At 44.2% G+C, this 72,089-nt stretch overlaps 2 protein-coding genes across 2 annotated transcripts; one reads left to right on the forward strand and one right to left on the reverse strand.

The window, feature by feature from the left end:
- Positions 1-20,010: 20,010 nt before the first annotated feature.
- Positions 20,011-45,919, forward strand: LOC114710654 (gamma-aminobutyric acid type A receptor subunit pi). Its single transcript, XM_028894901.2, has 10 exons — positions 20,011-20,181; positions 23,941-24,040; positions 24,925-25,043; positions 29,351-29,418; positions 30,365-30,582; positions 34,149-34,231; positions 39,191-39,328; positions 41,000-41,152; positions 41,864-42,051; positions 43,514-45,919. The coding sequence occupies exons 2-10, from the start codon at positions 23,988-23,990 to the stop codon at positions 43,814-43,816; spliced, it is 1,323 nt and encodes a 440-aa protein (XP_028750734.1). The 5' UTR covers positions 20,011-20,181; positions 23,941-23,987; the 3' UTR covers positions 43,817-45,919.
- On the reverse strand, positions 21,876-22,400 carry LOC114710655 (eukaryotic translation initiation factor 1-like). Its single transcript, XM_037200991.1, has one exon. It carries the CDS (start codon positions 22,398-22,400, stop codon positions 22,041-22,043), a length of 360 nt encoding a protein of 119 aa, XP_037056886.1. The 3' UTR covers positions 21,876-22,040.
- Positions 45,920-72,089: the final 26,170 nt, after the last annotated feature.

Genomic DNA, 72,089 nt, shown 5'->3' on the forward strand with positions numbered 1-72,089 from the left:
TCAATATCTATTGAGCCCAAGCTAGACATCGGACTAAGACGCTGGGGACTCGGGGACGATATGAAGAACTCCTGACCCCTTGGCTCTCTCGCCTGGTGGCTTCCTCTACAGGAGAGGATTACATGAGGGAGGTGAGAGTGTGGGTACAGACACGAAGCATTGTGATATAATGTGGTCAGAGAACTACATGACCCAGAAAACAGATACAAGGAACGGCGGCAGGGTTCCCTGGGAGTACCAGGTTTGCAGTCTGAGCGGCTGCTCACCAGGCTGGAGCACACAAACCCAAGCAGCACACCTGGGCTCAGTGAGCTGCTCCCACAGAAATGGTCACCCAACTTGGACCGCAGTGCCGAGAATCAGGGGAAGTAACCGGGCAGACTCCAGAGAGGTGTGTGCTCTGGTACAGGGCACACTGACCCAACACAGAGCGGGCCTTGAGCCTTGATTCACAGCCACCACTTATAGCAATGACACCTAAGGCTTCTGAGCTTCAGTGACCAGAAATGTTTATAAGATAAACGAGCAGATGGGCAAAGAGGCATTCACATCTATAAAATGGAGGGAGAGTATTTACCCAAGCTCTCCTCTGGGATTGTGGGAAGGGTGAATTGAGGCCACAGAAATGGAAAGGCTCCACCAACTGTAGTATAGTATGTTAAGATGTGGACTACTGTGCCAGCTGATACAGTTTGTGGCCAAGACCAAGGCCATCTGAGGAGGCAGCTGGTAATTGGACCATAGTGAAAATTCCGCATTAGAGAAGTCACATCCATCAGCCCATGGTCACATTACTGGTGATGGTGGGGAAAGTCTGATATTATGGGGGCAACAAATGAACCAATATTTTTAGGTGATAAGAAACTACAACAGGACTAGATAGACATAGTGTCAGCAAACTAAGGATTGTGCAGTGGCATCCTTCCCTGTGAATACCACTCTATTTTAGTGAGGGTCTGGTGTCAAGATGCTCACCTGAAAAAAGTAGTATCCCGGCAGCTGACATTACAGAGTGAGCCTCCATCTGATCCCCACAACCAGCCTATGTGACAGGTACCTCCATCATATCCACTTTACAGATTAGAAAAATAGACACTCAAATAAGCCAAGCAGCTTGCCTGGGTTATGATTGACATGTCACTGTTGTCAAAGTAACCAGAAGTATTCAGCCTGTCTTTGTAGGAAGACATAGGTTGTTTTGTTAATTTGAAGATAGGAAGGTGACTGAAATGAAGATGACCACTGATGTTGGACATGAAATATGAGAAACCAATAATGATGTCCCTCACCTAGAAGTGGAAGAATATTCAAGGACTCTCTCCGCTCAAGTCAGGCCCTGGAGAAAGGCATTCAGTTAGGTTGCCATGACTCCTGAGTACTCCCCTTCCTCTCCCATTAGTTGACACCATCAATTCAAGGTTAATGCATGCCAGGACCAGGAGCTAATTATTCTACCATTCAGACATAAATTTCCCCTGGAGAAGGGCTGGAGATGAGAGCTGGAGAAAAGAGGAAGGGGTGAGGAGGGACAGAGGCCGCCTGGCTCTTACAAATGGGATAAAAATATGACAGCCTCTGGGGTGGGCTTCCCAGCATGCTCTCCGGGAAATTCATTGTCTTTCTAGAGAAGTCTCCAAGCTGACCCAGCCCACCACACAGCGATTTTCCTGGATTTCTCAGCTTCCAGACTTCCATCCCCATCTGTCAGTCACGGAAGTTTCTAAAAGAGCTTGCAGGAAAACTCTCCAGTTCCACAATGTGTTTACTCCCTAGTCTCTACCAAGCACTTGCAGGCAAAGAAAGGGGAAACGTGAGTGAATAACTCACAGCCCCTGACTTCAAGGAGCTTTCCAGACTGGGGAAGACAAGCATGCATGGCAATTGACTGGAGCACTCAGCTACGCAATGCAGAAGAAAGAATCATTTGAACTAGTAGGTTCTGGAATAAAAGGGGCATTTGAGGCTTCTCAGAGAATGAAGAGTCCAGACAGCCCTTCCTGTACTCTGCCTTGGCGATGGAACAGCCTGCTTCAGAAGCAGCTTGAAAGGAAAACTCCAAGTTCCCAAGGAGAATCAGCAATTCCTGACTCAACCTGTCTGTAAGTAAAGAACACACTATGAGAGCCTACATGGGGTATCACCCATCTCCTTCCTGTGGCTTTTGTGAAGTTCTCACTTTGGTCATTGTGGTAGTTTAAATGTAATTGGCCCCCATAAGCCTATAGTGAGTGGCACTGTTAGGAGGTGTGGCTTTGTTGGACTAGGTGTGGCCTTGTTAAGGAAGTGTGTCACTGTGGGGTGGGTTTTGAGGTCTCTTTTGCTCAAGCTTCCCTCAGTGTGACACTGAGTTTACTTCCTGTTGCCTGCAAGATGTAGGACTCTAAGCTCCTGCTCAAGCACCATGTCGGCCTGCATGCCACCATGATGATAATGAACTGGACCTCTGAACTGTAAGTCACTCATTTAAATGTTTTCTTTATTAAGAGTTGCTGTGGTCATGGTGTCTCTTCACACAATAGAAACCCTCACTAAGGTAGTCATCTTCCATGTGCCCCTTCCATCACGTTGCTCCACAACCTGCTTTCTAAAATACAGATCGGCTCATGCCATTCTCTTCCTCAGAGGCCATCAACGGCTTCTCACAGCCTCTAACGGGACATCCTAAGTTCTGTTTCATGCCATGGGGCTTCCATGGTCTCCCCCAACTTGCCTTCCCATGCTTTTATTCTAGTGCAAGCTCATTTCCAGCATGCTGCCCCGGATATCGCCCCTATGACCAGCAGGCTCTGCTGCATCTGCCTCACTCTGCGCTTGGTCTCGCTGCTTTCATCCCTCGGCTGCCCTCACCTTTCCATTTATTCCAGGTGCCCCAAGAGACCAGGGAGCAGAACACTATGGCAAGGACTGGGGTGTCGGCACCAGCAGCACTGGCATGCCCCGCAGCTGTAAAGGAGTGCCGCCCCTGCAAGGTCTATGCGCACAGGCCTGGCTGCAGTCAGTGCTCAGCCAGGAGAAAGAAGGCAATGACTTCCACTGCGCCTCTCCTCTGGACCTGTGCTTTGCAGCTGCCTGGTCCTTGCGGGTGTCCCAAGATGAGCAGAATAGTCCCTTTTTAGAGTTTCTTGACACTTTCCTGTTCAAACAGGGATGAAAGCTTCTCCCTGAGAGTTGTGACCAAAAGATGTGATCCTGAGGAGCATAAAGAAACTTTGGGTTATTTTCAGATCAGTACAGTGGGGCATGAAGACTGTGATCAGAAGCATCAAAATGAGGTAAGAAGCACACGCAGGAGGTGGGTGCAGACATGTTGAGAGATAGAGATGGGGCTCCAAAGGAGACAAACCAGTTCCATCTTCTTACTTTTAAACAAAACAGAGATGAGAACACAGGTGTGCTTGAATGCACGCACACACACACACACACACACACACACACACACACACACACACACATACATACGTATGTTTACACACATATATTCATGCATATCATGTCCTATATCCACTCTGAGCTTTGTGTCTATTCAAAATGCCAGGACGCAGTGTGGTTCATAGAGAGAAGCCCAGCAAGCCAGGGGGTCTGAAGCCAGGGGGTCCAGGCAATTCTAAGTGGAAGGCTGGGAAGGTGGCTGTGGAGGAGGCAAGGCATGTCTGTCTGGGGTCTATGGCTGGGGAAGGAGACCATTTTTTGAGCATCTTCCTTGACCCTGCTAACAGGTGTTTTGCATAGCACTTGCCTCACAATGTCCTTGTGATGTACGTTTAATCAATCCCCTTCTGAAAACTAGAAAACTGATGTCCAGAGGCAGGGTCACATGACTGGGAAGTAACAGGATTGCTATTCACATACCTCCCAGAGCCCAGCTCCCCTTTTCTGCATCACGGGTCTCTAACAGTGGTGATGTCAGCATTCCTATGGATTATAGGGTGTGGCAACAACCCTGGGCTCTACCCGATAGCATCCACCCCTGACCATGGGACGATCAAGTGTCTCCAGGTATTAATTGTAACATAGCTACTGGGACAGGGAGGCTCCCCCATTGAGAACCACAGCTCCCACCCTGCCATTTGAGATTCTACAGCCTGGAAGACTGACCCCATCTGCCCTCTTCTTGTCTGTTTAACTATGCTCCCATGGGCCTGCATGGTGCAGGAGCTCTGAGACTCAGGCTCAGTTAACACAGGGCTCAAGGGCTGCCCCTGCTGTTTGCGTCCCTCTGGTGGAGGCCCTGGCCAGCGGTGCCTGACCAAGAGTGTAAGTAGAATCACCTAGGGAATTGCTTAATTCCTTTGTCTCTTTCCCATTTGTTCCTTTGTGGTGTTCAAAGTAAAGCTACCTTTGCCCTCCCCCAGTCCTGCTGAGGCCCAAGGAAGCACAGCCCCGGGTTAAAAGAAAAAAATCCATAGCCCAACATTACCAGGGCTCATTAGAACCCCTCCTTAAATTCATGAAGCCACATGCAATTACTCTTCAGGCCTGTCTGGGTACCAGACACCGTTCTAGGGACTGGGGTCCAGAAAGGAACTCTAGTGACTGGATGAATATCAGGAAGTAAATAGAGCATGACACAGAACAAGACCTACTTAAGGAGAGCTTTGTTCGTGTTCTTTGGAGCATGGAGAAAGGGTGACCAACTGCTGTGTGAGCAGAGAGGGCACGAAGAGGGCTGTGGAGGAGGAAATAGGTGTGGCCATAGAGGGCCGTGGAGTTTCCGTGTATGTGAGATTTGAGAGTTGAGAGGACATGCAGGTATGTGTGCATGTATGGGCAAGACAGCCTAGTATATATATTCACATATCTGTTACATGCAAACAGTATATGGGGTATACATGTTCAGCATACCTTCAAGTATACATCTGTGTGAAGAACCTTGTGGGTGTAAGTGTGTCCGGACTACATATATCTCTGTGTGTAAGTGCATAGGCCAAATAGGGGGATAGAATATCTGTGTGTTTGTGTGTGTGTGTGCTTCTCCAAAAGAGGCCAGCTGAGTCATGATCTTAATTTAGAAGTCTTGGAGAAAGAAGGATGGGTCTTCCCAGAATAAGGAAGAGGTAGACTGTGCAAAGGCAGAGGTGTGGCTGGGCAGGGCATGGCCTGGGTATGATAGCCTCAGAGCAGAAAGGAAAAGATGGAGATGAGGAGTCCATGAAGGGCCATGCTGGCACATCTTGGTTGGGTGTGACCTGAGGCAGGCATACATACCAACTATTCAGAGGTAAGATGGGTAGCCCCTAAGGCATGGCATTGATCATGTGTGAAGCAGCTGTTTATAGATGTTTATGAATGAACACCGCTGGAGACGTCAGAACCTTATGCTCCCAGACTGTGCATGGAATTGCATCTCTATGGCATGTAGGCGGGATCCTCTGGCAAAACCAGGCCCCATTCATTTCTCTAACCTCCTGGGACTAGCTGATCTGAGGTACCTCCTAAGCCACTCCACGGCTCAGGACAAGCCTCCATGCCTGAAAACCTCTGGTGTCTTTCACCCAGCCCTGACCCCTCCACCTTCCCCACCCACTCGAAGCCAGGTACTTCTAACCCATTTACATCAGAACATAAGAAGTTGCTACATGACCCCAAATCAGCCACCAAGTCAGACTGCTTCTTCCTCTTAGCCCTCGGAGTCCACAAAACCCCAAGAAGAACCCCAGGCTGAAAGAGCTCAGTGTGGCAGTCCGAAGCTGGGCAGAGACACAGGTTTGGATGTCAGCCTCACTGGATCTGTGTCCTCAGGCAAGGATTTGTTCCTCCTAGTCCTCTATTTCCTAAGACAGGAATTGCAAAAATCCCAACAGCACAGAGCTGTGGTGATTTGTTCAACAAAATATACATACAGGTTGAGTATTCTTAATTTGAAATGCTTGGGACCAGAAGTGTTTTGAATTTCAGGTGTTTGTTTGTTTGTTTGTCTCCTTTTCAGATTTTGAAGCATCATATATTTTAATGATGAGTCCCAACTCTCAACATTATAGTCATTTATATTTTAGACATAGCTTATACAGAAAAAATGTATTTTTTGTATGCTTATGTTTTTACACACCTATGTTTTGGCAGTGACCCATATCATGAAGCAAGGTGTAGAATCTTCTACATGTGACATCATGCCAGCACTCCAATGTGATTTTGGAGCAATTCAAATTGAGATGATCGCATTAGGAATGCCCTCCCCTCCCTGTACCTATTCTGCATCAGGCACTGAACACACCAGGGAGCAAAACAGATACAGATCTTGCCTCCAAGCACTGTGATAAACAATAAACTACATAAACAACTCAATCATGGAGGGTGATGAGATTGTAAGAAACAGGCATCGGGGTAAGGGGGACAAAATGACCAGGGTAGAGGATACTGGAATATATGATGTGACCATTGGAGTAGGACTAAAGAGAAACGGACACAGATCTGTTGTATGCCACTTTTCCTGCTCACTCCAGACAGGAAATCAATGACAGAACAACAGTTTGGTGAACCAATGAGTTTTATTGGGGTCACTTATAGGAACATGGGTCAGGGGTCACTTTCAGGAGCAGAAATGACTCAAAGACAGCTGTATCACCCCGGCATGAGTGACAGCTCCTGAAAACTGGACACCTGGAGCACACTGCACAGCCTGCAGGTGACTCCACAAATGGGGGAGTGTCTTTCACACAGCTCAGGTGCCTCTTCTAGACAGCGCCTCTTCAGTTCGTATCGCTTCCATAACCCTGAGGAGGGTGAGGCCTAGTGAACCTGGTCAGTGACAGAGACTTCCTGCAGCTTCCGAGTGTTCTTCACTGCATTTAACCACTTTCCCTGCCTTTAGGACATCCTGGGTCTTAATGAGCTTCCCTCTAAGATGGAATATTTTGTCTCAGAGAAAACTGCCACACAACAAGAGCAGGCAGAGACAGTTGTAGCTCGACCAGGAGGGGTGTCTGTTTACTCATGGGTAACTTTGTCTGGCACTCCGAGATTCAGTTGTATAGAACAGTCATCATCATTTGGCTCAGGCTGACAGCCTGGCTCAGTGTCTTAGGGACACATCCCAGATCCCTTGGGGTCCACTTCTCCCACTAGAGCCTGACCAAAATCTTTAGGCACCCTGCAGCCTTCCTGGTGACTACTGTCCCAGTCATTTCCTGGCACTACCCACTGAGGGCATAGCGGGTCAGAAACAGGTGCCTAGCATGAGGCAGCACTCTGTCCAGATCAGCAAGTCAGGTACCACTTCCAGTTAGAACAGCAAAGAAATCATGTCCACCAGTGTCCTGGGCACCCAACACACCAGCAGTGTTTCAAAACTGCTGGGGATAGCAGTTAGCTTTGGGGGCTGTCCAGAATCTGAACTTTAGCCTGACTATATGACCCCCTTCTTCCTGCCAACTGCACATGTTGAAGCCTAGCCCTAAGACAATGGTATTAGGAGATAAGGTCTTTAGAAAGCTTTTGATATAGATGAGGTCATGAAAGTGAGTCATATGATGGTGTTTCTGCTGTTACAAGAAAATGAAGAGAGACAAGTGTGTTCACCCTCCACCCTACAGTGAGGACACAGAAGGAGGGCATGTATCTGCAAACAGGAAGGTCCTTCGTCAGGTACCACACCAACCAGCATCCTGATCATGGAATTCCCAGACTCAAGAAGTATGTCTATCAGTTAACCCACCCAGTCTGTAATATATTTTGTATTTTGTAATAGCAGCCAAAGCTGACCCTACAGTGCTACCACATAAGACGATGGCTTGATATCACAAAGGCTTCACAAACAGAAAATATAAAGGACAGAGGAGACTGAGAAGCAACAGAACGAACATTGTGTGGGACTATGCAAAGCTAATAAAGTATAGGACCTTGGACATGTAAGCCGCCTTCTTAGAAGAACACTGCCATGGTCAGTGGTTTTTGAAGTCCTAAGGATACATGAGGTCGTCTGAGGGAGATATATGGGTCTCCCTACATCCCATTTCAGCCGAAGCCGGCTCTGTGCTTATCTGTCTTACATGCTGGATTCCTTGACAAGATTTATTTTTGGAAATTAAAAAAATAAAGGAGAATGAAATGGTTTCATTCTGATATCTACCCAATAGAATTGGAACCAAAATGGAGTAGAACATGCTATTTAGCTTAAACCAATCAAGACTCGTCCCTAAAAACCAATGAAGGAGCCAAACCCATTCACACTGGGCTGGAAAGAAGAGGGTCACACTCAACAAAGTCCAACTACAGATGTTCCAAGGATGAATGAGGCCTTCAGAACGCACAAATAGCCACAGTCGAGTGCACTCAAGACTGTAGATGCCCAAGACTGACTAGCAGTTAGATGTTCACAATGCACCCTATGAAACCAACAAACTGTACACTAGACTGCCTCTTCCCAGAGAAGGAAAACGAAAGACCAGAGAGCTGGGCTTGTGCCGGGAGCCTGGCTCTCTGACTCTTAGACCAGTACTCACCCTAATGAGTATCTAGACACCCAGTGATATTGCTTCCCATCTATGGGAAGCTTAAAGAAGACATATGGGATGGTCTCACAAGTTAATGAGCTTCTAGTATCTACATCATGGAATGTGAAGCAGAAGTTACAAAGATAACCATGTACTGGTGTTCAGAGAGTCATTCTTCACAATAGCCAAAAGATAGAAGCAACCCAGGGGCCATCTGTATACAAATAGATAAACAGAATGTAGAGTACTGTACACACAAGGGAATATCATCAAGCCATAAAGAGGAAGGCCATTGGTGCAAGCTATAATGTAGAAAGAAATAAACCAGACACAAAGGGACAAATATGTGACCTTACTAATAGGATGCACTCACAATGATCAGATTCCTAGAGACAGGAAGTAGAATGGTGGTTGCCAAGAGTTGGGCGGAGGGAGGAACAGGGAGCTGCTGTTTAAAAGGCGGAGTTTCAGATGAGAAGACTGGGGGAGGGGGGCTGACTGTTACACAAGGGCGTGTCCTTGATGAAGCTGCATTTACACTTAAAATGGTTGGAGGCTGTCAATTTTATGTTGTGTATGTTTCCCCCTGTGCTGGCTAGTGTATCAACTGGGGGACACAAGCTAGAGTATCTAAGAGGAGGAAACTTCACTTAAGAAAATGCCTCCAGAAGACCAGGCTGTAAGCAGAAAAGCATAAGGGCATTTTCCCAATTAGTGATTGATAAGGGAGGGCCCAGCCCATTGTGGGCAGTGCCATCCCTGGGCTAGTGGTCCTAGATTCTATAAAAAAGCAGGCTGAGCAGCCGGGCGGTGGTGGCGCACGCCTTTAATCCCAGCACTCGGGAGGCAGAGGCAGGCGGATCTCTGTGAGTTCGAGGCCAGCCTGGGCTACCAAGTGAGTCCCAGGAAAGGCGCAAAACTACACAGAGAAACCCTGTCTCGAAAAATAAAAAAAAAAAAAAAAAAAAAAAAGCAGGCTGAGCAAGCCATGGAGAGCAAGCCAGTAAGCAGCACTCCTCCATAGCCTCTGCATTATCTCCCGTCCCCGGGTTCCTGCCTTGCCTGAGTTCCTGCCCTGACTTCCCTCAGTGATGGACTGTGATGTAGAAGTGTAAGCAGAATAAATTCTTTCCTCCTCAAGTTTCTTTTGATCATGGTATTTTATCAAAACAATAGTAACCTACCTAAGACACTCCACCTCTCTGTATCTCTGTCTCTGCCTGCCTCTCTCTCTCTCTCTCTCTCTCTCTCTCTCTCTCTCTCTCTCTCTCTCTCACACACACACACACACACACACACACACACAATGATGTATCATTGGCGAACATGAGCCTAGCTCAGCCAGACCAAGTGCCTGTTCAGTATGTGTGGATCCCAACAAGAGGGACCCTGAGAACAATGTGGTCTTAGCACATCAAACAAATCAATGAACAAAATGGTGGCCTTCATAATGGCATCTTGACTCAGTGTATCACATGCTTTGACCCTACTTTTCCATCATTGCCCTCTCCTTTCCTCCTCCACTCTCACTTGTCTCCTTCTCTTCCCAAGTATCCCCCTTTCCTTCACGTCATATACATATGGATACTCTGTGTATGTGTAAACTCATGATAGAAAACGTTTGATATTGTCTGAATCTGGTTTATCTCAACATAACAACCACCAGTTCTATTTATTTTCCCACAAATGGCAGAATTCCATGCTTCTTTATGACTGAATAAAACGCCATTGTATCTATATACCACACTTCCTGCATCCATTCACCTGCTGAAGGGTATCGAGGTTGATTCGACAACCCAGCTGTTGTGAATCATGCTGCAATAAACATGGACGTGCAGGAACTTCCTGTGGTGTGCTGACTCACAGTGCCTTGTGTACATTGCCAGCCGTGGTACAGCTGGGTCAGATGGTGGTTCCAACTTCAGATTTTTGAGGAATTTCCATCCTGATTTCCACAGTAGTTGTACAAGTTTGCATTCCCACCGACACTGTATAGAAGCGTTCCCTCATACCATCCTTGCCAGCATGTGTGTTTAGTGTTGATTTGCATTTCTCTGGTGGCTAAGGATGTTGGACTGCTGTTGTTTTCCTTATATTTATTTGTCATTTCAACTTGCTGGGCGATGGTGGTGTACACCTTTAATCCCAGCACTCGGGAGGCAGAAACAGGCAGATCTTTGTGAATTCAAGGCTAGCCTCATCTACAGAGTGAGTTCCAGGACAGCCAGGGCTACACAGAGAAACCCTGTCTCAGAAGAAAGAGGGAGAGGGAGAGAGAGAGAGAGAGAGAGAGAGAGAGAGAGAGAGAGAGAGAGAAGCACTTCCTCTACTTCATTCTTGAGAAGTGTCAGTTCATTTCATTTGCCCATTTCTTCATTGGATGGGGGTAGTTGATGTGTGATTTTTTTTTAGTTGTTTAATATATTTTAGATACTAACCCCATCAGATATATAACTGTCTTAAGATTTTCTCCCATTCTATAGGCAGTCTCTTCACTCTGATTTTCTTTGATGGTAAAGATTTGATGGATGTTAGAATTAGTCTCATGTGTTCAGAACTGAGTTGTAGGATCAGGATATATATATATATATATATATATATATATATATATATATATATATATGGCAGTATCAGAGCTGGTATCAAATTTGCTATGGTAGACAGAAGAGAAAGAGAGAACATTTTTCTCTAGTGTGTGTTACATGCCAAACAAGAAAACACACCCAGCCATGGAAAACAACACCCTAAAATTATCTGGCTGAGGTTTATGTACAATACCTTGATGAATAAGCACTGGTGGGAACTTGCGGGGCTCCTCTACCTTGACCGCTTCATGCTGTCCTCCCCAGAGTCTTTGACCTGAAGGGAAGGGGAAACTCCACCTAGGACCCTGGGAAAGGCAAACAAGCTTTAGAGCCTTTCTAATTTTGTCCATAGAAGGGACACGTGGAGGAAGTGACTGACTCAAGGCCACATCTCTTAGTTCAGGCCACATCAGAACTTGTCTGAACCAAGGTCCTAATTACCCAGCTGAACTTTCTTCTTTCCATTTCTCCAATTCAAATTGTTCTCTCAAGGATTCTGTCCCATCTAGAGAATTAAGTGACCCTTCCTTCTGTGTGTCCCAATGGTTTCAGTTCTATCACTCAAATTTCTAGATTTCTCTATTGTTAACCTAAGGGTGCAGAGGCCTCATTTTCTCACATCCTCCTTTCTCATGCGTTCATGTCCACAGAAGTGCAGTTTTTAAGCCCCAGAAGCATGAAGTGGTTGTGGATTTATAACCATCGCAGCTGACAAACTGTAGCCAATGGACCATGCCTGTCCACTGCCTGCTTTTGTAAATAAAGTGTGATTGGCATGTAGAGTTGCCCATGTGTGCCACCTATGACTGCTTTTACAGTTCAATGGCAGAGTTGAGAAACTGTAAGGCTGTGTGACCCACAAAGTTAAAAATACCACCTAGCCCTTCACAGACAATGTTTGCTGATCTCGAGGCTCATAGGGATGAGGACCATATCTGCTCTATACTTGGACCTTAAGAGGTAACCACTAAGTATTTATGAATGAAGGAGAAGGGAGGGAGAGGAGGAAATGGGGATGGATAAATGTTTCTCTTCAGAAAAGAGATTTAAAAACCAGGGCAAAAATGATGTGGAAGCAGAGCAGAGCTCTGGATGTGGGTTTCCAGGGATTGGAAGCACACACTGTCAGGATGGAGACCATCATCAGCCCCACAATACAGTTCAGTCTCTGATGCTTGCCTGGTGTGATAATTAATCTTCACTGTTAACGTGACTAAATTTGGAATCACCCAGGAGACACATGCCTGGGTATCTTTGAGGATGCTTCCAGGGAGGTTTAACTGAGGAAGGAAGACACACCCTGAACAGAGCAGCACCTTCTCATGTGCTGGAGTCCTGAACTGAAAAAGTAGACAGGCTGCTGTGTGCCAGCATTCAGATGTGAACAAGCTCTTGTGACCACAGCCGCTACCCACTGCTGCCAACAAGCATATATACCATGATGGACTGTACCCTCCAAAACCAACATCCAAAACACACCCTTCCTCTAAGTTCCTCTTTGTCAGATATCTGGCCAAAGGACAGTAGCTGACATATCTGGCCTCAAAAAGGAACTGTGTCTCCATCTAGTTAAGAAGAGAGTAATGCCTCCTATTTCTGTAAAGCAGATTTGGGGAGACAATCTATTTGGGGTGGGAAAAGGAATAGAAGGTAACTTGTAGGGCCTAGAAACTCCTAGTTTTTCTCTTGTCCTGGCCAAGAAACAGAGCACCTGGACTCGTCTGTAACCCAGCCAGGCACATGTTTATTTCCATAGGTTTAAACCCAAGCCAAGCCTTAAATATTCCCAGGCACTAAGAAAGCTGTTTAGGTTGCACCTTGAAAACACTGAAAGGTTAACCACATTGCTACACACATCACATCGAAACTAGCCCCCGCCCTGAGCCAAATTCCTGCCTCTCTCAGAATGGCATGTCCCGCCCCCTTGTTGCAGACATAGCAAAGTAGAAAAATCTCCTTTGTTTTTCTGTCCATCACAAGGACCACTGTAGGGCTCTAACTGTATGGTCCCCTTACAAGCGCTTTGGGTTCATCTCCCTGGCCTTGGTGCACCTTTCTTTGGAATCCCAAATGATCCCTTTCAGAATTCCTCTGCCACCATTTTGGGGACAATAAACAGAACAAGTCAGTAGGAACTTATCTATCCATCATTCTCTATTACATGTAGTACAGCATATATATACATATGTATATGTATGCACTTTGTATTGTATATTATATGTGCTATGGAAATAAAATGAATAAATGGGTGTTTATTTGATGTGGAAAATTATAGAAACTTATCATATTCAAAACACTGAACTTGAAAATGCCAGAAGGCCACAATGGCTCTAGGCACATGCTCAGGTCTGTGAGTCATTAACAGTCTCCAGCAGAGGTCAGAAAACTACGGGTATGAGCCAAAGCTTGCTGAAGGCCTGGCTTTACAAATGAGATTTAATGAAACAATCTCACTTATTCAGTAGCATATTGTCTGTGCCTGTTTGCATGCTACAACAGAGGGACCATAAGGCCCCAAACCCTGAACCCTTCTGGCCCTTACTAGCAAGCATTACTGGAACTTGATTTAGAGCCACACAAGCAAAATCTGACCTAAGCTACATGATGAAAAGTACCTGAGTACATGGTCGTTGGGTTCAGAGCATGATCAGAGACCAGACAGCCTGGCCTGCTCCAAGTTTTGGGCAATGTGGTAAATCAAACAAATACCAGTCAGAAAATTCAAGTTCAATAGATTCAAGTCATGTATTTAAGGCAACATCTAGGGAATCCCAAAGCCATGTCTGGACTCAAGACAGTATGGTCAGGCGAAATGGCCCTCTAGGACCTGGGGTCACGTAAAGTGGCCTAACAAATCAGCCCTGCTGGCTTACTGGATATCTCTTAAGGTGTGGCCAACTGGAAGCTGCAGCCAGTTTCAAGTTGGGGACCTCAGAGAGAAGTCTAGGTTACTAGGAGAGAGATCTGAGTCAGCTGGGAGAGGTCTGAACAGGGCGGCAGCTGTGTGACCTCTGCTCTGAAGGAATGTTAGGAAGGGTGACAGTAAGCACGTGCCAGAAAAAAAGAGAAATGACATCAAAAGAAACTCGAGAGCCGGGCATTGGTGGTGCACGCCTTTAATCCCAGCACTCGGGAGGCAGAGCCAGGCGGATCTCTGTGAGTTCGAAGCCAGCCTGGGCTACCAAGTGAGCTCCAGGAAAGGCGCAAAGCTACACAGAGAAACCCTGTCTCGAAAAACCAAAAAAAAAAAGAAAGAAAAGGAAGAGAGAAAAAAAGAAAGAAAGAAAGAAAGAGAGAGAGAGAGAGAGAGAGAAAGAGAAAGAGAGAAAGAAAGAAAGAAAGAAAGGAAGGAAGGAAGGAAGGAAGGAAGGAAGGAAGGAAAGAAAGAAAGAAAGAAAGAAAGAAAGAAAGAAAGAAAGAAAGAAAGAAAGAAAGAAAGAAAGAAAGAAAGAGAGAAAGAAAGAAACTCGAAAAGGCAGTAAGGAGACGGAGCATTGAAAGAAGGGAGACAAATGTTCTATTCTCACTTGTAAGCTAAGCCATGCTGCACAGGGCTCAGCCAGGTGACAGAGAACAAACAGAATCCAGTTTTCCCTTTGTCCGTCAGCTCACTCAGCACTATGTATGTAGGTCTGTGCTGTGCGCTAAGGATGGGTGAAATTTCCCAAAGAGGCTCTCAGTCCTGTATGGGGACTGGCAAGAATACAAGCAGTGCATGGTACCTACGACAGATGCTAAGGGATGTCAACACAGTGTGTGTGACTTGGACAACAGAGTAGAAGGGATCCTGGGAGTCCTGTTGGAGTTGACCTGGCAGATAAGAGGAAGAAGACTAGAGTATTCCTGGCAGGAGAACAGTGGGTTAAAGGAGGCAGGTGGTAACAAAGAAGCAGAGGGGAGAGATGGGGGACTTGGGAGAGCCATGCATTCAGCAAGTGTCCGTAGCCACACACACACACACACACACACACACACACACACACACACACACACACGAGACAAGGGAGACGAAAATGGTCCATTGAAGGATTTGTTAAGCAGGAAGGTTGTCTGCTAGAAGAGTTTCAGAAAGCCGGCTGGCCAGAGGAGAAAGAGACTGGAGGAAGCAGACAGAAGTAGGACTCAGCCCCTTCCCTGGGGACCTCTCGATAATGTCACATCTTCAAAGAGACTTTCTGGTTTCCACTCCTCTAACATAACTGCCCCCCATCTCCTACCCTTCATTAGCTTAACACTTCTCCACAGCACGTATTCCTTCCCAACATTGCATCTATGGATTTACTATGTTTATATCTTGTTTGTCTGCACTCATCAGAAGGCCTGCTTTGTTGCACCTGTGACCTCCACACCATGTGACCTTACCACCCAGAAGAACATCCGACACACAGGAGAATTTCAATTTTTGTTGAAAAGACAAAAAGATTAACGAAGCTCCTATCTTTTTAAGAAGTGGGAGCCTGGGGATGGAGAGAAGACTCAATGGTTTAGAGCACTGGTTACTCTTGCACAGGTCAGAGGTTCGATTCCCAGCACTCACATGGTGGATCATAATCATCTGTAACTCCAGTTCCAGGGGATCCAATACCCTCTTCTGGCCTCCGAAGACACCAGGCACACACATGGCACACAGACAGACATGCAGGCAAAGTTCTCATCTATAGAAAATAAAATATATTTAACCGAAAGACGGAAAGTAAATAAGAGACTTGGTGCCGGACTGTCATCCTGAAGCAGGGGGCAGAATGGAGCTGAGCTTCTGGTGGCAGGCACTCAGGAAGCAGGCTTTCAAAGCTGGTTTAGCCTAGTGTAGCAGCTGGACAGGGCACTTCTCTGGGTTCACCCTCACAAGCTACCCAGTGTGCTTCCAGGTCAGCACCGTTCGCCTTCCTTCCCCTGCCCTGTGGCTCACAGACTATGTTTGTGATTTCTGGATGATCTGTGAGGTCTGTAGCTCAGAAGGAAATAAACATTTAACTAAGGAAAACAGGCACCTCTGGGCAGATCTCAGGGGAACCTGCGTGGTTTGCCAGGAGTATGGTTGACATTGGCATGGAAAGAGTTTTTACCTCTGCTGTTTCTTATCCTCTAGTCCTTTAAGCATATAGATTCAGAATGTTTGTGCTGGGTACTAGAGATATTTACAGAAAGGTATGTATATATGTATTACTATCATCATCATTATTATTAATAGAATTAGTTGTAGCTATATAGCTCCGTGGTACCATCTTGAGAACTGAGTTCAATTGATTATCAAAAGGGAGAAGAAACATAAGAAGGAGGAAGAGGGGGAGATGGAGGAGAGAGAGGGGGAAAGCAAGGAATAAAGAAATACACAAATAAACAAATTAGAAAAAATATAAATATAAATAATACTCTACTGTTGCCCAGGTTCACTTTCATGGCTTGACTGCATCAATTCATTGCCTCACTGGCTCTGTAGACTGGTTGGTTGGTTGGCTGGTCAGTGATACTAGGGATTGAACCCAGTGCCTTGCTAGGCAAGTGTTCTACCCCTGAGATACATCCCCAGACTTAGCTTAATAACTCATATATGGCCAAGGGGTCATAGAGATAGATAGAGATGGTCAAACCAGTGGCTGTTGGTTCAACAAGTGTTGGCAGGAGCAACTGGTCTATTAATAATGCAGTTGACTCAACCCCTAAGACCAAGGTCCAGACTGTGCTGGCTGGCTCTACCAATCCTTAGCTGGGCAGCTGTGATCCACAAAATGAGAATAAAGAAATAAGCTGGGGCTGGTGAGATGGCTCAGTGGGTAAAGGCATTTGCCACCAAGTGTGATGGCCGGAGTTTAATCCCAGGAACCCACAGGATGGAAAGAGGTTGCCCTCTAACTTTCACAAGCACACTGTAACACTCATGTCACCTCCCCGCCCCAGGTTGGGGGGGGGCAAAACAGATTAAAATGTAATTTTTTTTTCTTTTTGGTTTTTCGAGACAGGGTTTCTCTGTGTAGCTTTGTGCCTTTCCTGGAGCTTGCTTTGTAGCCCAGGCTGGCCTTGAACTCAGAGAGATCCACCTGCCTCTGCCTCCCGAGTGCTGGGATTAAAGGCGTGCACCGCCACCACCCGGCCTAAAATGTAATTTGAAAGAAGGAAACAAGACCCACTTGCTTCACAAAACTATTACATCACTCAAGAAACATGGTGTATGCACAGTAAAAGCCTTGAGAACAGCAGCGTCCATCCAAATGCACAGTATTAGGGTGAGTTATCAGTGCCCTGAATGCATGTGAGGTACCAAGTTCACAAGATACAGGCTGATTCACTCTGTCCTTTGTTTTTCTGGGACACATTCTAGGAGGGTGTGTGGCCTCAAGGAATGGGAGGTGGGTACTGAGAGCTGGAACCTGTGAGCAGTCAGTCTGCATAGCTGGCCATCCTAAAATACCAATGACCTCAGGTGTCCTGAGACTGGAGGTCACAGTTGGAACTAGGTGGCTGCCAGGAGTTCTAGAGAAGCAGGAACAAGGCTGCCTGGGACCACTGGAAATCAATGTAATTTCCCTGCAAGCTCCACCCATTTCTTCAGTCAATCTAAAGGAAATCCAAGGTGAAGCCGGCACTACATGGAAGCGTTTTTTGAAACTGAAGATTAGATTTTATTTTATCATACCCACTTTATTAACTTCCAACCCGATTTTCCTTGACTCCCAGGTAGAATTAGTTCATTAATATACTTGCTGATTATTTGCATAAACACTACAAAAATAAGCAATGACAGCATCAACAATCTGATTGGAAGATTGATCATTAGATAGATGATAAGCAGATAGTAAATGATTAGATAATATGATAGCAGGAGGATGCTAAAGATATTTATACAGATACATACATACACACATACACAGCAACACACATGACACATGGGTAGACGTAAGCTTGAATAGGTAAGTACTAAGTAGGTTGGAGTTTATTGTCAATTTGATATAACATAAAGTCACCTGGAAAGAGAGAACATCAATTGAGGAATTGTCCAGACTGTGAGAAACTGTCATTATTATTAAATGATGTGAGAGGACCCAGCCCACTGTGGGTGAATCTATTCCTTAGGCAGGTGGTCCTGGGCTATATATATATGGGAGATAGATAGATAGATAGATAGATAGATAGATAGATAGATAGATAGATAGATAGATAGATAGATAGATAGATAGGCTAGAGAGCAAGCTGGGAAGCATTGTTCCTCCATAGTCTGTGCTCCAGGTTCCTGCTTTGGCTTCCCTCAATGATGGACTGTAATCTGTAAGCTGAAATAAACCTTTACCTCCCTGAGTTCATTTTGGTCAGGGTGTTTATTGCAGCAACAGAAAAACAAAATAGGACAAACACAAACTGAGGAGATGCCATTAGAGAAGACCAGTTTATTGAGCACCTCATGTGGGGCGGGGGGCGGGGTGGGGAGGCTCCGGTGCTGGAGACTTTCAGATGTGGCACACCTGTCACTGCAGAGTTCTTTCAGCATCCCTGAGGACGGACCCAACTTACCACGTAAGATGCAGCTCCAGAGAGATTAAACAATTTGCCCAAAGCTGTGCACTAACCCAACAGGTTATTTCATCAAAACCCTTGTTCCCAGTTACCAACCCCCTCCCACAGTGCCTCCCAGCTCTGAGCTGTCTTTGTGATTCTCAGGCCTCTGTTTGTGTGAGAACTTAGAAATTCTGAGAATTAGCCCCAAACCATGGTCATTCAGGGAGAACTTGAAATCCCTGTTCGGCCATTCCTGTTCTGGCCACCTTAAGGTTGCCAGGTGAAAGTGGGGTCACTGGGGAGATGTGAAAGGGCTTTCTCTACAGCATCCACTCCCTTCCCGCCAGCACAGCGATGGTTTGGGGGCTGGCCAGACTCCAGAGGAGCACTAAGCAAGTTGGTCTAGAGCCAGAGGCATCTGTGGCACATTGTACCCTAAGATCCTCCCCTCCTGCCCACTTCCTTCTGCTTCCTGCAGCTAGCTCCCATTCCCTGTGAATACTCCTCCCTCTCTCTGTTTATCTTACCTCTCAGCTCCAGGCTGGGCAGGGTCTGCAGAAGAACTTGGCCCAGGGTAGCCTTGAGGTTGCCAAGAAGGAAGAAGGTGCCTCTGAACCTCCTGCTACAACCCCGGCCTCCCTCTGCCCCTCCCTCTGGCTCCCAGCCCTCTCAGGGTAGAGACCAACCTCCAGAGAACAGATCCAAAAGCGATGTCCCTGATCATTGACTACAATATGGAGAGAGACTGGGGGAACCGTGTGAAAGCATGCATGTCAGCAAGCTCAGCCGGCCTTGGAAGAGGAAAGCCTCACTTGGCCCCTGGAAGTTCCCTAAAGGAATGCTGGAGACTTACAGGACACTCTATAAGGATTTGGAGGCCAGCCTGGACTACCAAGTGAGTCCCAGGAAAGGCTCAAAGCTACACAGAGAAACCCTGTCTCGAAAAACCAAAAAAAAAAAAAAAAAAAAAAAAGGATTTGGGAGGCAAGAAAACACCAGAATCCCTCCTACCTCTTATGAGCTCCACTTTCCCAATCTTCTGTAGTTTTTGTGTCTTTGCAACTGGACAGTTTGGATAGTCTCTATTAACACAGAACTGAGTCTCTGTTAGTCCCAAACAAACTCAGTCAGAGCCAGGCTAAGGCTTTCAGAATTGAACTGAGTTGTTTTGCGGATGTGATCTGATGATCAGAATCAAATGAAATGCCCAAGTCATAACTTTAACTCCCATCCCTTTGCAGCATGTTAGAGGGCTGTCCTCTGAAAGCAGAGCTTGTCATGGAGGGTTGGGGCCACCCACTAATCTCTCCAGGTGTCTTGGCTCTCAGAAATCTTTCTTGGCTGAGGTTTGGGAGCATGGCTGAAAATCGAAATCAGAATCAAACCTCTGATATACAGTAGCCATAGCAAGAGCTGGCTGATTCTCACAAACAACACAGTCAGCCTTCCACCAAGGGAGGAGCTGGAGAAGTCCCCGCCCACCTATACCTGGTTCAGCAGCTCTACCTTCTCCAGAGAGAGAGAGCCACTCCATCAGAGAGTGGATGCATTCCTACATCCAAGGGGTCAGGGTTGAGATGGAAAGGAACCTGGGGACCCAAAAGAGTATGCCTTGCATGAGAGTGCTGCCTGGGGGCCTGAAGCACCTGCCGTAACAGAGCCTCAACAGCTGTCTGGTAAGGGAACTGCTGCCACCCTGGTACTTGGAGAGAGGGCAGGAAGGAGCTCCTGATGTGAGCCCTGCTGGGATGGATGGGGGTGGGAGTGAGGGTGGAGAGGGAGGCAGGCCTGGAATTTTCTGGACCCTAATTCTGCCTCAGGTCTTACAGTGTGGCATGATACCCCCTGTTGGAGCACAGAAAGTTAGCATTAGGGAGGAATAAAACCACCCAAGAACAGATGAAGGGCCCAGATTAGAGCTCCCCATGTCTAGTACTGGAGCTGACATTGTTTAACTCTCTGCTGCCAGGAGACACCAACAGGCACAAGGATTGTCTTGGGGAGGACCCAGGGCACAGTGACCTCATGCCTGCCTCCCCGCACATGACTCTGAACATGCTGAAGTGACTGGGTCGAGGGAACAGTGATGAGTATGAAGGGGCTGAGGTGTGACACACTCAGGCTTCACAGTGTTTATGGGATGGAATGGAGGCGGGAATCCCCATGGGACTCACCTCTGCTTCTCAGAGCCAGTCCAGAAAAAAATGCCATTGGCCTCCTAGGTGACACTCCTGTGGTGCCAACCAGGTCACAGTCAGGTATGGGAGCAAGAGCTTCAGTGTGGCCTTGTTTTCATCTGAGTGAGGTTACTGAATCCCAGTGCAAGACATAGAACACAGAGGGGAATGGAAAGCAGTGTTTATTGTTTGTGTCTATGCCCCTTTGTCAGGTGGGAAAACTGAGGTTGAGGGCTTAAATATGACTAATTTTCCTCTAACTCCAAAGCCCAGACTCTCCTCTGCAAATAAAGATGAGGTTTCAGCCAGAGAGGTCCAGCTAGAGCAAGAGTGCACAGGCTGCCCCAGCTCAAGAAATTCCCACCCACTTTTTGGGTGCAACTACTGAAGGCTGGGGGGGGTGAGGGGGTGGGACTGCTCAGAATCTCCAGCTGCCCTCTAGTGGTCTATGACCACCTCTCAGTGCAGACTTCAATGTCCATATCCAAGAGAGGGGCCTGAGCCTCCACCAAGGCAAGCAGACACAGAGTGATTTGGAGAGAGGCTCACCAGCTGCGTGGGCTAGGGGCTCCCACTGGGCTTTCAGCACCCCATCCCCACAGCGAGTTTGACACAAGGAGCAGAGTCACATGTGATCCCATTGAGTCGGGGGAACTGGGGACTTTCTTCATCATAAAGTGTGCCCAAGCATGTCACACCCTAGCCTCTTTCCAACTCACTGCTGTTTTCTTGTGCTCAGTTCTTTCAGTGTGTTCTGAGTTCTCTGTGTCAGGCTGAAGCCAAGAAAGGTGTTAGTGGTGTGGGTTCCCCTCATGAAAACTATGATAGTAAAGTGATGCCAGGTATGACCTTGATAAAGATCAAGGACTCACGAAATGCTGGTTCAAAGAGTGGCTGCTTAATTGCAGTGTGATCCAAGGCAAATTCCACCCAAATCTAAGATGCCTCTCCTAAATCAGATATCTAAGATAGTTAAATGGCTGAATGACACATGTGGTGTCCCATTGCTCTTCCATTTACAAGGAGGCATGCTCGCCCCCAGCAGAGAGAATGCAGCCACACTCAAATTTTTATGCAAAGATGCATGTAATTGTAAATATAGGTGTATGTGGGGATAAGAACAATGGTTAGCAATGGAAACATCTGAGGTTTGAGGCTAACAAGAAGAAACAACAAAGGGACTAAACACGTCATTTTTTTTTATGGTTCTTTTCAGTTTATTGCATGAAGGAGTTACACTAGTCCAAGTTAAAAGCAGACCCCAAATGATTACATTATACAAGCTGTGAGGTTTTTAAACTCGTGACAAGGGACAGAAGGGAAATTCTACTCATTACAAGGAAATCCTCACTTAAGCTTCAGAGAGTCACAAGCACTTTAAACCCATGGACCTTCAGCTGGTCGTCCTTAGCCAGTCCAATCTCTATCAGGAACTGGCATATGTTCTTGCGCTGGTCACCCTGTAGCTGAATTACTTCTCCATATTCTGGATGCTCAATTACAGTACCATTGCAGGCAAATTTCTTCTTAAACGCCTTCACTAGTTTCTTTTTATCGTAATCATCAGCGATCCCTTGGACAGTAGTAAGGGTCTTCCTGCCGTTTCTCTGTTGAATTCTTATATGGATATAATCCTCAGTGCCAGCAGGAAGTAGGTCATCACCCTTACTTGCATCAGCAAAGGGGTCGAAAGAGTGGAGGTTCTGGATAGCAGACATATGACACGATTCCTTTTCCTAGGTGGAAACGGCCTGCGGAAGGCGACTGCGGGGGGGGGGGGGGGGGGGGGACATTGGAAAGCGAGGGGGCTCGATGGGGAGGCAGCTGAGTCCTCGGCGGTGGCTCAGTGACTGGCATGTCCTTATTTTTGAGATAGATCTTTTTAAATCAACTTCATTTTTTAAAAGCAGTTCTAGGATTATAGTATGATTGAGCCCTCTACACATGTACAACTGCCCTGACTCTCAACATCCCACACCAGAGGGACGTGTCTGTTCCCATCTGTAAATCTACACTAAGGCTGGAGAGATGGCTCAGTGGCTAAGAGCACTGACTGCTCTTCCAGAGAACCTGGGTTCCATTCCCAGCACCCACATGCAAGTAACAGCCATCTGTAACTCCAGTTCCAAAATGATCCTATGTCTTCTTCTGGCCTCCATGGGCACTGTGTGTACATGGTGCACATGCAGGCAAAACACCCGTACACATAAAATAAATAAAACTATAAATCTGCACTAGCATAGGCTATAATATATACTTCTGACTTAATGAACTTCTGAACATTTTCATTTCTCTAATAAGCAGATACTGGCTTTGTGAACAGCATATTATTTAATAAATAGATGGCTGAATCTGACCCACAGCTCTAGATGGCTTAGATTCTGGAAAGTGGGAAGACTCACCAGGGTTAGCATGAAGAAGTAGGTGCCCAGAGTGGGCTACCTGGGAAGGGTCTTGAACTTGAGGTCACCACCCTGCCATGCCACCAGCCTAGCAGGCCCAAGGCTGTTTTGCTAGCTGCCCCTGCTCTCTGAGAGATGAGAAAGCCAGGCCTGAGGAGCATGCTGTTCAATAGTCCTCTTGTGCACACTGGCACACAGAAGCTGAATGGCTTCAGAGCTCTGTCGATTGGGTGTGGGAGGTTATGAGGGTGGGGAGCATCTTCAGGCCAAAGAAAGCATAAGCTGTCGCTGGTCCCGGAGGCAAGGGACAAGGCAGCCAGCTCCAGATGAAAACTCACCTCTGGCTTTCACAGGTGTTGTGTGCATTCCCACAAACCTGTTTCCTCATTATAAGGAGACAGGGATAAGCCCACCCGCTATACACAGGGAAGATTAGGTAAGAACACAACCTGCCTGGAAAGCCTGGGCCCTGAACTAAATAGGACAATGTCTGGTTTGGTCAGCATGAATGTAGAGCTGGAGGTGTGGGGACAAGGACATAGTAAGGACAGTCTGGGAGCTCCTCAAATATAGACAAATGTGAGCCCCAGACTGGCTACGGGTGCTAGTTCTGATGGACCATTGTATCAACAAGGACTCCACCTATATCTGGGGTGGGTTAAAAATATTAGCTCCCAAATGACGGTGTACCTGGATGATGGGCAAGGAGCAGGTGCTATATGAAAAGATGTCCAAAGAGGCTGTTCCCCATGCATGTTGGGAAAATACCGTGCCTGGACACTCATAAAGACAGTGGGACTGAAGGTAGGTGAACCTTTGGACTGTCCCTTTCACCTTGCTCCATCTGTCTCCCCAGGTGATTCCTCCTTCAATCTGTGTGTGTGTGTGGATAGCTCCATCAATATGAGCTACAACCTCTACCTGGCCTTTGTGTGTCTGAGTCTCCTCTCTCAAAGGTGAGTGGTGCTACCCCAGAATGGCCCAGTGAGAACCACTCTGGTACGGCCATGATGGAAGGACTTACAGCATTTTCCATATAACTTATGGCAAGCCAAAACCCAGTCCCTTCATTTCCCTGAAACATCAGAACAATATAATTTCTATGGTTCGTTCTATTTTAGAGAACAAAAGTTTCTAAAGTGGCCACAGACAGATTGACTTGTGTATTCTATAAGACACTTGGTGTAAGGAGGCTGGGGAGATGTCTCAGTGGTTAAGAATGCTTACTGTGTAATCATGAGGACCAGAGTCCAGATCCCCACAAATGCCAGTTAATTTTGGAGCTGCCAAGTAGGGAGGAGATAAGAGGATCTCTGGGGATTTCTGTCTTCCAGCCTAGCCGAGAAAACTTGAGCCCCAAGTTAAGGGAGAGACCCTACCTCAAAGGAATAGGCAGAGAGAAATAGAGGAAGACATCTGATGTGAGTGTGCAGGAACACATGTCTGTGCATGTACTCACAGAACACACACACACACACACACACACACACACACACACACCAATCAATCAATCAATTAAAGATACTTGGAGGCTTGCCAAATTATCATGAGAGTTTCATCTATAGCAAGTGGGTAAGAAAACGGAAATGCTAACTCACTAGCTAGAAAGTAAGAGATTTCTCCTTAGGAAAGGTACTCTGTGTGTGTGTGTGTGTGTGTGTGTGTGTGTGTGTGTGTGTGTGTGTGTGTGTGTGTATGTGTGTGTGTGTGTGTGTGTGTGTGTGTGTGTGTGTGTACATGCGCACACACACATTCAGGGGAGGGTGTCTGTCAAGTTCATGTCTATCTATGTTTATCAATATTTGAACAACATAGCAACAAAAGCAATTCTGCTTTCCAGGACGTGCATCCAGGGGAACCAGTTCAGTGTGGAGGTCAGCAGAAGTGACAAGCTTTCCTTGCCTGGCTTTGAGAACCTCACTGCAGGATATAACAAATTTCTCAGGCCCAATTTTGGTGGTAGGTTATCCTTTGTGACCAGATCATCAGTTCAAAAGGACAGGCACAGAGATAAAATGCAGCAGAGGGTTTCAGGAGGCTTTGCTGACACCACCCCCTGATCGGCAGCTGTTTTAGGGACTGGGAAGGATGGACAGGAACACACACCGGTGATTTTTCATGCTACCTTAGAGAAAGCACTCTACCTCTCCACTTGCAAGATACAGGTGTTCTCTCCACCACTGTGGTGGGTGCAGGGGCCTCTGGCAACCTGGGCCACACACGTTTCCTTCTCCCTATTTCGATGGTCACTGTTCCAGGAATTCACTATGTGCTATCAGTGTTACTCCATCTGGCCTTCCTGCCTGTAGCCTGCCACCTACAGTGCTCGCCCCTCATTTCCACCTGGATCGCCTCCTGGATCATTTGCTAGCTCAGAACATAGGCACATGACCAGCAACCTAACCTGAAGCCCAGGCATTCCAGGCCCTTCTCAGTCCAGCCTCTGTCTGCCTGTCATCCTCCCCCTTCCAGAGTGTTCCACATTGTGGCCCCCAAACGCCCAGCAGCATCCTTAGCCTCTGGCTTCTGTGCCAATGCAGAGGCTGCTCATCCTTCTTGAGTTACTCCTCCAACTTGCCTCTCTAGGAACATAATTTTCCATCACGTCTCAGAGAAAGCCTGTCCCTCTCTGAAAGGCTCTCTCCCTGATTCCTCCACAGCCCACCTACTTCTTTCGAACACACATACCCTCCCCGAATCACTGCATTTCCTGTTATACCGTACCTAGCTTTATGTCCCTGTCCCTCCTGCTTCTGTCTTCTGATGGTGGCAGTCTCTAGTCAGATCAAGGACAATGTGTAAGTCCAGGTCCACTGGTGGTCAGATGCCAGGGGGCCATTGCCTCTTCAAGGTATCTGTTGGACTGTAAAGAGTGAGAGTGGGAAGAGAGGCTGGAAGAGCCCTCAGGCCACAAGGTGAGGAGAGAAAGGCAAGGAAGTCTAGACAGAGGTGTCTTGGACAGAAGTACTGATGGAAATGTGCTAGGGAAGGCCACTGAGGAGTTCCAGAGAAAAGCTGCCCAGCAGAGGAGGCCTCTGCCTCTGGGCATCTTGGATCACCTCCGCCTCTGTGTGCTCTTATGCATGGGTTTCTGGGTGGCTGACGTCCACACTACCACGTATCTCTACAGTGTTAGATAGAACAAGGTTGCTGACAGGTCCTGAGTGCAGTCACCAGGATCCTTGGGCAATCTCACCGGCTCCGTTAGAGATCTGGGCAACGTCTGGTCCAACAGTTTGGACCTAGCGAGCCACCACATGCTGTGGGTTCCCAGGCCTGACTACATACTAACAATAAGCTCATGAGTCTAAGGAGCTTGCTTAGATCAAATTCTCTTGCCTCCCAAACCCCAAACAACTAAGTCAGTACATCACTCTTCAGGTGTGCACAATGACAGGCCACCCAGAAGCAGGGATGTTGGGCAGGGAGAGGGCACCTAGGGTGGGCCTGAGGGAATGTGAGGCCCAGTTCCACCTGAGGTGAATGGGCAGAGGCACCTCACTTAAAAGGAGAGGAAGCACACCACCACACCAGATGACTTTGTGCATGCCATCTCCTAAAGGAGCCTGTCCTGCTGGTCAGCCTATGGGTCAATGGATGTGCCCTTGCTTCCTGTCATGTTTGTGTACCCAGCTTCTTGGCTGTCAAGGTCCCTGAAAGACAAAAACCTCTAGTATTTTCCTCCATAGTATTTACTAAGCTGGGTAAAGCAAAAGCTTTCAAGTGGGTACCACACACACTGCCCAGGACTTCTACCTTTTCCTAGGAGAAAGGTGCCCTCTGGTGGCACAGCTTACTTGTATGGTTCCCAGGGATGAAAACAAACTCTGGTCCATAAAACAGCCAAGTGTAACTGGACTATAAGATATATGGGGAAACTAAGCAAAAAACACAGTGGGACTAGAGCTCCTGTGTGCTTTCAACTCTGCACTCTCCAGAGAGGTCAACCAATGGGACCCACCATTTTTCACGCTCTCCCATGCAGTCCTCTGTGCTAGGTGTTCGTCTCAGCCTGCTTTGTGCAGCTATGACATAATGCCTGGATCTGGGCAATGTGTAACAAACCCAAATCCATGGGCTTGTAGTTCAGCACTAAAATGCTGGCCTTTTGTCATGTCATCACACGGAAGAAGGGGAGAGGGCTGAAGACAAGGGAGGGCTGGACTGGCCCTTTCCCAACAGCACCAACCCCATTCATGAGGCTGGAACCCTCATGGCCTAATCATACTGAAAGCTCCCACATCTTAACACTGTTAGGTCAATTCAGTTTCCACATGAGTTTGGAAGGGGATAAACATTGGGAATTTGTAGCAGTGGGTTACATTTAACACTGGAGAAAGCAGCACAGAGAGGTTTAGCAATGTGCTTGAGGTCACACTGTGGCATGATATGGAACCATCTCTCTCTGACTCCAGACTCATCGCGATACAGTGCTTTGCTGCTCTGAGTGGCAGGAAGCCACCTAGCACCACACTCTTCCACTCGGTCCTCAAAGGTTTCCCACTAACCATTAACTCCTTCCTTTCAATTGCATTGTCTCTAAAACTCCATTTCCAAATTCCTGCCTACGTTCTGTAGCTTGGTTTTCCTGGATTACTAATCCTTTGATTATTGGGTTCCTTTAACTAATTCTGACAAATTAGATGATTAGATGTGTCTCTGGTGTCTTTAGAATCCCACCACCTCTCTTCCTGGTTCATTGCCACAGTCCCCTGAGGCTAGCTCAGCTATCTAATGCCCATGAGACCTGCTTTATCCATTAACTGGGTGAGCCAAGTTGTCCCTTCCCCCAACATCAGCTGGGGTTACAGAGACAGTGAGAAGGAGTGGGGACACCACTGATGGAGCATGTGTCAAAGCATGGCAGGAACGATACCGGGAGCTGTGTGCAGGGAATCACTCTGAGATTCCTGGAAGGACTAGGCGGACACTTCGCACGCATTCCCTCTTGCTCTCACTGGCTAAATCACTGCCACACCTCTAATGTCATTGGCCCTCCATCACCCTTTTGCAGGTGAAAAAGAAAATGCTCTAGAAGATTCAGTAACTTACCCCTGATGGCAGAGCTAGGAGAGTTCAGAGCTGAGATCTGAATTCACACGGTTCACACGCCTGAGCCCTCCTTCCACATCTCCAGTCTAAAGAGATGGACTGGACTGGCCTGACCGGCTTCTGAAACTAATGGCCCCTGCACTCCAGTCTTCAGAACAAAACATGATTCTCAGTGGAGTCTTTCAGAGTCCCTAAACGCCAGGACTGAGGCTTTCCAAAGTCTGTGCAGAAGATCGACCATGGTGACATGGTTCTGGCATTCTCAAGCACTAGGACGCCAAAGAGTAAAGGAAGAAAGTGTCCATGGTCAGCAGGAGCTTAGCTGACACTAGTCTTCGATGCCATCTTTTGGTAAATTTCCTTAAGCAAAGGAAAGGAAAGTCGTTTGTGTGCAATCACATGAGCAAATCTCGGTCCCACTCTACACAATTAGCCAGCCCCCTGCAGGCACCACAGGAAACATCTTCCACATAAGAAGGAATGGATGCTTTACCACCAGCCTCTTTCAAATACCCATGAATGGGCCGGGGAGATGGCCAGGCAGGTGGAAGTGCTTGCCGCACACGCACACACGCACGCATGCAGCCTGACTACCTGAGTTCTGCTCCCTGACTCCATGTAAAAGCTGGGTACAGTGACATGCTTCTGTAATCCTAGCATTACTACAGCAAGATGGGAGGTGGAGATAGACGAAGTGTTCCGTAGCTCTCAGACCAGATAGCCTTGGGTTTCCTGTGCATTGCCAAAATAAGGAGAGACCCTGCCTTAAAACCAGAGTAGAGGTGAGAACCAACTCCCACAGGGGGGATGGCACACATTTCTCTCTCTCTCTCTCTCTCTCTCTCTCTCTCTCTCTCTCTCTCTCTCTCTCACACACACACACACACACACACCAAAATAAGTAAATTAATCTTAAAATATTTTAAATACCCATTAATTAATGATCGTGTGGCCTCTCCTATGAATCATGATGTCCCTGTGTATTTGTGTATATTTTTCATACTGAATGGTTGCTCCTGGGAAGAGAAAATTAATTTTCTTATTTTTATAGTTCATATTATTTAAATAATTCTAATACACGAATATTGCTTTTATAATTTTTAATAGTTTTGTTTCCAACCCCCAAGTAGGGTAGGAGATGGAAACGGGTGGTTAGAAGGAGGACTTGTGTTTGCGTTTCTATGTAAGTTCCTCTGGTTTTTCTTCGTTCTCAGGTGACCCAGTTCGGATAGCACTGACTCTGGACATCGCAAGCATCTCTAGCATTTCAGAGAGTAACATGGTAATTGTTACCCAGTGGCATTCTACCACGGGCCCTCCCCTTGATTTCGATGGTGATGTCCTTTCAAATTACTCAGAAACAGGATGGCGGATGCCAGAGTTCTGTCTCCTAGGTGAAGACAGTAGAAGACAGTTACACAATAGGCTTCCCAGGTATCAGGAAGGAAACAGACTCAAAGGCCTGGAAGAGGAAAAACAGAAAAAGAAGTGAGGAATATAATATACTGATAAATAAAAATTGAGGAAAAGAAGAAAAAAACACGGTCCAGAGGTCTGGACTTCACATGGTCTTTCAGAGAAAGGGACTCTTATGAAAACTAACAAACTAATGACCAACTTGAGAGGCCACACAAAAGACGAAGCCGGGAGGAAGGCAGTTTGCCAAGAGGGCCCTTGAGGCATGATGGGTAAATCCTGGGGAACCAGGCATTTTGCCCACCAAAACCTCCATCAGTTTAATGGCAACTGTGTTCTCAGGCAGTGTGAGCTTTTATGTCAAGTAAGCCAAGGTCCTGAAAGTAGGCCTTGGCAGTAGGAGTTATTATCTGAAACACATAATGCACTTGGTTCTTGCATTGCTGCAGATAAGTGCCACACCAATAACTTAATTATATATATATATATATATATATATATATATATATATATATATTATAAAAAGTACATATAGCCGGGCGGTGGTGGCGCACGCCTTTAATCCCAGCACTCGGGAGGCAGAGGCAGGTGGATCTTTGTGAGTTCGAGGCCAGCCTGGGCTACCAAGTGAGCTCCAGGAAAGGCGCAAAACTACGCAGAGAAACCCTGTCTCGAAAAACCAAAAAAAAAAAAAAAAAAAAAAAAAAAGTACATATAAAGGGAGGGAGGGGAGTGAAACTTAGCTCCCTTTCCTCTGTTTTCGGCGTCTTCCTACTCCTGCGTACCATTTCCATTTCCGACTTTCCTCTTAGGACTACACAGCCACTATATACCTCCGGCAGCGCTGGACAGACCCACGGCTGGTGTTCGAAGGCAACAAGAGCTTCACTCTAGACGCCCGTCTCGTGGAGTTCCTCTGGGTACCAGACACTTACATTGTGGAGTCCAAGAAGTCCTTCCTCCATGAAGTCACGGTAGGAAACAGGCTCATCCGCCTCTTCTCCAACGGCACAGTCCTGTACGCACTCAGGTGAGCAGGCGTCTGGGACTCTGGGATTGGAGGAAAAAACACAAATATCCTGGGTGCTTCTGACCAGTACCAAAGGGCCAGTCTGAACCCCCATTCCTCACAAGTTCTTCTGTTTTACACCCCAGCACCACTCATAAGGACTTCTCTCAGTACAGCCTGGCTACAGTCGCATCTTCTGAGCAACTGCTCCGTGTCAGGCCCCATGCAGTATACGAAGGAAAAGCTGAGTAAGACATACCTGCTCCTGAGCGTACAGGATGTAAACAAGCAAAGTATTGGGTGCCAGGACCCAAGCTGGGGCATAGGTTAATAGTTAGGGGCGGTGTTAGAATATACTTTCATAGGACTAAGAACTGGACCTTTAAGGGTGAGGAAAGTTAGCAGAAAAAGAAGAAACGGTGCAAGAGAGATAGCATGGGGACCTGAGGTCAGAGTCCCAACGCCAGTGTAACAGTCTAGCGGCCTGCATCTAAAATCCCAGTGCTGAGTGATAGAGACGGGCAGATCTTGGGACTTACTAACCATCCTGTCTAGCCCTAGCTGCAAGCTCCCAGGTTCTGTGAGAGACCAAATCTCAAAAGAAAAGAATAATAAGGTGAGGACCACTGGCTTCGTGAGTAAAATGCTTGCTGCCCAAGCATGAGGATTAGAGATGCAGGGCAGACATGCAGTCCACCTGTGGGTTTAGCCTCTGAGAGACAGAGATCTCTAGGAAAGATGTCTGGCTAAACTACCCAAATCTGTGAGATCCAGGTTCACTAAGAGCCCCTGCCTCAGTGTATAAGGTGGAGAGTGACTGGGGAAGACACTCAGCCTCTGGCCTCCATGTATACACACACCCTCTCTCTCACATGTGCCCCCACAGATGTGAAAATATACACAAACAAATATACAGATACATATACACAAATAAATAAGGTGGAAAAGTCTTTGAGGAAGATATCCCAACACCAGCCCTTGGTCTCCACACTAACCCACATTGACAAGTACACCCAACATGCACACACACACACACACACACACACACACACACACACACACACACACAGGAGGGGAGAGAAAGAGGGAGATGGAGAGGAGAAAAAGATGACAAAGGTAAATACCTGAGCAAACAGAGAAGTCTATGTAAGGAATTTGTCTTTCATGAGGCTCGGTGGAGCAGGGTATCTCTACATCTCTGCTTGTCTGAGACATGTTTATACAAAGAAGCAAGGCACGTGTCCCAAAGCCTACCTACTTGCAGCTACAGGCCACCTCCACGAATTGCCAAGGCCTAAAGTTCCTTCCATTGCATAGACTCCCAGCAATGGTTGGCTAGAAAGAGGCTCCCTGAGTGCTGCCTAAGGCAGCCTACACAGATGATTTATCCTATGCAAGAGCTGTCCACACTTGGGCTCCCTGAGTCCTTGGGGAGCAGATCAAGTAGTAAATATGAACAGACTAACCTTTAATAACAAGAAAGACCTAAAATTACAAAGAAAAGACTGAGATAACCAATAAATAGCATTTCTGGGCATGCCTCAGCAACACTGAGTTTTACAGAGGCCAGTACAAACCCCAACTCCTCTTTCAAGAAACCTAACTCTCCTTTGATTCCCAATCTACATATTTCAATGCTTCCATGGGAACCTGTTCACGCAGGTGTGTTCATACACACTTGTGTACCTCGGGGAGGAGGGGGTTGTGCATCTATTCTGTGTTACAGCCTATAGTACAATAAGCCTGGGTAAGAATGTAAAAATTGTCAGGCTGCAGTGGCGCATGCCTTTAATCCCAGCACTCAAAAGGCCGAGCCAGGTGGATCTCTGTGAGTTTGAGGCCAGCCTGGTCTACAGAGTGAGTTCCAGGACAGGCACCAAAACTACATGGAGGAATCCTCTCTCAAAAAACAAACAAACAAACAAAAAACCAAACAAACAAACAAACAAGAATGTAAGAATTACCAATGAATCATAGTTGACAAACAACTTACCACTAGACTCCTTCTTGCTGTTGTTTTGGTTTTTGAGACAGGGTTTCTCTGTGTAGCCCTGGCTGTCCTGGAATGTAGTCTGTAGACCAGGCTAGCCTCAAACTCACAGAGATCCACCTGCCTCTGCCTCCTGAGTGCTGGGATTAGTGCCACCACTAAACACCTCTGTGAACTTGAACAAATTACTAGGCCCTCTGAGCCTCAGTTTCCTCAAAAACAAAATAAAAATAATAGCAGTTCTTATATCATAGAGCTATTCAAAGGGTTAATGCAAGTGACATCCTCAGCACAGACACTGGCTTGCAGTAAGCAACCAGTAGCCAGTGGTTGCTTTTCTCTGTCTCCCTTAAGTGGATGCAGAGCTCATCAAGTTGGATACCATGCCATGAACAAACACATCTGCCTCCTAGATGTACCCAGCACTGGACTTAATAAATCAGGAACCTAGTACAAAATGTGTGAATGTAAGAAAGGAAGATTAAGGCCTGGCTTTTAAAATCTCCACTGTGAGGACTTCACTGATGTCTTATTGCGCATCCTTGGGTGAATCCAAGAGCTGTGAGCTGTAGTACCTGGTGCCCTCTGGGTTCTCCACATCCTGATCCCATCAAGGAGCAAAGAGATCAGGACTCCTGTCCCAGCTGTGCTGCTCGGAGCCTTGTGAGCCTAAACAAGTCCAGTGATCACTGTTCCAGACCTACAAGGCGTTGTCATTGAAAGCCTAAACGCAAAACCATCTCCAGAAAGAGGAAGTGGGCACAAAGTCCCACCCTTGACCAAGATGCTATTTGTAAATGACAGCTGCTGGGAAGGGGGAAAATCATTTTTCTCTAATGGAGTGACATTATACCAACCATACTTCAGAGCAGGCCTCACGTTCAGGAGTTGTTGGCCCATAAAAAAGCAGGTTCCATGGGTTTTTGTTTTGTTTTGTTCTGTGTACTTTGTGGTTGTCATTTTGGTTTGGGGTTGGGTGTTTGTTTGTTGGGGAGGTTTAAGAAAGAGAATGGGAAGTTGGGTGAGTAGGAAGTGAGGATCATCTGGAAATGGTTGGGGTAAAGGAAAGAATATGATCCAAATAGATTTTATGAAAAATATGAATTAGAATTTTTTAAAAAAAGCCTCTCCAGAGGCTGGAGAGATGACTCAGCCTGCATTTGCTGCTCTTGCAGAGGACCTGGTTCGGTTCCCGATTCCCATATGGTGTGGCTCACAATCATTCCTAACTCCAGTTCCAAAGGAACCAATGCCCTTAAACACTTAAACTGAATAAAGTTAAAACTATGTTTTGAAGACATCTTCAACACACTGGAGAATGAGCCTGTTCTATAATATTGTGGGTGCTTGCCTCTGAGTTGCCAGCATTCCAGCTTCTTCCAGTCTGGATCCAGCTTGAACTGGATCTGACGAGTGTTGTTGAGCACAGAAAACCTCAGGAATGCTTGGACGCAGGCTCCAAGCCACATGTCCCTGTAAGAGTCTGAGAAAAAGTCCTCTTGGAGCAGCCCTCGGGAAGAAATGGGAACTTACAATCTCTTCCTCACAGCACTCTTTCTGAGTCTATTTCTTTTCTTTTCTTTCTTTCTTTTTTTAGAATCACAACAACTGTTACATGTAACATGGATCTGTCTAAATATCCTATGGACACACAGACCTGCAAGTTGCAGCTAGAGAGCTGTGAGTATACATGCTGAGGGCCCCAGGTGATTTTTCTGGGTGGCTTCCATCTCTGTTTTTGCAGAGTACCCCATACCCTGTGACCCATCTTTCTTTGTGTTGATCCACAATGGATTGAGCCATTCCGCCTCTACTTCCGGATAGATTCCGATTCTCCTCAAAGGCAAACTGGGTAGCATTGCATCTTTGGGGGAGGACCACTCTGTACTAGTACCAAGTATCTTGAGCCATGAGTAAGAGAGATGACTGAAGAAAATGCTTTAATATAGCTGATGTGTAGATCATGGCCAGCCAACCGCATTCCTCTGACAAATCTGGCCCATCTCGTATTTCTGGAAGTAGTTGTATTATAGCAAAGTGACGGCCACTCATTTGCAGATCGTCTATGGTTGCTGTCTGTAATAACAGAACTGAATATTTGTGATAAAGACTGTATTGCCCACAAAGCCTAAAATAAAAGCATTCTTCATCACTACAGAACTTTTAGGAGCCTCCAAGATCTAATTTCATGTGAAATTCCAAGGAGTGTATCCTTTCCCAGACTTACATAACCATAGAATCTTGTTTCATGTGTATTTCTATTTTATAGAAAACATCTTGATGAAAGTAGATCTAAGCTAGCTCCTAATACTTAGAACTTAGAGTACTTTATTTATGCCATCTCTCAGGCTACTCATCCTCAGAGGGCCTGGGGGATTCCAGGTGAGTCCTTCATAATCGTTCTATAGCTATGACCTTTATCCACACATCCACTATTGCTCTACCAAAACCAAGTCAACTCCAGATGCAGACGTCCTGGGCCTCATCAAACCCATTTCCATTTGTTACTAAATGTGCCTCAGACTATTCTTTGAAGCCCAGAAGGCCTCAGAAGTTTTCTTTTCCTTATGCAACTGCAGAGGCAGTTGGAAAATGACTGTAGGAGGGACAGCTAATGTTATGACCTCAGTCTGCCTTTGCCCTGGTCACCTTGACCAAACCATTTTTCCATTGGCAACCATGAAAATAGTAATTAATAATAGGACTCTTTTCTCCTGATAAATAGTGCTGCATCCACGTGCCAAGCACTCTCATAGATACCTTCCAAACAAATCCCACCTTATGATTATAAAAATTGAGGCTCACCACAATTTAGCATTTTTCTAAATGAACCTGGGAAGCAGGAACCGTAGGGTGGGGCTGGAGCCCAGGAAGAGAATCCGACAGTTCCAAGAGCTTTTCTACTGGCCAGAAGGCCCAAGGGGATATCGCTCCAGTAGCTTGCTTGGATGTGATCTGGGCTATATATTTCTCTCAAGTACACCCTAATGTAGTTTGAAGCAATTGTATGGGATTTCTAGGTTCTCTAGCACCGACTGATAATCACCGTTTTCCCCGACCAAGAGAGCATGTAATGCTTGTTTGGGCTTCCCAAATCCTGCCAAATGTGAAGCTGAAATACAGTATGACTATCAGATGGCAGTCTGAAGCTTCTTCCATGCCAGTTCCTTTCGGTTACTTAGGACCAAGGCCAGTGTTTCTCCTTTCCCCCGTGTCTTAAGGAAAATATTTTGACTCAGTCTAATACTTCAGTTCTACATATTTTCCCACTACAGTTTCCAGCTAGTCTGGATGGCTGGTTGAGTTCCATCTGCCTACCTACAGTTAATTCACCCATTCAACAACTACATGCCTGTTCTGTGCTAAATGCTGTGGTGAATGTTTTTGATACAAAGATAAAAGATTCACCAGTCTTCAAGAAGTGTACCACCTTACAGAGAAAACGGGACTTAAAATAATTATGAAAGAATAATGGTAATAATAAAAAGTAATGGCAACATGAATGCCTGGTAGGGGGTCAGAGGTGCCCAGAGGGAATTTCCACCTGAAATCAGAGGAGGGATCAGTTCCAGCTGGCTAAGTGGACAAAAAAGTGAGGCACAGTACCAAACAAGAAGGAGCACAGCAAAGGTTAAAGGTTAGGAAGGAGCAAACAGGAGTTGGGGCATGTGGTGGGTGGGAGGCACAGAGGGCTTGCCGAGCATGTGAAAGGCCCTGGGGGAGAAAAACCAAATACTGATGTGTATCATGCAGTTGCCTCCAACACGTAAAGGACCTTACTTGGTATATGTAAAGCTTCGTGTAGTGCTGTAAGTAATGAGCATCTAAATTATAACCTAGGAATTTCCTAGAGTGGAAAATGAAGGATGTAGTTCAAATCAATCCCTTTGGATTGTTAAACAATCGCCATTGTTCCTTAGTATGCATCTCTGAATATCCCCAAACTTGGGCACCTGTGATAGGGAAATAATGCCACAGATATGACTCATTAGGGCATCAAAGTGGAAAATAACTATAGACAGGCCCTGGGGACCACTGGATACTCTATATGTAAGGGCACAAGTGGGCAATGCCAGGAGAGAAGAACCATTATGAGAAGAAGTCATTTTTTCGGAAGTACACATTTAATTAAAGACTTAGGCAGATTAATTATCCTATTGATTGATTCAGTGCGTGCAAACCCTTCTTGAAGCATGCGGCTGTTTGGTGGCAGAATGCAACTTGGGGTTATTAAGAAGGGAAGTCCTTCGAATGTAGCACAATAGAAATAATTGCCCTCCATGTGTCATGGCTGGGCTTACCCCAAATCCCAGGAGCAAGATTCTCCAAGAAACTTCAGCACTCTGTGTGCACAGACAGCATCCCCAAGGAGCAGAGGAGGCTTCCACAGAATGCTTATTAGGAGACATTTAGGTATTAAAAACCTCACTAAGGTTTGCTTTTTTTTCCCTATATACTACCAGTAAAAAAGAATTGATATCATCATAATTTCCCAAATTCACCCAGGAACAGAGGACAGTAGCAAATAATAACTGTGAGCCTCTCCTAGGGATGAAACCAAGTACCCAGGTAGAAACTTGCTCTCCTCCTTTCCATAGAGATGTCTTCATTACTTTGGGATTCCGATCTAATTTCTGTGGCTAGCTTCCGTTCATTTTTGGATGATTCCAAAGAAAACCCCACAACTTTATCTGGAGCTCAAGGAGTTCAGGCATCATAACATAAAGCCTACTAAATATTGACTTCTATAATGATGCTTTGTAGCACAATATTGGTCCCAGTAACCTTTGAAGAAATGGCAAAAGACGTCTGTTTACGATCACAGGTCTGGAATCATGCGGCAACATCACTACCTGTATGACTTTGGCTAACAAACCTCTCTGAGTCCCAGTTTCCTACACCTTGAAATGGAAAATGTAACAGTACCTGGCTCAATGAGCTGCCTTATGTATAAATCAGGTTTATTGAGCTATAATGTATGCACCATAAAATTCACCCATTTTTAAGTATGTGATTCAACGTTTTTGTTAAGCTTACCAGGGTGTGTAGCCATTGGCAGGTTGCACTGTTGGAACATTCCCATCACCCCCAAAGAGATCCCTTGTGCCTATTGTGATCACCCCAGTTTCCTGCCACCAACTCCCAAGTATCACTAACTTGCATTCTGCTGCTATAAATTTGTCTCTGATGAACATTTGATATAAGTAAGATCAATATGATCTGTTTGTTCCCTTTGCATCTGGCTTTTCCCACAGAATGCTGTGGCATGTTATCGGTACTTCATTCCTTTTGATTGTTCAGTACTATTTCTTTCCAGTTTTTCAGCTGGTGGGCTTTTGGTTTATTCTCATCTGGTCACTGCACATCATGCTGCTGTGAGCATTTCTATACAAGTCTTCTGTGACTAGTGCTTCATTCCTCTTAAGTAAATACCTTGGAATAGAATTCTGATTCAAATGATACATTTATTATTTAGGTTTTTAATTAGTCATTTTGTTTCCAAAAGTGGTTGTATATCTTACATTCCCACCAGTGAAGTTCAGCTTGTCAATATCATTATCATTTTTCTCATCTCTTCCTTCTTATTGCTGTTTTAACAAGTATGAAGTAGTGTTTGGTTTTGCTTTGCATTTTCCTAGTGATGGATGAAATTGGGTCTGGTTTTTTTTGTGTGTGTGTGCTTATTAACTATGAACACATCTTCTCAACAAGGATTAGAGGAGATGAAAATGTTGCAAGGAAGGCACTTAGAAATCACTTACTAAGTAATAGATGCTACATTATTATCACCACCATCCACTGGCTTTGAGATTAAGCTTTCCAGAGTGAGGCACAGTGCTGGCTTTTGTCTCTTACTTGCCTTTACCCTGAGAAAGTTAAGAAATCCCTTAAAATCTGAGAGTTTTTACATATAATGAGCAAATGATTCCTCAAGTTTAAGGTATGATAGGAGAAAGTGCTACTTCACACACATAAATTGATGGTGAGATCCATCACAGTTTCAGAAATGTAAAAACAAAAGTTCGTCTTAAAATTAAAGAAACACAGAAATTTCTACTTTACAGGACTGTGAGAACATTAGAGATGTGTTGTGTGTTGTGTAAGGGACAACGTAAATGGTTCATAAAAGGTAACTGTTATTACTACCACTAACCGATATTAGTAAAAACTAACATTTATCAAAAGCACATATTGACAGATATTCACAAAGTGGCCGGTTACAGAATTTTTTATATTTGCATTTATACCAATGAGAAATATGAATGGACCCCTTCCAAAGTCCCAGACAACATTATCCAAGCTTAGACTGCTCTGAAAGACAGACTCTAACGTGGGTCTCTTTGTGGTAACATGCTTAATAAGGGTCATTCGGTAGTGAAGGAAGCCATTTCTATCATCCCCCAGGCTTGGACAATGCTTAGCACAGAACTACTTCTCAACCAATCAAAAATGGCCCTAGCAAAAGATCTCATCCTGCTGTGCTTGAGAACCCTAGCCAACGTCTGTATGGCATGCTCCTTTAGACCTAGTACCATCAGAACAGAGCTCTTGCTGTGTCTGCTCTTTAGCATTTCCCAAACCGGCTAAGTCTGCAGCATCCTTGTACTGACCTTGTACTGACTCACTTTCGTTTGCCAGGGGGATACGATGGCAATGATGTGGAGTTCACCTGGCTAAGAGGGAACGATTCTGTGCGTGGGCTTGAAAGCCTACGCCTTGCTCAGTACACCATCCAACAGTATTTCACCTTGGTCACTGTATCCCAGCAGGAGACAGGTAACTCTTGTGACCCTTCACGTGGAATAAAAATACTTAAAGAAAAGGTTGCAACCTGAATCATAAGTAGCATGACCTCCACCTCTACTGCTGTGGATCGCAAGCATTCTGTAGTGGTGTGGAATAGGGAAGGGAGACGGGCATGGAACCTGGGCTTCTGTGGACTCTACACTCTGGGTGGACATGATCTGCTAGAGACCATGGGCCAACACTGAATCTTAGCTGGTACCTTCCGGGATTTTTCAATGACTGTTCAAATGCAGCACTCCCCTGTGCACAAAAAGCCACTCATGTTTCTAATGAGTACACTGGTCACTGAAGATTGAAGTTAAGAAAGTATTCACAGGTAAAGAAGACAGTGGCAATACCACATGATCACCTCATTCATGAAATTATCGATTCATCGTGTAGAGAGCTGGATCTTTGGGAGTTGGTGGTTTTAAATAGATTTTGGGTTTTGTTGTTGTTTTGGTTTTGGTTTTGGTTTTGGTGTTTCAAGACAGGGTTTCTCTGTTCAGTCCTGGCTGTCCTGGAACTTGCTCTATAGATGAGGCTGGCCTCGAACTCATGTAGATCTGTCTTCTTCTGCCTCCCTAGTGCTGGAACTAAAGGCATGTGCCACCATACCTGGCTTAAACAGGTATTTTCTGAATGGCATGATTTTGCATATAAACAACGGCATTTTCTTCTCAGTTTCTCATCCAAATCAGGAATGCTTCGGCTTATCACTATTTATACTCTTTAGAACATTATCATACACTTTAGTTGAATCTAGATGACTTCAAAAATTAAATGTATGCCAAAACTGTGCCTAGAAGAAAGGCAGGAAGGAGAGGTGATGACTCCCTGGTGTCTATATTCCCCACAGGCAGCATGTGTGCATAGGTCATTTCCTAAGCATGATCCTCTGAAATCAACAAAAAATAAATTATTGGGGATGGATGGCTAGCTCAGTCAATAGAGTGCTTACCTTGTGAAAAGAAGGACTTGACTTCAATCCCCAGAACCCACTGGGGGAAAAAAAAGTTGGGCACACCACTTATAATTCCAGTACCAGAGAGGCAAAGCCAGTGGAAGTCTGAGGCTCACTGGCCAGCACCTAGTCTACTCAACCAGCTCCAGGCCAGTAAGAAATCCTGTCTCAAACAAAAAGGTAGATGATGCCCGAGCAACATCCAAGATTGCACTCTGGTCTCCACAAACACACACGAAGCACGCATGCACGCACATATACACAAAAATTAAATTACATTTAATAGGCCTATTCTACAGTAATCTTGAAAGCAATAGTCTGTCTTAATCTTCATCAAACAGGTATTTATTAACAACTTACCATGTGAATGCAAGACTGAGAGATACAGGGTTTGCCCCCTTGGGGTTCACAGTCTAGTGAGCTAGAAGTTGAGAAAATTGGTGCTCACAATACTGAAGGAATGCCTTGATAAAGGAAGGCATAAGAAGAAAAACACAGGTGTGAGGGTTAGGAAACAGCACCCTGTAAATCCCATGCCAGGCAACACTGTCATCCTTTTTGGTACCCAGAGTTCATAGTTGGTGGCAGTTCATAGCTGACTAGATTTTGGTAACAGAAGACTTAATGTGACTGTGCTTTGGGTAACTCCTCTCCTGTGTGAACAGACACAATTTCTTACCTCTTGTTTGCACTCTCAGGAAACTATACACGATTGGTTTTACAATTTGAGCTTCGGAGGAACGTCCTGTATTTCATTCTGGAAACCTATGTCCCTTCCACTTTCCTGGTGGTGTTATCCTGGGTTTCATTTTGGATCTCTCTTGATTCGGTTCCTGCTAGAACCTGCATTGGTAAGAAGCTCCCATGAACAAGTTCCTAGAACTAGGTGAATCAGGTGCTTTTTAAAATTCTATCATTATTTTCACTGATGGTTGCAGAGCCATTGTAAGGGCTGATATCCTGAGAAAGTCCTTCACACAGAGAGAAAAATAGATGCAGAGATAGAAAGATAACATCAGGAGGACTGTATTTTGTTGTTGTTTTATAGTGACAGATGAGGTGAGCTTGTATAAACAGTCCACTGTCAGTTACTTTATTACTGACTGTCCATCTCTAAAAGAAGACAGAAGATGACATATTTAGAAAACTATGTCGCCGGGCGGTGGTGGTGCACGCCTTTAATCCCAGCACTCGGGAGGCAGAGGCAGACGGATCTCTGTGAGTTCGGGGCCAGCCTGGTCTACAAAGTGAGTTCCAGGAAAGGCACAAAGCTACACAGAGAAACCCTGTCTCAAAAATAAAATAAAATAAAATAAAATAAAATAATAAAATAACATGAAATAAAGAAAACTATGTCACTTACATGCATTCAAGATGAATAAAACAACCCTATTCCAGAAGGTCACAGACTCTTTGAAATGAGATCTGTACTGTTCATGAGTCCTGTCCCCATCTTGCCGGCTCCTGAGTGGAGCCACCCAGCCAGATAATAGAGGATGATGGGGGTGGGGTGAGGGGTCAATGGGACACCAGCATGGAACAGCTTCTGCTTTTTTCCCCAGGAGTGACAACTGTGTTATCCATGACCACACTGATGATCGGCTCCCGTACATCCCTACCCAACACCAACTGCTTCATAAAGGCCATTGATGTGTACCTGGGAATCTGCTTCAGCTTCGTGTTCGGGGCCTTACTGGAGTATGCAGTTGCTCACTACAGCTCCTTACAGCAGATGGCAGTCAAAGATAGGGTAAGGATTTAGAGGGTGTTGTCTACGCTCCATCACCTGGGCCATGCACTGCTCTGAAGAGGTGATCAGGGCTTGGTTCCCATCCCCAGAGTGATTCACTTTGTTCTAATGAATTTTATCCCTACTAAGACGGGCATATTTGGAAGCCATGGTGTCCCTTAACCAAGGTTGCTCTTTTCACCAGATAAAATAGGAGTCAAAATTAAATTTTCTAACAAAAAACTATCATTCATATGCAATATGAAAGTATAATCATAAGAACACATATCAAAGAAAAAGCCCAGTGTCAAGCTAGACATGCTTAGCTTTCACACATTTCAGATTAATATGTGATTACTACTTAATTCTTTTGATGCAATTTTATATTTTTAAACTATACAAGTAGCAGTTTATCAAAAGAAAATGTATGGAAGAAATTAACGTGTAACAAAATCCTTGGGATTCTAACCCAAAACTTCGTTGCCCCAGTGTGGTGCACTGTTTTCTCTTTACAACTGCCTTGAACCTCAAGGTTATTTGAAAACTAAATTTGATAGACAGCACAATGAAGCTCAAACTAACATAAAACAAACAAATGATAGGGATCTGATTCAGAAGAGTGCCACCCTAAGCAATGTGCTCTTAGACCTCAGGGGCCTAATAGTGAGCATATGGGCAACCAGAAGAGCTGGGGGCTTTGTCATTGTATTTGGTTGTTGTGATCAATCCAAGTACCAAAGACAAAAGAGCATGTGCAGCAACCAGAGGAGAATATGGATTTCATGTGTTTTCTTCCATGTAGGCTTCCCTAATAACACACATGAATTCAGATTTGTTAGAATGATAAATGAGGGTTGGAGAATTCCCAAGATCTTCTACTGGAGATACCAGTATGTGCCCCCATGCTGGGCATATAACAACAGGTGCACTATGGAGTATATGCTGTATCCTTTACATCTCTCTGGGTATCCTAAAGCTCGGTGAAATTGAACCATCATTCTCCTTATTTTATTACTGAGAAATTTGTCCTCCAAGTGGTGAGGCAACTCAGGCAAGACCCCACATTCTGTGTCATGGGCACCTTGTTGGACAGTGGAAATTCCCTAGATTTGCAGGGAACATAGCGCCCTGTTTCTATGTGTGTAGCAAAGATCACATGACACAATGGTTTTATATTATCTCTCATAATCTCTTCTCCCTGGAACAGACTAGACCTTTACCAAATACCTACTAGGTGCTTTACACAATTTATGCCACCTAATCCTCCCCTTAGTCTCATGAAGGAGCAATTAATATCATTACCATGCTCCAGACAAGGAAACCATGTCTTAAAGGGATTTAAGTAACTGAAGTTTCCAGGAGTAACAGACCAATTGAGATTTAAGCCCAGATCTACTACCTTTACAGCACCCTGCTCTTCACAGTATCATCCATGTACGTTACTGTGTCCTGTCTTCTAAGCTAACTATTTTCTATGAACCAGGGGACAGTGAAGGAATCAGAAGATGTCAATATTACCAACATCATCAACAGCTCCATCTCCAGCTTTAAACGAAAGATCAGCTTTGCCAGCATTGAAATTTCTGGTGACAATGTCAACTATAGTGACTTGACAATGAAAGCCAGTGACAAGTTCAAGTTTGTCTTCCGAGAAAAGATCAGCAGAATTGTTGATTATTTCACAATTCAAAATCCCAGCAATGTGGATCGGTATTCCAAACTACTATTTCCTTTGATTTTTATGTTAGCCAATGTATTTTACTGGGCATACTACATGTATTTTTGAGATGTCATCAAACTTTTGCATGCCATGTCTTTAAAAGAATAACATAATAATGTTAAAGATAATCTAGGACATGCGTACACACTCTAGCCCAGAAAGATACAAATGGGCTAAAATAATGATTATTTTAAGTTGTGTAGAAGTCCTAGAATAATAGGGTTCTATAATGGAATCATTACAAAGCAACCTTTTTCTTCTTCAGTTTTGGACAGACATCCCCACAGAACTCAAGATCACAAACCTACTCAGGGCTCTTTGCTCTCTGGGTCCCTGGTCTGCATTCACTGCATAAAAATATATATTAAAGGGTTTATTTTCTACAGAATTCACAATGGCATTTACTAAATCTCTGAAATGCTTATAAGATGAATACTTGCCAATTTAGGGAACAACATTTTCTAATTTTTTTTTTCCTTGAAATGAAATGTGGGTTCATGTCAATTCACTACTGGTCACCATACTGCATCAACTCAGTAACAGGTGAGTTCTCAGTATTGCTTAATAACACAGAAGAATTTTCCCCAAATTCCAGTAAGTCCTACCATTAAGAAATCAAATGTTAATGAATAAAATTACTGGACCAGTAAGCTAAAACATAAACCCTTTAATATGGTTCCCCAGACTTGAGGGACTCCTGGAATTTACACCCCTGTTACACGTATTGTATTATTTTATTGTTATACACCTGTAGTCCTAAACTGTGTAAAACACTCTTTTGCCACACCAGGGAAGCAGGAGGAGGTTTTGGAACTTCCTTTAGGAAGTTTAGGATTCTTAATACAGAATACTTCCATGAAAACTTGCTGGGTCAAGTCTATTTTCTAATCACCTTTACTCACATACTGGCTAAGCACCCAGTAGACCAGAGTGCTCTGTCAACCTGTCATTTGTGTTGACCACACTGGGGAGCACTTTGCCAGTAGTAGATCCCCTGCATCCTTCCAAGAGGAGCTTTCATCCCCATGCTCCAGTGACCAGGCAGGAGTGATACCTATTAGATAAGGAGTCCTATTTCCCAGATACAAGTAGCTTGTCTTGTAAAGATTCTTTTCCCCAATCCTTCTAACTGGACAACTTTTTTTTCATATATCTTTACTTGCAAGTGTTCATTGCAAAGAATCATTAGTCTGGTTCCAGGCCTCCAGTTTCTGCTACATTATCGATGCTGGGCCCTCACTTGGACTCCCCTTGGATATCCTGTTGTTGCTCAGTGTCATGGAGATCCTGCAGCTTTGGGTCTGCAGGACCAATACCTTCACGTGCTCCAGCAGATCGTAGATGGGGAGGATGTTGGGGTGCATCAACCCATAACCCTGGTTCTGGGCCTGGCTAGTTGCAGGGTTGGTTATCCTGCCAGCTCCTCACCCCTGATCCCTATCCTTACCACCAGGGTGAGCTATCCAGTAGCTGGACTACTTTAAATGGCTTATCCTACATGCTCAGGAGACCACTGGCCCTCAGTCTTGAATGCTCTGAGCAATTATAAGACATGTTGCACAATCCACTTGAGTTGTCTTTTCTGAGTTCAGCCAATGTTACCTTGACCTAGGAACTCGTGGGTGCCTCTCCCTCTGCTCCTTGGGACTCAGCTATACCTGGTTCCAACTCAGCCTCAATTATTTCAAAGACTCACCATCTTCAGCCCTTTAGCCTCCTTTGCTAATGAATGTGCAGCTTCAACTGCCCCTTCTCAAACAAACCAGACCTACAGATGGTCTTTCTCTTCACTTGCTGCATCCATGGGCTCTCCTTTTTATCATCACGATACTTCTCATGATTCAGTTTCTATGACTTGATTGCCTGGCGCTTAACCACTGTTTCTACTTCAGAACTCTCTGTGTTCACTGGAATATACTTTGAAGCTAGCTGTAGTTGCACCATTAGAGTTCTTAGTAAAACCTCTTCATACTTTATGTCTGTCATACACATCTTTAAGGGGAGGGGTTAGGAGACGGGAAATGAGGTTGAAGGATTCAATCATATTTGTGATATTTTTATAAAAAAATGTTTAAAATATATATAACTTCACTGAGGACTCATGTAAGCTATTGAATAACAACAATTGTAAATATGTGAAACTATAAAATAAATACATCATATGAGCTATAGAGTGGTCATTGTAGTGTTAACATGTCCCACGTACAAAGGATGTACATTATAGTGCTAACTTCGGAGCCTCACACTCCTCCATGCTCGTGTTCCTCTCCCACCTCAAACAGCACATATACACATTCACACAAGAGGAGAAGAAATATAGTTTTATAGTGTGAGGGTATACTTTGAGAGAAAAACAACCTTTCAATTTTAGAACCACAGTGCCCTTTGGGTGGTAGGCAACAGCACTCAAATTCCTAATAAAAACTTCTAATTCTTTATATCTGTCCCAAATATTCTGCCTATCCTGGGAATTACCTATACAGACTTTATTCAAAAATACTTAGTTTTAGATGAAAACATTAAGAAGAACTTCATCACATATTCAGATGAATGTAACTAGATGGGATAAGAGATATTCTAAGTTATGGAAGTACAATCCTCGGCTCTCTTGTTGTTGAGAATAGCAAAAGTCCCCAAGAAGGGAGTTGTGTAAATACAGGAAGGCATTCAATAGCAAGTAAATGTCATAAGGTTTATTTCAAAGGGCGGGCGGGGGGGGGGACGACAAAGATGAGCACAGCAGAAAAGAGCTGGAGAGTGCTACAGACCACAAGCTGAAAAGGAGTAGCCATGCAGGGCTGTCCCACGGGAGGAAAACAGTAGTGTGGACCTTCAGTACCGGGTGAGGACAGTGACCCAGCATCAGGACAGTTGGATGTCTAGGGTTGAGATATAGTCTTTCTTCAATGCTGGGCATTACTCTTTCAGGTGGAGGGCTGTTCTCAGCTGCTGGTCCGTAGTGAATTTTCATTAGTCCATGATACATTTTGCTGCAAAAGAGCCTTAATTCTTAAAACATGTATTTTTTTTTAAATTGACTTTTAATGTATAGGTAACATGATTGTCTTAGTTAGGGTTTCTACTGCTGTGACCTAATACCATGATCAAAAAGCAACTTGGGAGGAAAGGATTTATTTGGCTTACAGGTCCATATTGCTATTCATCATTGAAAGAAGTCAGGACAGGAACTCAAGCAGGGCAGGAACCTGGAGGCAGAGGCTGATGCAGAGGCCATGGAGGGGGCTGCTTATTGTTTTGTTTCCCGTGGCTTGCTCAGCCTTCTTTCTTATAGAACCCAGAACCAGTAGCCCAAGGATGGTACCACCCACCATGGCCTGGGCCCTCCCTCATGGATCACTAACTGAGAAAATGCCTTACAGCTGGATCTCATGGAGACATTTCCTAAGCTGAGACTCCTTCCTCTGATGACACTAGTTTGTGTCAAGTTGACACACAAAACCAGCCAGTACAGTGACCTACATATAGTTGATATGATTTCTGCACCAGACCAAGGATGTAAAAAGAAATTTTTAAAATGAGTAATTCTCATCAATCTTTATTTAAAAATCTAAATAATAAGGGGGTGGAGAGATGGCTTCTCAGATAATAGCACTTGCTGTTCTTGCAGAGGATTCAATTTCCACCATCCACACCGTGGCTCACAACTGGCTGTAAATCCCAACAGCCAGTCTCAGGGCAGCTGATGCCTTTCCAGCTGCCTCCACAAGCACTACAGAAATGTGATGTACACTTACGTGCAGGCAAACACCCATATACATCAAATAAAAATAATTTTAAAGCCGGAAGTAGTGACACACGCCTTTAATCCCAGCACTCACGAGGCTGAGGCAAGCGGATCTCTGAGTTTGAAGCTAGCTTGGTCTACAGAGCAAGCCGCAGGACAGCTAAGGATACACCGAGAAACCCTGTCTCAATAATAATAATAATTTTTTTGAGACAAGGGTTCTCTAAGTTGCCTTGGCTGTCCTGGAACTTGTCTGTAGACCAGGCTGGCCTCAAATTCACAGAGATCTGCCTGCCTCTGCCTCCTGGGTGCTGGGATTAAAGGTGTGCACTACCACCACCACCTGGAAATAATAATAATTTTTTAAGAATATCTATATTAGGGGCTGGAGAAATGGCTCAACAGTTTAGAGCACTTGCTGCTCTTGTGGAGGACCCAGGGTTGGTTCCCAGCACCAACATGGTGCCTTATAACTGTCTGTAACTCCAATTTCAGAGGATCTGATGCTCTCTTATGATCCCTGGAAGCACCAGGCACCACATTCTACACATGAACACATGCAGGCAAAAATCTCATTCATGTAAAATAAAAATAAATCTTAATAAAAACATGTATATTAAGCCAAGCATGGTGGTGCATGCTGGAGCTCAGTAAGATGGAAGCCAACCTGGTCTGCATAGCAAGTTCCAGGTCAGCCAGGGCTACATAATGAGACCCTGTCTCAAAAAATGTGTAACAATCTTTTTGTAAAGAATAAATATAAACACGTAAAGATAATATATATCAGGTGTGTGTGTGTGTGTGTGTGTGTGTGTCAGTGTATTTGGTTTAAAAACCACTGAGTCTAATTCTGGTCTATATTTTTAAAAACAATGTATAGAAGTAGTAAAAGAGAAAATGTTAAAAGTGATTAAAATTATAAAAAACAAGTCCAGGTGCTTTGCACCTTGAAATGCAAGGCTGAGTGGCTGTGACTGTCATTATTAGGCTTTCTAGAGTGGTTTTGTAGGGGACAGGCTTCTCTGCTGTTCACCTGAGTCAGTGAAAATAGGCATAAGTGAACGTACAAAGATGTCTAATTGTTTAGAAGGAAGAAAACTTGCTAGTTGAATAACAAAATACTCAGATTTGCCATCTGGAAACTTCCCTTGGGAATAAACAATAAATAATAGTAGACAACCATCTCTTCCCTTTGATTTTACCATCAGCCTGCCATAAGCAGATGGCTTATTCTACCAGGTAATCTTGGGAGGTTTGTAGATGCAGAGAGATGCTTCTCAGTGATGAAAATTAAAGTCTCATACAAAGCACTGCTAACACAGAAGCAAATGCTTATGAATATTCCTGGCAGCCCAAGAGGTTGAGCGTCACAATTGTGATTTATTTGGGCAGACTTAGAGTGGGGTGGGGTGGCTCACAGCTTTCAATCTCGTCTATTTATAATAGCACCTTTCCAGAAACTAGAGAAAGGACTATTCTGCTTGGAAAATTGAACAGAAATTTAAAAATATCTGCATAGCTGCATGTTCATCTACATCCTATGACCATTGAGGGCATATGAGTTTATAAGCACACTTTCTATCCTTCTACAGGTGAAGACAAGCCAATAGCCAAGAGGTCTTGGAGGTTGGGTGGTTCATATCATTGTTTTATGGCCTCCTTCCTTTTCAAATACAGGCAGTTGGATGTTGTTACTAAGATCCTCAAGAATGTCTAGGGAGATGTCTTACCATGCAAGCATAAAGATACATATGTATTCAATCCTCAGAACCTACACAAAAAGTCTGACATGGCCACATGCTCTTATAACCCCACATCTGTGAAGAGTGATGCAGAAATAGAAGGATTTCTAGGACTTCCTGGCTACCACCCAGCTCCTGGTTAAGTGAAAGACCGTGTTTTAAGGGACTAAGACAGAATGACAGAGCAGGACACCACAAACACACACACACACACACACACACACACACACAAAACACACACAAGCCAAGTGTGATGGCTGTAATCCTAGCACTGGGCAAGGGGAGACAGAGTCAGTCTAGCTGAATTAGCAAACTCTGGGTTCAGTGAGAGACCCTGTCTCAAAAAAGTAAGGTCTTGGCACACAATTGAGAAAGATACCCAATACTGAACCTCTGGTCTGCACATGCACATGCACAAATGTACATATACTCTCACACAAATGCATGCATATACATACATGAACATGTATACATACATACACATATGAACCAAAAAAATTCCCAAAGAAATAAGATTTCATATTTCATTGCTAGACTCTCCCTTTTTTTTTCTTTTTTCTTTTTTTGAGACAGGGTTTCCCTGCGTAGCTTTGTGCCTTTCCTGGAACTCACTTGGTAGCCCATGCTGGCCTCAAACTCACAGAGATCCACCTGGCTCTGCCTCCCGAGTGCTGGGATTAAAGGCGTGCGCCACCACTGCCCGGCTAGACTCTCCTTCTTTACCCATCAGTTTCTTTACTTTTTAAGGTCTGAATCTGAAATGTTCCCCCAAAGGCTCATGTTTTAAATGGTTTTTTCCCTAGTTGGTGGCACTACTTTGAAAGGCTGGAAAACCTTTAGAAAGTAGGACTTATCTGAAAGAAGTAGGTCCCTAGGAGTAGCCTTTTAAAGGCTATACTTGCCACCAGTTACAACCTGGTATCTACTTTTTGTTTGTTTGTTTTTTAATGTGTTTGGATGTTTTTCTTGAGAGAGAGAGAGAGAGAGAGAGAGAGAGAGAGAGAGAGAGAGAGAGAGAGAGAGAGAGAAATATGGAGGCCAAAAGAGGCCACCATATCTCCCAGAACTGGAGTTAGAGCAGTTGTGAGCTACCACAAGGATGCTGAGAATTGAACCCAGGTCCTCTTGAAGAGCAGCCAGTGTTCTCTCCTGCTAAGCCATCCCCCAGCCCCCTGCTCTCTTCTGCTTGGTACACTGTCGAATATGAAACCAGCACATGCACTGACCACCACCAACTCTGCCTTGCCTTCTCCACCATGAAATCCTCTAAAACCATGAAGGAAAATAAATCTTTTCCCTCCTCCATGGTTTCTGTTAGGTATTATGATCAATCACAGTCACACGAAAGTAATTAATATACTACATTAGTTAGCATACTTTGGAACTTCCTTTTATCTCTTTTCTATACAATTGTGTATAAAAAAGAGAGAGCAGTACGTCTGGAGCTGCTATCCTTAGCATGCTGTTTGTAGGGTGAGCCCTTGGTTGACATTGGGGAATCTGGGTTTGGGGAAGGTTCCATCATCCTCTAGCTGATGAAAGCAGCTTAGCTTAAGGTACCTAAGTCACCTGCCAAAGCTGGCATAAGTCAGGGGCACGGAGTCTAATGAGCATCATAGGGCACACCATCTCCTAGTTGCCAGAATTCTACACCAGAGTAATTAAGCAGGTACTGGCTGATTCTACTGGGGGGAGGGGAGCTCTTGTTTCCTCTGAATTGTGCTCCACGATCCTATTCCCTTTGCTGACTTTCCTGTGAATCCTCTTGCTTAAAAAAAAAATTATACCCATGCATGCACCCATATGCTGAGTCTTGTAAGTTCTCCTAGAAAATTATCCCCCCCCCCCCCCGGTGGTGTTGAGGACTTGGACACACATGCTTTGAAGCCGTGCTTCCCGAACCTGGCTAATCATAAGACCCACCAGTGCAGCTTTGTATGCAACAGATCCCAGAGTCTTAGCTTAAGACCTATATGATTCACAGCTTTCAGTGCGTGTGCGTGTGTGTGTGCGTGTGCGTGTGTGTGTGTGTGTGTGTGTGTGTGTGTGTGTGTGTGTGTGTAGATGCCAAATGCCTCTGTACGAAAGGAAAACAGCTGGAAGAGAACTATTTCCAGAGAACTTTTCAGGGAAGGATCATACAATGTGTCACCACATAGAAGAGTCTAGCTGAACACATGAATAATGTATGGAACAGGTGGAAAGCAGAGGGTTTTTTTCCCTTTGTCTCACTGAATCTTTTATGTCAGTGTCAAGAAGGAACAGGTAAATGTCTATTTCTGAAAAGGCTATAATATGACAAAATGGCATCCATTGATAAGACTGTGATTGAAGAGTGAGGCAGGTATACAGGGTGGAGTTTCTCTTCATTACAATCCCCAGTGTTTGAGATACCGAGTTGTAAATCAAGTGAAGGAACAGACAGACAGCCCAGGTGAGCCATGCAGTCAGAATTTGGCTTTTACAGTGGATAGGAACAGCAGTTAGCTAGAACAGCTTGTAGATACCTCGTGAGGAGGGCAAGTGTGCAACTCCAAAGCTTCTTTTAGAAAATGACAGGGAGGCTATTAAATGTGAATGAGGACTATAACTGAGAAACACATGTCCTTCAGATCTGTGACCAAAGAGGCAATCTCCAAACATTGATTCCTTTCTCGTTCTTATGGCTTCTGGTCGTCTGACCTCAGTTCATTCTGTACTTCACCAAAGGCAAAGGCCTCACAATCTGGATTGTATTGTGCAGGTCACCTCATGAATTCAACATTTGTTTAATTCTTCAAATATTACAGGATGCTTTGAAGCTCATCTTTTGGGTTGAACACTTTCACAGATATCTTTAACAAACAAAAAATATGGATATGTCCTCATAAAATCCATGGCTGAGGCACTGATGATGAATAAAGAATTTCTAAGAGGGAGTTCTTAGAGAAGTAGGCAGATCTATCCCTGATGGATTTTGCTTTTCAATAACAAGTTATTGAACCAATTCACCAAAATGTATCTTGAAGAATCAAAAAAGCTCTCATTCATAAATCAAATCGTGTCTATGGAGCTGAACAAAGGAAACAGAGAGGATGACAGTGGAAACTGATAACCACAGGTGTCACCAATAAAAGTTAGACTCAGATGCCGTGGCATTTAAAGCCACAATTTAGAATGCAATAATAAAGTGAATTTTCAGAATGTAAAGAAGTCCCAGGAGAAATTATCCATTTAGAAGGATATGAGATGTGTACCTTTTCTGGATTTGTACATTGCTTACATCCTAACAAAATGTTCTAATCCATTTCACAGTGGGATTCAAAGGCAAATTCTCCACAAGGGAAATAGAAGTTTGTTTTTTATCTACTGTAGTAATTTAATATAATTTATCAAGTTATTTTTTTTCCACAAAGAATTCAGCTGCATACCCTTTCACACTTATCCCAAAAGACTAATCCAAGCTTAATTTAGTGTAGAAGCCCAGAAATGAGAGTCAGGAGACCTGGTCTCTGTCATTAACTTAATCTCTATTTGCCTAAGTTTCCTAATACGTCAAATGAAAGAAAAGCATTGCCCTGTACTATTTCACAGGTTTGTGGTAGGGTTAAAAATGAGATAAAAAAATATGAATGTGTTTTGGAAACATGACATATAATATAAACAATCATATAAATTGTTCCTAATTAATTGGTCATGTGATCTCACACACACATTATACATCTCTAGAAAGTTAGACTTCAGAGATAGGTTGGACATCATTAAGTTCAATCAGTTTATTGGTCATACAAATAAATGAGCATCAGAGATCACAAGTTACATCCCAGATCAAACACTGCACAACCAGGTCTAGAAGCCATGTCACCTAAACCCAGTATTCTTTCCATTAACTCCCATCACCTCCCCCAAAAGATTCCATGCATGCAACTCATGCTCTGTCTACAAAGAACCAAGGCTGTAAGACTGCAGTATATCAGTGTGAGGAAAAGCCACAACCCCATGGAGACAGTGCAATTATGTTTTCCCTGTGGCTCCCCAGTCCCTCTCAATCTGCCAGAGCTATTCCACCTCAGAAGCCAGAGGTATCTCTGGACTCTTTGCCATCAAACACACCATTCTTCTCCCCAAAGGAATTTTTAAAGACTTTTTTTTTTTTTTTTAGCATAGAGGAGCCAGCTTTTCACCCCTTGCCTCTAAAACAACCTGCACAGAGATCACAAAAATATCTTCAGCCTGGCGTAGCAGCTCCAAAAATACAGTTTTCAAGAGCATCCTATTTCATTACTACAGAGGGAAAAGCCTAAGAATGTTCGGCACCATGCAGGTGATTGTTTTAAAAATGTGTTTGTTGTCTATACAACACCAGCAATGAATCGTCTGCATTCTTAAAGGTAAGTTGCATGTTCTGACACTGCAAATGGTGGTTAGAGGTATTTCAAATTATCCCCCATTTGCTTACTGTATTAAACAAGAGAGTACATAAAAGGCAATAAAGTTATATCTTTATCAGAAAAAGCATATGGTGCTTTGGCAAGCACTGTACTAACGTGCCATTGTCTACTCAAAGTTTTATAATGTTTTCCGGATAGAACACAGGCATAAAACAACCCGGATGCAGTTTGCCGAGGGACTATATTAAGAACGATCACCATAATACAGTCCATCAGCGGTTTCTCATTTTGCTTCTTCTCCAGTCTTTTAGATAGACTTGATGTTATGAGTTACATAAAACAACAGTCCAGGGTGCAGGGGCTCTAGTCAACAACTATTTATTAAAAGCCAACCACATACTGGGTACCTCCTCTGCCCTATCTCTTGTTCTGACTCTAACCCTCTAAGACAGACACTATTAACGCATTTTACAAACAGGGAAGCAGTACCCAAAGGTTATAGAAATGGAAAATAGCAGAGCTGGGATTTGAACCTCGTCTGTTGGGACTAGGATTCTATCCAGCATGTTTATTTACCTAATTCTTACAAGTTGTTAGAAGCCTCCCAAATATGCATCAGAGTTAGACAATAATAAGAATGAAAGGAAGGCAAACAATAAGAGCACATCTCCTTTTCTTCCTTTTCCTTCCCTAGACATGCTCGCTGAACTTACCCTCCCAAAGCAGTAGTAGCTCATCAGGTTGATATGGAAAAACAAAGTGACTCTGTGAGGAACTCAACTGTGGACCGGAGCCACTGACCTGAGTCCACATGGATTTAAGACCGGGTCCTGCCCTCCATCACAAAGTTGCGTAGCCTGATTTAACCTCTTTCTGCTTTATTTCCTTCTCTGTAAAGAAGGGGGTACACCCTCAAGGGCTGCAGTGATACAACACATCTGATGCACACAAAGATGAGCGGTGTGCTGAACGATTGCCGCCGCCACCGCTCCCAGATGCTGCTGGGTGGGCAGTAAATGATTGCTCTTTTATTGGGACTTTTGCTGTATAAAAATAAAAGACACATTATCGGCAAAACAAAACAAAGCTCACAGGTTCCGGTTTAACTGGTTTTTGTTGGCATCTAACGGCTCCACTCCTTTTGATTTAAGAGCATCTTAAAAACAAAAAGTGGGTATCAAGCACCAGGTTTCTATTTTCAAAAACAGATGCTCTCTTTTTTTGAGGCTCAGCAAATACTAAAGTCAATCTGACAGCTTAAAATAAAACCCATTTGCTTTTTCTTGACAGTTGAAGTAGAAAATGAGTGCCACCAACAGTGAGAAGAGTTCCTAGAATTTCTAATTAGTACGTCAGTCTCTGAACTGCACATCCCACACTTTTGTATTTTCATATATTAATCTTTCAACCCTCATTTACAGCATTCCCAAACTCTTCTAAAATAAACAGATGACGACAACAACAACAAATACTTACAAGGTCTCCTGAAAATAAAACAGCAGCCTGGCCACATACAAAGTTGAAATGGGGACCAATTTGCATGACTTTGCTGCCCAAGGAAAATCTAGGAGACTTGTAACCCTTTTTGTTTGTTTGATTTTTAGTTTTTGAGACAGGGTCTCTCTATGTAGTCCTGACTGTCCTGGAACTTGCTAGTAGGCCAGTCTGGGCTTGAACTCATAGAAATAAATCCTCCTGCCTCTGCCACCCAATCGATGGGATTAAAGGCATGCACCACCATGCCTGTCCAATCTTTTTGCTTATGCCTTGCTGCAGGAGAAAATGCACATGTCCTGAGAAAGAAAGCACTTACATTAGTCTGTTTTTGCATTACTATAATAAAATACTTAAAGCAGGCTAACATTCTGAAGAAATGAGGTTTATTATCAAGGGTGCTGGAAGTCCAAACAGCAAGGTAGGGCTCTGGCACAGTCCCCACCTTGGATGGCATCATCTTATGGTAGATGACTATGGTGGGAGCATCTTAAAGAAATCGATCACACCAGAAAGCAGGGAGCATCAGACATGGTGGTGGCGCATGCCTTTAATCTCAGCACTCAGGAGGCAGAGGCAGGTGGATCTCTGTGAGTTCGAGGCCAGCCTGGTCTACAGAGTGAGTTCCAGGACAGCCAAGGCTACACAAAGAATCCTTGTCTTAAAAAAAGAAAACAAACAAAAAAAGCAGGAAGTAAGAGGGTGACCTTGCGTGGTCTTACTCTTATTAAAACTCGCTCTCACTTGAGCATAAGATTCCTTAATAGTTTTTTTTTTTTTTTTTTTTTTTTTTTTTTTTTTTTTTTTTTTTTTTTTTTTTTTTGGTTTTTCGAGACAGGGTTTCTCTGTGTAGCTTTGCACCTTTCCTGGAGCTCACTTGGTAGCCCAGGCTGGCCTCGAACTCACAGAGATCCGCCTGGCTCTGCCTCCCGAGTGCTGGGATTAAAGGCGTGCGCCACCAACGCCCGGCCAAGATTCCTTAATAGTTTTGAAGAGCAGTTTCCCCAGTTCATCCAAGGACTTCCTATCAGGCTCTGCTGCTCAAAGATCCCACCTCCCACACACAGCCACACTGACAACTGGCTTCCAATGCATGGTCTTTAGTGGCCACACTTAACCCATATACAAACCATAACACTTTAAAATACCTTGGGGTAAATGAAGAAAGGATAACATTTGGACGGGAAAGTAGGAAAAGGAAATGAGGCTACTGACTGACAAGAGCCAGTGTAAAGTTTTGCACTGAAAGTTAAAACCCATAGTTTACCGTAAGTCAAACAGAAGTCATTTTGAAAGGTTTTGTTAAATATCACCCACTAATCTGAGTCCTGAGAGGGTTAGTTTTTGTTTAATTTTCAGTTCCCAGGGAGACCTTTTTATCTGTCCTTTGCAGTTCAAGTCTGTTTCATAAACTACAGTGATATTGATACAAGAGAGAGTTCTATTAGAACCATCCACCCAGCTACACAGAGTAAGAAGGAAAGAAAAGGTATACAGTAATAGAGAAAAAGATAAAAGCTCTGAGATAAAGACAGACAGGATAATTTAAGAAAAGCTGGCTAGCAACAAGCCAAGCTAGGGCTGGGCATTTATAATTAAGAATAAGCCTCTGTGTGATTTATTTGGGAGCTGGGTGGTGGGCCCCCCAAAAGAGCAAAAACAACCAACAACACCACACAGCCATATATTTCTTTTACATAGCTATACATGTCATTTACATAGCTCTCTTCCATCTATCTCTACACAGCATGTATCTCCACACATTCTCTCTCTACATACTCAGCTGCATCTCCCTTTCAGCGCGCTCGCGCGCGCGCGCGCGCGCACACACACACACACACACACACACACACACACACACTTCAACAGTCAAACTCTGGACACTTATAAGTTACATATACAGGGTCTGACCCATTCTCATAACACATGATAAGTCACACAGTTTCTCTCAGGCTAGGGAGGTCACACTGACTGGCTATTAAGTAACGCTTGGCCATGCACATAACTCTAAGTGGTCAGGGTTCCCAGACAGAAAGTGACATTGAAATTCAGGACTTAAACAATAAACAGTTGGCTAAATCTTGAGTGGTAGGGAGTACCTGCAGAAAGTCAATTGCTGCAGGAGGTTATTAGAGTTGCTTCATGCCTGACCTTGCTTTAACAGATACTTGGGAACTTGTTCTTGTGTATTCTCTGCAGGGGTAGCTAGTCTGTTTTGAATTTGTTCTGAAGTCTAAAATTAGTTGTCTTTGTGACTGAGAATACTGTTACTTTCTTATGTCAATTATGAAAAATATCCCTGTATTATTTCTATTCATCCAGAATTATACAGTTTAAGCAAAAATCATCTTCCTGACCATCCACAGCTACATGTGTGCCCAAAGATAGAATATTTTCATGAGATAAAAACACAAGCAGTGGAAAAAAATATCCATAGTTGTTTTTAGGAAAGAAATGTAGTGGCACATGAGAAAAATTACAGACAGAAGCAACCAGTTTTCAGAGTTTGTGGTCTCATAAGCCTTGCTTGACAGGATTATCAGAGAACTATTCATCTGGTAGGTTGACACCTGAACTATCAATCACCATCTACTGTATTTTCTTATCGCCTCTGGTAAAGCCATTGCTACCAGCAGCTCTCAGGATGTTTTTAGCAAAGACTGTATCTCAGTATTTTCCAAAGCATGTTTCATACAGTAAATTTCTTCCTTCAAATGACTTAGGAGTTTGCTAGCACTGCCATAACAAAGTTCCAAAGATGGAGTGGCTTGAAGAATGGAAACTTATTGTCCCACAATTCAGTTCATTAGTTATGATGGTTAATGATGGTCAATTTGATAGGATCCAGGATTACCTAGGAGACAAGCCTCTGGGTATCTAGGTACCTAGTTATCTAGGCTAGGCTAGTCTCTGGGTCTGTGTGGGTGAGGGATTATCTAGATGAGGTTAATTGACATGAGAACACTTGTCCGGAATGTGGGCACCGCAGCATCTTGTGGTCTAGGGTCCTAGACTAAATAAAAAGGAGAAACTCGGAAGTTTCCTCACCACAGATGCACTATGACCAGCCACCTCAAACTCCAGTTGCCTCAGGTGTGAGGCAAAACAAACCCTTCCTTCCTTCCTCAACTTGGCTTTGTCAGACATTTTGCTACATCAACAAAACAACTGTCTAATACTGTAAGGATGAACGAAGTCCATGATCCAAGGTGTTGGCAGGGTAGGTTTCTTCTGAAACCTCTGTCCTTGGCCTGTAGGTTACCGCCTGTGGTAGTTTGAATGTAATTGGTCCCCATAAGCTCATAGGGAGTGGCACTATTGGGAGGTGTGGCCTTGTTGAAGAAAGTGTGTCACTGTGGGGGTGGTCTTTCAAGTCTCTTTTGCTTAAGCTTTACTCAGTGTCACAGTCCACTTCCTGTTGCCTTATGATCAAGATGTAGCCAGCACCATGTCTGCCTGCACGCCACCATGGTCCATGCCATGATGATAATGGACTGAACCTCTGAACTGTAAGCTACCCCACTGAAATGTTATCCTTTATAAGAGTTGCCATGGTCATGGTGTTTCTTTACAGCAATAGAAACCCTAACTAAGACACCCGTCCTTCTCCTGTGTCTTCACCCAACTGTTGGGGAATATTATTTTAAGGTGTGTTACTTTTGTTTATGTTGTATTTGTTTAACTCTGTGAAGCTGTGTTACTTTGCCTGTCTAAAATACCTGACAGTCTAATAAATAATTGAACAGCCAATAGCAAGGCAGGAGAAAGGATAGGCAGAGTTAGCAGGCAGAGAGAATAAATAGAAGAAATCTAGAAGTAGGAAGAAGAAAAGAGATGGAGGAGTGAAAAAAAAGTAGACAGAGAAGGAGCAGGACCCTGGGGCCAGATAGCCAGCTACACAGCAAGCCATGGAGAAAGAAACAAAGAAAGCTATACAGGAATAGAGAAAGATAAAAGCCCAGAGTCAAAAAATAGATGGAATAATTTAAGTTAAGGATAGCCAGCAAGAAACAAGCCAAGCAAAGGCCAGACATTTATAAATAAGAATAAGCCTCTGTGTGATTTATTTGGGAGCTGGATGGCAGGCTCCCCCCAAAAGAGAAAAAAACAAACCATACCCAAGATCTTCCTTATAAATTTATTCTATGTCTAAATTGTTTTTTCTTACAAGAACACTGGGCATTGTGGATTTGGACCCACTTGAATGTCCTTGTTTCCATTTAAACATCCTTCTACAGGCCTGATCTCTGAACATAGTCAGAATCTTAGGTAGGAATGGTTAGGACTTCAGCACCAACTCTGAATATAGCTTCTCTCATTAATCTCTCAAAAAGCTGAGCAGTTGCCTCTGGGTCCTGTTTAATTTTCTGTGTTATAAAAACAAGAAGGAAAAAACTTAGGCACTCTGCTAAGTTATCCGCTCCCCTCCTTCAAGCCCAGTTTGGGTTTGTTTTTGTTGTTTTTAGTCTAACCATTTAGCTCTTGCTGTGTTTCCCCAACTCAGAATACCTCTGTTCCTTGGCCTTTCACATCACCCCCTTCCTTTCCAGAGAGCTGCAGAGCAACATGGTACTTCTTCTGCAGACTCCCAGGATCCATTTTGAAGGATCTTTGTAATGCCTACTGAGGAACATGCCTGACTCCATTTTGAAGGCAGTAGCCATTATGCTATATTGTTAAAAATAAGTTTCTGTGTCTGTTTCTAGGAACCTGACCTACCCAACTCATGACCTTGGTTTGTTTTAGGGAACACTCGGCCCTGTAACTCTCTCTAATCATATGGCATTTTTCATTGTTTGGTTTTTGATTTTTTTGAAACAGAGTTTATCTATCTATCTATCTATCTATCTATCTATCCCTGGATGTCCTGGAATTTGCTTTGTAGACCAGGCTGGCCTCGAACTCATAGAAATCCACCTACCTTTGCCTCCCAAATTCTGGGGTTAAAGGTACAGGCCACCACATTCAGCTGGCTGTTTTTATTTGGTTGGTTGGTTGGTTGGTTTGGTTTGGGGGGCATGTTTTTTGTCTTGTTTTTATTTTTTTTTCTTACTTTCTTATTGCTCCATTGTCTTCTATAAACCTGTTGTGCAATTACTCATGATTTTACTCCTTTAAAGGGCCCTAAGAAATGGGTTCAGAGCTGCTCTCTTTAACCCAATTTAGGAAGCAGTCACTACCCAGCTCTCGGGTACACCCCAATAAAAGTCAAGGTTGCTTCAAACTTGACTCAAAATTGTGGTAGTGGTTGTATTCTCCCCGGTGAGATTAACACCACCTACTCTTTCTTTCCCAGATCCAGCAATTCCCTCTCCCATCATATTGCAGAGATTTAAAACCCACAGAACCCCAAGGATCGCCCCAATACTGTTGAATAGGATAAGCTCTCAGAGCTGGAATGAAGAAGGCCATCCAAAGTAAGATGGTTGTTGTGATAGTTTGTATGTAACTGGCCACCATAATCTCATAGGGAGTGGCACTATTAGGAGGTGTGGCCTTCTTGGAGTGAGTATGGAGGAAGTGTGTCACCATGGGGGCAGGCTATGAGGTTTTCCTCTTCTCAGGACACCACTCAATTTTTCAATCAGCTTCCTGTTGCCAGTGTATGACTTTCAACTACTCCAGCACCACATCTGCCCGCACACCACCATGCTCCCCACCAGGATGATAGTGGACTGAACCTCTGAAACTGTAAGAGAGCCACCCCAATTAAATGTTTTCTTTATAAGAGTTGCTGTGGTCATGGAGTCTTTTTTCACAGCAATAAAAACCCTAACTAAGACAGCTGTCTTCAGAGGTGGGGCAGTATTTGTCAGCAGAGGCCTCATACCTAACACAGCCAGGGCTATTGTCCTTAAACTATGAATAATGGACTTTGGCAGCAGCTTTCCTCAGAACTGGAACCTAGCTGGAGGACATGGCAAGGTACTGGATTTCTATAAGGGAAAGCAAGAGACTTTCCCCACCTTTTAAATTACCTGATTATGGGATAGGAATCATAAGGTAAAAGGAAGCATGGAAAATTGCTCTTTTATGGATCTGACCTTCTTGGAACTATGTTTTAGGGACAGATAACTTCCCAATGAGACCTTTTATAATAAAGCTTTCATTGCTTTCAAAAATATTAACTTTTGCAGTTCTTCCAGGTAGATCAAAAGGACCCTGCAGTTACAGTTACAATATCCTAAAGATTTAGCTTCTCCATAATAATAGGTAAGAGCCTTAGCATTGCCACGGGCCAAAACTATATTATTTGAAATGAAAGCTCTCATAAATATCCAACTATGAAGTCACTATCTATCAACTGCTGTTATATAAACAGGATGGAGCTAAGTCTCCCACATGTCAATACTGGAGCTGCCACAAAGAATGATTTTGTGTCCAAAACTCACAAGTGAAACAAGCCATTGCTCTGTCAGCCAATTTGGGGAAGTCAAGTTTGGTTTGGATAGTCAGAGAGTAGGAAGATCCAAGTAAGGAGGTCTGGTAGGATTTCCCTTTTGCCAAAATGGTGGTCCTTCAACTTGGCCTGGATAGCTTCCCCAGGGCCGTAGAATAAACCCTTTGTAAGAGCACTGCAGGATCCAGCTGCCCACTGCTTCCTTCTACTTTCCGAGTTTTTTTCTAAACACCTGGACAGAGAAAAGTCTGGGATTTCCAGAGCCAAATACCCTTGCCTCTCCCAAACAGCTTTTTTGGAGTGGCCCTCACGGAACAGACTGACTGACTTCTCTGCAGACTCCAGCACCTGGTTTAACAGTTATGTTCAGGGCAGAAATGCCAACTGGAGATAGGTGGATTGTTCTTCAGGGAATAATGATACAAGCAGTGTGAAAACATCAACAGATACACTTGTAAGAACAACAGTTACTTATTAATAATAATAGCATCTCACATTTCCTGTTCCAAGTCCCGGAACACGACAGCCATGTGTGGTTGATAATCTGTGCTTCGAATCGGAATTCCTTTTTTCGAGTCTGAGATTTTTAAGTAGAGAGGGACCAAGATTTTGACTTTAAAAAGTGAACACAGCAGTCACTTTCTCTGTGAATGAAAAAAAAAAAAAGAGTGAAAAGGAAGAACATGACTGCTCCTAGACTGCTAGGTATGATGGAGGAAAAGGTTTACTGTTGATAAAAAGGGAGATCATAACTAGAGGCAAGGACATCTGGGAGAGTCCAGAGTCAGTATGACCCTTGGTAGGGCCATGTGAGGAGACGGGGGAGAGCCAGGGGAATAAAGGATAAACTCAAAGGGCCGGGTACCCAAAATGGCTAGATTGTAATAGTGAAGGGCAACTCTAGGAAGAGCAGTCCAGCCCCAGGACTGGAGAAGTTTAGGATAGGGAGTAGGGTATGCCAGCTATATCCTGTAACTGTTACAGTGTAACAGGTAGAGACTGAGGAATGCTGGGAGAACCTAGCCCCAGGTCCACTTTGATATGTTAAATCGATACTTCAGCTGTTTGCCCTGGGTTTGAGACCTAACACTGTTAGGCTCACAGAGGCTTCCTAGTGAGACCTTACTCAGGGTCAGAGAATCTGAGCTTGCTTTACCCAGCAGGGCCGCATAAGGGGATGATTTGGCCACCGGGCGAATTTACCAGGTGTTTGGAAGGGTCTACACTTGGCTTTGATCTTGCAAGGGGGAGGTCTTTTGCCTCTCCCCTTGGCATATTATAAAATCCCTTATGAATAAACCTCTGGGTGGCCGGATATTGATCCAGGGCCCTCCTGAAGCTATCCTGTGTCTCTTTCTTGTTTCTTTTTAGCTACTATTTTCTTATTCCTCTCTCCTCCACCCAAGAATCCTTCGAAAGGTGGGAGCAGGTTGGAGCTGGTCTCCCACAGACTCACACACACATCTTACAAGACTTGCAGAAGAAGCCTGGAATCATGGTTAATACTAAACCTACATAAACTATTTTCTTCCAATACACACCTGTGATAAAATTGATTTTACAAATTAAGCTTAAGAATAACAATAATACAATGGAACAATTATTGTAAGCATTGCAGCTCGGATGGAAAGGTATCCTGGCAGTCGGGAGCCAAGGCTAACCACAAAGTCACTGTAAGTGCTCTGGCAGAAGTGTTACAGCTCTGCTGGAGGAACGGGGGGTGGGGTTCCTCAATTTCCTCAATGCAAGTGTAACAACTCTGCTCTGGCCTGTTCCTGAGAAGGGTGGGTTTCCCCAGTGAAAGTGAAGAGGACAGACAACTCATATAAAGGCAAAGGTGTGATTTGTCTTGAGTGTGGCTGGGCTGAGTGTACAAGGGGTGGGGGAAGGGATGGGCACATGGTGGAGTCTGGAAGGGGTGGGTCATTGTTCTTTTGATGTAGTCATCTTTATTTCCTTCAATGGATGTATTAGAATCTGCCATTATTCATCTACATGTTTATTTTTCTATAGTCTGCCTTCTCCTTGATGGCAAGGCCTGCTCAGAGAGTCTCCAAACAAAGGAAAGGTGCCAAAAAGCCCAGTCCTGCATTCTTGGTGAATACTGCAACTTCCTCCCCTGATGCCGCCAGTCGCCCAAGTCCCCTGCCTAAGCGCTCAACTCTTGACTATACTTGAGCACGAACCCAGCTTGTGGCAGACACATCATCACCACTCACCTACAGTCTGTAAAACCTTCCTGCCCTGCCTCACACAACTTCTCTGGCCTCATTCTCTGAGACTGGTGAACCTGCCTGCGAGTTGCTTTGCTCAACAAACCGGCTGTTATACTTTTTCAATTCGGCTTGATCTGGCTTACAGCATGGGCAGAAAAACTTACTGGGCTGGGGCGAGGTGCAGAAAAACCTGTAACACATGTGAAGAGAAGATCTAGACACAGACCCACACAGTGGAAAGACCAAAAGAAGACACAAGGAAAAGGTAGCCATCCGAAAGCTAGGGAAGGAAGCCTCAGGAGAGCCTTGGCCTTGGACTCTTAGCCTCCAGAGTTGTGAAAAGGATTTCCTGTGAAGTCACCCCACCTGTACTACATTGTTACAGCAAGCCTGGCAGACTAATATGCTTATCATCCAACATAAGCCTTGGTGATGGACTTATCCCTCAGCCCAAGTCAAATAACACCATTCTCCTTTGCATCTCCGTACCTCTAATGTTGAACTCAAGGCTGAGCATCTGGTATAGTCCGCTATGTTTGCTGAATGACTGGATGGATGGATGAGCCATTTACTCTCCTCATGCAGAGGGCATCTTCTGTGGACATCACTTCTAGAAACTGGAAAGCAGGCTGGGACAGAGTAACCATGCCAGGGGGAGTTTAGCTCTATCCAAAGGAAAAGAAGGGGAACCCACAGTACAGTTCCCTCTGCAGCAATCAGGATTTAGAAAAACTGAAGCAATTCCCCTTAGCACAGATCTGTGGTATTTCCTGGTTCTTTCAAATACATTTAATTCTGCACATGGAAAATAATGGCATCATTATTTAATCCAGAATACAATAACAACAATAGATTGCTCATGTGGGTGCACAAGTTCCCTGCAGAGAATTTAATGTGCGTGTTGCCTTTACCCACATGTACAGCCAAGGCAGTATGAATGGGGGCCAGTCCGTTTGTGTGGCCTGCAAAGAGAATGTGGATGCCTATGGTTGCTATAACAGCAAAAGGAGGGAAACAAAGGAAGCCCAAGGGTATGGCTGTGACTCCACTGAAAACTAATGCATACCTTTATTTCAGTCCTCTGCAATAGTCCAAAGAAATATCTGATGCTGCTGAAAGACTGCTGTCATCCCTGGTAGATACTCATCAATTATTATTAAGTATTGCATGGTTCAGGTCAAGATATAATATGTCTGAGAAAAACCATGGCACCTCCTTTTAATCTTGCGTAGAAAACAATTAAAGTATATAAAGCACATTATTAAAATATGTAAAATTTATAATTTAATTATAAGATTGCATGGCTTTATGATCTAATAGTTCTGCTGTATTTTGCATATTAGTGAACAATTGCTTTCTTAAAGCACACAGTAGAATCATTTACTTGATGCTGGAGAATAAGTTAATTATGGATTCCCAGTATATGACTAATGGATTTAATAATCACTTTACTGTAGAATTAACTTATACTTCCCTGTGCTTATAGCACTAATGATGATATTCATAAAAGTTATATTTTTTTAAAATGTAAGATTGGCACAAAAAGGGAACCCAGTGTATAACTTGGCTTTAGATCGAGCAGTTCTAAATAGGTAGTTCTGAGGCATCAAGGCCCCCTTCTAGCCCTGACATAAATCATTCCTGTCCTCTTTACCCCTCACCCCCGCCACCAACTCTGCCTCCATTGGCTTTATTAAGGGAATTTATTTTATTTAAGGGAAGACGAAATGCTTGCCAGATGCATTCAGTGAAACTCCTGTGTGTTTTTGTAACCTCGGCTGTGGGTTGCAATGAGGATTCTTTGCTTCTATTCTCCTTATGGCACATTGAGAAGACCCAAAGAGGCCAAGAGCACATTGGGATGACCCAGGTCCTCTCTTTGTCATAGTTTTACTGGTTGAAGCCACTCAGTCTTCTCTTTCCTCCAGAACAAATGATACTAGTGAAAAAGATGGCGTGCGCTCGGGGTGGTGGTGGTGGTGGTGGTGGTGGTGGTGGTGGTGGTGGTGGTGGTGGTGTCTTTGTTTAAGGAAGAAAGTCCCTACTTTGTCTTCCCATCTTTTATCCTTCGTTACCATAACTACCAGCACCTCCGGTGCCACCATCACCCTCAGGACCACCCTTATCGCCACCGCCATCATAGTATCATCACCACTATCTGTGTTATTCTCCCTCATGGAACTTAGCTGATTTAATGTCTAGCTCTGCCAGCTGACTAGCTGGGTGACCTTGGGTGTGTCACTAACCTCTCCAACCCATTTCCATACTTCTAAAATAAGAAAATGACTCCCCCCCCCCAGCTCTGAATAGAAGTGTCCCTGTCAGGTTCTCATCGCAGGCAGTGAATTACCATGATGCTTTCTCCTATCCCAGCTATGGAGAAGCCTCATAGCTCCTCCATAGAAAAATCCTACTGTTCCTGGCATTCAGATTCCCTGCAGATTTTAAAAACCCTGAAAGCAATGTGATGAAGGCTTATATTTTGCTATATTGCACAGAACTGTTCACAAGGCGCATACTTACTAAACACATGCTGATAGGTTGATTGAAAAGTGTAGATTCTTAATTTTACAGCAGAAGTATATGTTCTTGCTGTGGGATGACTCGGGATCAGACAGGCTTTACTGAGCAAGGAGCTTGCAGGAAATGCACAATGGAGGCTCACCTGAGCCAGGATGGGCTTTGACAGTGGCTCTTTGGGTGATGTGCATATATGCTGTGTCTCACCTGGTTGTAGGCTGTTAATAAAAAAGCTAAAGGTTGCAGATAAAGAGAAAAGGGCACAGAGTTGTGTTGTCATGGTAAAAAGCTAAGGCCATATCCGGGACACTTAGTTTGAAACTAAGAAAAAAAAAATCGCACTATGCTCATACAATTTTGCAATGCAGAAAACAAATGCTTAAACCCAGCGATTCCTAGTACCAAAAAATACTATTACTAGTATGCTTTTCTCTTGAAATACTAAAACTGGCCACCTTCCATTTGTCTCCACTTCTCTCCATTTCAGCCCCATATTCACTTTGTCTTTCCAACCTGTCCCACCAGCAAAAAGCAAAATAAATGCATTTAGTGTTGCTTGACTTTCACAGCTCCTCTGACTTTTAGGTATCTTTTGGTTTTCAAATGTGAAATAATACCTAAAATGCCTTAGATTTATACACTCCATTATGCCTTACAAAAGATTGCATGCACTTATTTCATAAAGATGAATCATGTCCTGGAAAAGAGAGAGAGAAAGAATAGGAAAAGGAGATGGGCTTAGAAGTGAGATGCACCTGGGCACAAATCTTGGCTCTGCTAAGATTTCAACCCTGGGCAAATTATTATTTAGCCTCTCTGCTTGTATTTCCTCATTTGTCAAATGAGGTGTTTATATAGCTACGTCACAAGCTAGCTTAGGGTAGGGTAGGAGTTGGGAGGTATTAAAGGAAGCTGACTAGCCCGGCTCAGATGCCAGTGTGTGTCCCCAGCTGCTCACATCTAGCCTCCCTCACCTCCTAATTCATTCCACACCCTGTTATGTCAGAGCTGTTCTTCTCCGGGCTGGCATCTGGTGGCAAGCACAACCTCTCCCTTTCCTCCCCATTGCCAAAACTTCCACATCCCTCTGTAAAGCCTGTACTTTTATGAAGTATGCAGTGGTAGTTGATCTAACAAGACATGATGCCACATCTGAGAAAAATGACACAAACCCTCTGAAGAAAACCAAAGTCAATTGCCCTCCCTCCCTCTTCCTTGGGCATCCCTCTTTTCTCTCTATTATCTTACCTCATCTATCACACTTAGGCAGAAATCCATATGTCTAGCTGAAATCACTGTTTCTCCGGCAACAGCTAGGCCACTTAACAAGAGTCTAAAGCAAGTCAATATAATATTCTCAGAGTAATATTCGACCAAAGGTTCCTGGGCCAGAGTAACTTCATTATTCCAAGAGGACTCACTTTTACTATAATTATCAATTGCCATGAACTAACGAGAGAAAAAAAAGATGCTATTTATTAAGTGTCTCTAGCTCCCTTAGAAGCTTTTACATAGGGATCTCATTTCATCTTCATCACAATTCTACAATGAGTTTTCTAATTTAAAGGAAACTTCAAGATCAGGTTGGTGAGATTACCTGAGGTCACCTGCTGGTGACATCAGAGTCAAGCTTCAAACAAAGCCACCATCACATTACATTACATTACATTACAGCTATCATCTGTAATGTAAAATGTATGTTGAGCTAAGTGATGTATGTGTTATCTGAAGGTTGTAGGTTCCAGATAGGTCCACAGAAGGACCCACACACACACACTTTGTCACTCAGGAGATGAAACTTGACCACCTGCCTCCTGGGATTCTAGGAAGAAAACAAGGCTGAGGTGGTCCTGTTCCAGACTCCCAGACTTTTGACATATTCTGCTGAAATGGCGTATTATCCCAGAACACCTCCAACTTTTTGTTTTTCCTCCTTTTCATCTTGTGATGAGCTACCTGCAAAGGGCTCTTACTTTTCTGTATTGTCATTTTCAAAACATCTCATTCTCATATCATAATCCTAGCTCTAGATGGTCACATCAATTTCAAGTCTTTTTATTCATGTAAAATAATCCAAATGTCTGGTGTATTTATTTCTCTGTCCCTTTAACAAATTGTGTGTGTGTGTGTGTGTGTGTGTGTGTGTGTGTGTGTGTGTGTGTGTGTATGTGTTTAGTCATCTACATTGTAGCTTTTAGATTTCTACGGTACAGTGTGGCTGGCCTCACTACATACCGGTACCTCCCGAGATCTCTGCATCCTTGTGTCCACATCCTTCCTTCGCAGTTGCTGTTCGGCTTGTTGGTGCTTCCCTGCTCCCGCACTGTGTGAGTTCTCCCATTGCAGTGGAATGGAGCTGTCACCTCTTTTCTTTGTCCCCGTTAGTTCTTATAATTCCTTCAGTGTCATTTTAGTGGGGTTGGAGGAGAGAATAGGAATACATGTGAGGACACTTTTTACCCAAATCCTTATGTTTTATTGTGGTTTAGCAGTTCTCTCAGAACCATACATGTTCAATAATGACCCAGGCCCTCACTTGCTCCTCAGATGAACAGAGGCCAATTGGGCAGGACCATAGATATACCCTGGTATTTCATAAAACATATTGTATACGTTAGTCTTTTGGCTAAGACAGAGGGAAGGAGGGAGGGAGGGAGGAAAAATGGAAATTCATTCCCTAAAATAATTTTTTTAATCACATATGATAATAAACTTTATACTTTAAGTAATTTTTCTTCATTAATACGTCCCAGGCTTCACTATTAGGTGGTAAAGCAATTCTATTCTCATACAATAACTGTCTTGGGATTTGGCTTCCAAAGCCACCCAGGAGGCAAAATTCACAATTGCGCTGTCAAGAGCATAGTCTGTTTTAAACCCAAAAGCTGTCCCTATAAAACGTGCATCCCAGAAGAGCATTTGCAAATTTTTAAGTCTCCTATTTATCTTCTCTAGACTTGGAATCTGATGCGGATGCTGGCTTCAACGTGTCTGCGTCAGATTTGTAAACGTGTTAGAGGGGAAGGGCTGGGCGAAGAGCAGACAGGAGCATTTTTCTGAAAAGCAGATGTTTCGGGCTGTCCTCCATTGCCTTGGAAAGGAAGGCTGTGGGAAGGCAACACTGCTCAAAGCCCGGACATGTGCTTCGTGAAGTCTCCCCACTCTGTGTTGTGATCACTGGCTGAAATTATTTGTGTGTGTGTGTGTGTGTGTGTGTGTGTGTGTGTGTGTGTGTGTGTGTCGGGGTGTGTGTGGGGTGTGGTGGCTTGTAAAGTATGATTTAGAAATCTTTTCCAGCCTCCAAACTTTCTGTCTGGAGCTGTGTTGATTTGTGTGATCATAAAACATCTGTGTCTATCCTACCCCCACCAAAACAACAACATAAAAATCTGTGACAACATCTGTTCGATCAAGGAGCCAAACTTGTAGGTGAGCACTAGTAGCAAAATGGAACACAAAGACTCTGGGACTCAACTATACACAGCACTCTCATCATTAAATGCAAGTTTGAAAGACAAATACAGAGATCTTTCATATGCTTCTCTGCTCCTAGCATGAATCATGAGTGTTGGAGAGGTAAAAGCTTACTATCAGCTGGGCAGTGGTGAGGCTCACCTTTAATCCCAGCACTCAGAAGACAGAGGCAGGAGGATCTCTGTGAGTTCAACACCAGCCTAGTCTACAGAGTGAGTTCCAGGACAGCCAGGACTACACAGAGAAACCCTGTCTCAAAGACCAAAACCAACCACAACCCCTCCTCCACTCCCCCTGCAGACATGGTACATAATTAATTGGGTGAAAGTTGGCTTTGGTGTTGATAGTTGGAAATGTATATCCTTTGAAATAAGCACATGTGTGTAGGTTGTAAATACTCATTGCTTGATAAGTGAGTAGAAGAGAGTTCATTCGTCAATGAGAAATCATTTGCGTTAATTTGGGCACACTAAAAAACCATAAGAAGACAAAATAACATTCTCCATATGACTGGATTTTCCCTAAAAGGATAAAGAAGCCAAAGCAATTATAAACTTCGAAACTCATCAGGAAGGATGAAGAAAAACAAAGCAATTACAGCAGCAAATTTCACAGAGTGGGTTTTACAGCCCTGTTTTAGAATAATTCATTCTTCAGGATCAAGGCACTCCAATCTCCTACAGGTTTTCCTGTATCCTAGCCTATACCCTGTGCCGTTCTAGAGTGTTCACCACACACTACAACATGGAGTTCCGGAGACAACTGAGCAAACGGGTAAGCTCAACCCGGGAACCCTTGGGTTCTCCTTCTCTCTCCCTTTCTGTCTCTCTCTTTCTCTTTCTCTGTCTCTGTCTCTGTCTCTCTCTCTTCCTCCCTCTCTTTCCTCTCACTCCCCTACCCCAAGCTCTGGTTGGGTATCTCTTTTTCATTGTTATTCTGTCTCTCTCACAAACACACATATGCTGTTACTGTGGCATTCAAATCCACTGAAGGAAGCCAAAGACTTAGACTCAATTTGAATTCAGAGGAAATGAATTTATTCTTACTGCTACCAGTTTAGCAGTCTTAGAGCCAACGAGCATGGCCTGCAGTAGGAGGTTTAAGGTTAGGTGTTTTTGCTCTTGGTTTTGGTTTTTGTTTTGTTTTGAGAAAGGGTTTCTCTGGGTAGCCTTGGCTGTCCTGGAACTCACTCTGTACATCAGGCTGGCCTCGAAAACTCACAGAGATCTGTGGTGATATTTTGCTTGTGCTGAAATGTGGTGATATTTTATGTGTGCTTTGATAAATAAAGCTTGCCTGTGTTGTACTCATTTCATGAAACCCCCAGAGACCACCAAGGAGCCGGTTCCCAGTGCAAGCACATAAGGGTCCTTTTATTCAGGTTCAATCTGGGCCACTGCAGGGCAGGTGGAAGGAAATGTGGCGGCGGCCATGAGCCCAGGTGTAGAGGGCTTTTATAGGGAAAAACCACAAGCCAGGAACTGGCAACTTGGGATTGGGTAGAAAGGATGTGGCTTAAGGTGATTTTTTTTTTTTTTTTTTTTTTTTGAAACTATTGGTCTAGACTTTGGGTGCAAAACCACATTTGAAACCATTGGGTTAGACTTTTGGTGGGAAACCGCAACCCGCTGAACAGGATTATCTGGACTGCTCAGCACCATTATCTAGGTATCTTCAAAGGCCATAAAATGCAGACAGGATGTCTGCAGGAGGATACTGCTCTGTATCAGTTCGAGTTGTCATGGCACATTCCTGAGGTCCTTCCTGAAACTGGGTACAGCAGGTAGTCTGAGATGGTGGCCCTTTTCCTAAGATGGAGGCTGTAAAGTCAAGTCTAGGCCTTCACACCTGGAGATCAGGGGGAAATGGTCAGCCATTTTAAGTAAACAAAGTCAGGCAGCACACGCCCTTAATCTGATCACTTAGCAGGCAGGGTCTCTGTGTTCAAGGCCATACTAGGGAACAGAGCCAAGCGTGGTGACACACGTCTTTAATCCCAGTACCAACCGTAGAGACCTGGAGGTCTGTATAGACAGACAGTGACAAGAAGTGAGGTAGCTGGGCTAAGAGCCAATGAGAGGGCAGAAAAGCAAGGCATATAAAGGTGTGGGTAGACAGGAAGTAGCTCACATTTGGAAGCTGCAGAGTTGGTGAGGTAAGGTTGGCTGGTGGCTTTCCCTTTTTCCCTGATCTCTCTAAGGCTTTCGCCCCTATATTTGGCTCTGTGTATTTTATTTAATAAGGCCATTTAGAAATTCGTCTACAGAGATCCTCCAGCCTCTGCCTCCCCAGTGCTGGGGTTAAAGGCATGCACCACCACAGCCCAGCTCAAGAAGTAGGTTTTGCAGAAGCAAAGGCAACTGTTGATAGTTCACAGT

This window comes from Peromyscus leucopus, chromosome 8b (assembly GCF_004664715.2).
Source record: "Peromyscus leucopus breed LL Stock chromosome 8b, UCI_PerLeu_2.1, whole genome shotgun sequence".
Lineage (NCBI taxonomy): Eukaryota > Metazoa > Chordata > Mammalia > Rodentia > Cricetidae > Peromyscus > Peromyscus leucopus.

What these genes read in the sequence shown, in the direction of transcription:
- LOC114710655 (XM_037200991.1), bottom strand. Translation starts at nt 22,400, where the DNA reads ATGTCTGCTATCCAGAACCTCCACTCTTTCGACCCCTTTGCTGATGCA.
- LOC114710654 (XM_028894901.2), top strand. Translation starts at nt 23,988, where the DNA reads ATGAGCTACAACCTCTACCTGGCCTTTGTGTGTCTGAGTCTCCTCTCT. An exon ending in CAAGTTGCAGCTAGAGAGCT is followed by an intron (nt 34,232 to 39,190) that starts GTGAGTATACAT and finishes TTCGTTTGCCAG; the next exon opens with GGGGATACGATGGCAATGAT. An exon ending in AGATGGCAGTCAAAGATAGG is followed by an intron (nt 42,052 to 43,513) that starts GTAAGGATTTAG and finishes TCTATGAACCAG; the next exon opens with GGGACAGTGAAGGAATCAGA.